This window comes from Cyprinodon tularosa, unplaced genomic scaffold, assembly GCF_016077235.1.
Source record: "Cyprinodon tularosa strain WSP-4 unplaced genomic scaffold, ASM1607723v1 ctg210, whole genome shotgun sequence".
Lineage (NCBI taxonomy): Eukaryota > Metazoa > Chordata > Actinopteri > Cyprinodontiformes > Cyprinodontidae > Cyprinodon > Cyprinodon tularosa.
Genome location: NW_024038779.1, coordinates 495182 through 550960, shown reverse-complemented (window position 1 = coordinate 550960; position 55779 = coordinate 495182). Strand labels below are relative to the sequence as shown.

General features: G+C 38.7%; 2 protein-coding genes across 2 annotated transcripts in view; both read left to right on the top strand.

Annotated features, from left to right (window-relative positions):
- The window catches only part of nkx1.2la (NK1 transcription factor related 2-like,a), a 4974-nt gene extending 387 nt beyond the window's left edge, over positions 1–4587 (top strand). The window contains exon 2 of the mRNA XM_038285399.1: positions 2323–4587. Coding sequence (XP_038141327.1) covers positions 2323–2894 — 572 coding nt within the window. The 3' untranslated portion in view covers positions 2895–4587. The remainder of the gene's footprint in view (positions 1–2322) is intronic.
- A 22150-nt stretch (positions 4588–26737) lies between these two features.
- Positions 26738–53863, top strand: LOC119783729 (carbohydrate sulfotransferase 15-like). The gene is made up of 8 exons (XM_038285372.1): positions 26738–26920; positions 44410–45030; positions 46517–46856; positions 49015–49158; positions 50763–50919; positions 51056–51212; positions 52410–52557; positions 52646–53863. The coding sequence occupies exons 2-8, from the start codon at positions 44557–44559 to the stop codon at positions 52828–52830; spliced, it is 1605 nt and encodes a 534-aa protein (XP_038141300.1). The 5' UTR covers positions 26738–26920; positions 44410–44556; the 3' UTR covers positions 52831–53863.
- The last annotated feature ends 1916 nt before the right edge of the window (positions 53864–55779 follow it).

The following is a 55779-nucleotide window of genomic DNA, read 5'->3' as shown; positions in this document are numbered from 1 at the left end:
TCATAAATGCTGCTTTTTATTCTTCTAATGATGCGAATATTTTAATTTTAAAACACCCAAACTCACAGATGCATCCAGATTTAAAAGTGGGCTCTAACGCAAAGAAATGTAGAATAAATAAAAATGAAATCAATGAAATAAAGCACCCGAGTTTCGAAAATGAAATGTATTGAACCTGAGATTTGCTATCAGATTTGCAGTCATCTCTGGATGACCTTCCCTTAATTTCTAAAGCTGCGTTTCCTTTGGGGGAAGCCACAAAGGCTTGCTCCCAGAGCCCCCGCCTGTGATTGGCACCGGGACAGGCAAGCCAGATAATTGTTTAAATCGTCCCATTGAGGATGCTTCTGCGCGCTTTGATCGATATCCCATTACTGCTTCCTGCATATCTCCCTCCAGCACCTTGCAGGTACAAACCTCACACCCCATCCATGTCTGATCCTAAATATCGTTCGATTAAAACTTCCTTTTAAATAGATGACATTTATCGATCCACACAGCAAATATGAAACTCCATTAGCACGTCACGGCTGAGGTGGCGAAGCTGGATTTCGACGGGATTTCTTTCCGCAACATGACATTTGAAGCGCCAGGCGCTTTATAAATTATTTAGGGATTAGTGACCAAGTCTTCCTTCTCCTCTAAATGCTCCTTTCCGCTCCAACAACCTCTGATCTAAATAAATAATCTCTCAGATAACGTGTTGGCCTATATATTTTTTTTTTTATTATAGTTAAGTCAATTATAAAGATAACTAATGTAAATATATCTGCAATATGGAAATGTCAAGTTTAAAGCAGGGGTTTGACAGATTTCTGACATGTAGGAGCTGTTCTTCAGCACCACGGGCCTAAATCGGGGCCACAAAGTACTTTGAGGTCCCAGTTGTCCCGATAGTTGTTGCTTTTTCAGGAGACTTTTATTAGAAAAGATTTAATGAATGAATAATATAAAAGTAGTTTCTTTTTATAAAATAAAACTATAAGCTTATTCAAATACACCAAATATGTAGTATTGATAGATTCACATGTAAAAGTTAAATCTATACTTATTGGTAAATAAAAACAAACAAACAAAAAAAGCTGATTTATTTGCTTTTCTTCTGTATTTTAACTGAACAAAAACTTAAAAAAATATATAGAAAGGATAACTAATTAGATACAAATGAATAAATAAATACTTATTGAATAACTATAACACTATAAATAAAGGAATGCACATGGAGGTTTAGTGTTTAGGAGTTTGATGAACATTTTGATGCATGCATACAATTTAGAAAGTAACCTAAGCCAGTGAGAATGAGATCATAGTCATAACATCGTATTTAAACATTATCGCTCTTCTACAAGGCAAGTGCTAAGTGTTTTTTTGTGTGTGTTTCATGGTTTATTCAGCACTTTGAATTTGAAATGTTATTGACTTGCCAGATTTTTGTTAAGATTCAGCAAGGTCACCACTTAATCAGTCTTTATCCACAGCTGCTTACTATACAAAGACAATGTTTTTCTAAATGCTTTAATTAATCAAAAAACTCAGTCTATGCACAATACAACATATTTTTGCATCATGTTATCTTCCTAGAAATCATGGATGTTCTCTGAAACTGTTTTGTAACAGAAGGCTAAACCCAATAGTTCAGCATCCAAAGAGCATTTAGAGTGGCCCCTACTGCCAACCGCAAATAAACACTTTTCCAGAGGTGTTTCAGCAACCTTTAATATTTCTGTCACGAGTCATAGAGTAGTTAAAGCCATTTCGTTTGAAAATAACTTTAACTAAATCAGATGTGATTGACAAAAGCTTTCAAAACTGGAAACTAAATTAGATATTATTCTAAAGATTTATCAAATAAAAACTACATGAGACCTACCTGCTCAATGTTTCCATATATATATATATATATATTTTTTTTTTGCAGAAAACAACACAATTTGAAAAGAAAAATATTTAACACAATATTATTTTACCTCAATGTTATAAAAGAAAGCTGCTAATAATTTATGTTACTTATATTTGGATGTTCAGTACTTCAGAATCTATCCCTCCTAAATAGAAACTAGACTTTATTTTCGCTGTGCTTTTTTGGATGATTTTTTTTATCAATGATTTTTTTTATTTTCATATGACTAAAACCGACAAAGTTGTTTTAATAAGATTATACATGCTTTTAAATGCAAAAGGAAAACGCGTATGGATGGATAGATAGAACTTAATAAGCCATCTAGAAGATTCAATCTAATAAATTCATCCAACAGGTCAGCATCCATTGTCTTTGCTTCTGTGGCATCGCTTCAGTAAAGCGTTTATTTGTTGTTTTGACAGGAGAGGAAACAGGAGATGAGGACTCCAGCCATCCAACGACTCTTCGTGATCCCATTCTAACATGTTCCTCCAGCGAGCATGAGAACTCAGACGGGAAGACAGCAGACACCCCGCAGGACCCATCGCCCCACAAGCGGCGGCGCGCAGACCACGCGTGCGCCAAACCGCGACGCGCGAGGACAGCCTTCACATATGAGCAGCTTGTAGCTCTGGAGAACAAGTTCCGCGCTACCCGGTACCTGTCCGTCTGCGAGAGACTAAACCTGGCCCTGTCCCTGAGTCTGACCGAAACGCAGGTTAAAATCTGGTTCCAGAACAGGAGGACTAAGTGGAAAAAACAGAATCCTGGAGCGGAGAGCAGCTTACAGACCGGCTCCAGCTCCCTGGTCAGCGTGAGCCCAAACCCATCCTCCTGTGGCTCAGGCTCAGGCGCTTTTCACCAAACTTTCTCTAACTTCAGCTCTGGGAGTGTGATCTTTCACACAGCTGGTGGTGTTCCGCTTTCAACCACTGGGGGGCTTCTGCATCCTTTTATGCCAAGTGGATTCGTCCAACCGACTTACTTTCACTGACTAAACTATCCAGACTTTCAGCACATTTTTAAGTTCTCTAGGTAATTTTATTGTCATTCATTCAGTTATTCATTCATCAATGTATTTATTCGTTCATTCACTCAAGTTTTTTTAATTATTATTTTAAGTTAATTTTTGTTACCCATGGGATTTTAAAAGCTGTTAAAACATTTTAGAAGCAAGTTTTGCAAGTATGAAATGATCCTTTGCATAGCTTTCCTTTTCATTTGGTGGTAATTTTCTATTTATTTAAAACCAGGAGAGAATGCACCCTTGACAGCTAACAAGTCTTTAAAAGGGGAAACACTAGGAGCACATAGGACTAACAACCATGCATGCACTTGTTTACATGTAGGCTCCATGCAGAAAGACCCCTGACCAGATTTTGAATACATTAACTTTCTGCTTTAGGGAACCTATTACATTTATTTTAGGCAAGAAATGCATGTTCTTACTTAAAATATGTCAGTTGGCAACTCACAAGCTGAACTGAATATTTCAGAAACAAGAGCATTTTCGCATAAAACAATATGTCAAATTAAGGGCCAGGAAAAAAAGAAAATATCAAATGAAAAGCAGTAGTTTTGAGTTTATATGTCAGAGAGGAATTAATCAAACTGATCTGATTTCTATAGGACAGCTCCAGCAAGCTCAAACAACCCACATGTGCAGATCAGTTAATAGATGGTCTTTTTCCTGTCATCCAGGAATATATAAACATTTACAGTTCAGAAAGTCTCACTAAAATTGGACCAAAACAGATATATTTTGCTTTGTCTGATGTTTCTGTAGGGTCAGTAAACAAAGTGCATGTCTGTTCATTTCATGCTGATGTTGTTCTTTATTTCATCATTATATGACAGCCTGTCTAAGGATGGTTACAGACCACATCTAATCCTTTATCAATACGGAGTATTCCTCATCTTTTGGTTATTTTCAGCCCATTTTCATAAAACATTAAATATCTGCTTATTTGAACATAGAAATTTGATTTACTGCACTGCCCTCCACAATCAGCAACTATCCATCCTGTGGGATAGTTGTGAAACAAGAAATATATCTCTGAGATTCTGCTTCTACTCTATTCTTCTTTTAGGAAGAACTGCAGTAGTTCTGAAGACAAAAAGAGCAAATATTATGCTTTTTATCCTTTATTTTAAGATGCTTTAAGGTTGGCCAAAAAGCATTGTGAAATATTGTTTCTACACTGATCGTCTACTAAGTTTGAAAGCTGTAAGTTGTGAACTTTATATGTAACGTATGACATTGCAGTTGATGGTTGCTGATTTGTTTGCCATGCTCTTTGCTTGGTCTGCTTTGATTGGCTGCCTACCGGTGTCCAGCAGTCTCTGATTTTACCTAGCTCATCAGACACCATATTCACTGTAATTAGAACCATCATGACCCACAATTACTCATTTGTAATCAGTCCTTTTCTCACAGTTAAATGAAGTAATGTGACAATTTGTTTTAGAATGATTAAGTTAAATGTAACTCTGCCTGCTAAAAATGCTTAATTATTTGTATTTTACTGTAGCGTTTTGTCTTCTATTTAGCATTTTAAAAATTATACACAATTTTTTTTACATTTTCATTGTTTGCTTTTTTCTACTTTGCATTGCTTTGTTAAATCGGAAATCTTATGTGCCGGTTTGTAATATAACTGCAAACTGTAATTCCATGTCTGAAAAAATAAATACATAAAAATATTCTGGTTGCTTGAGCGGCCTAATAAGTTAACCAGCCAGCACTACAATTTTACCAGGGTCATTGTTGACAAGTGGAGCTAAAAATTGTGTGAAGCAAATAAAAACTAGTGAAACTAATTTTCTGTAATTATTCCAATTAATCCTTTGAGGGAGGACCGTTGAAAAATGTTCACAAATGTCTCTTAAAACATGAAAACTCATATTAGAATTGTACAAATATGATAAATTAAAGAAATGTAATGTTTTTCTAATAAAATGCCATAGCAAAGAGAAATTCTGTGATTTATTCTTTTAAATGGTTCATAATTGCAAAAATAAAAATACAATCGATATCGTATGAGGAGAACAAAGTGGACTGAGATATCATCTGAGGTCTTTGGGAGTTCAGGGAGCGCTCATAAAGACCTATGCCTCTGTGGTGGCATCAGTCATCTTCTATGGAGCTGTCTGTTGGAGCAGTGGCTTATCTGTAGCTGAGAGAAGACAGCTGGATCAGCTGATCAGGAAGGCCAGCTCTGTGATTGGATGCCATCTAGACTCAGTGCAGGAGGTGGAAAACAAAAGAGTCCTAACTAAATTAACATCTCTGTTGGATAATGTCTCCCACCTATGCATGAAGCTGTTGCAGAAATGGAGAGCTCCATCAGTAAAAGACTGCTGCACCCTAAATGCACCAGGGAGCGTTATCACAGATCCTTCCCCCCAGCAGCTTTTAGACTTTATAACCATCACTGCTCCCAACAACCTAAATAAGTTGTTATATTAATTGCACAGTTTCTATCTTAGTCAGTTAAATAACATGCTGCTGTCATTTTGCACATCTCTTTTGTTGCTATTTTCAAATATCAACTTTTGTAAAAATGTCAATAGCTGTATATTGGTTATTTATACTGCAGGTGCACATTTTTTTTTTTTAAATATTGTTAAAACACTTTATAGTACAGTATTTCATTTGTTTATTTTTTAACATTTCACTTTTCTAAGGTCCACAATTGTGTGACAATTTTTTCTATCATCTTTTTGCTGCTGTAAACACCAGAATTTCCCCATTGTGGGACAAAGAGATTTTCTGTTCTATTCTATTCTATTCTATTCTATTCTATTCTATTCTTTTAAACAGTTTTGTTCACTTTTTACTTTTGATCCTAAAACACTGCTTCTGGTATGAACATATGAATACAGGCTTTGAGGTCCTTGATGGTTTATTTAAAAGTGAGTATCTCTGCAGCCAATGAAAAAGTTATCTATAAAAGAGAGGCTACACAAGACAGTACAAAGGTAATAATGTGTTAAATACAGGTCTGTAGATATAAGCTTAGTTTATCTTGTAAAGTACCATGAATTTGTAGATTTTCAAACATTTTTCTGTATCGGTTTTAAGCATGACAAAGCACAGTGAACAGTGTTCGCCTTTTCTCCACTTGATAAAATATGCACTTTTATAATACAACCACAAGATGGTGCTGCTTCTATTCTTAATTTTAATATGATCTCATTTTTTTTCTTCTGCGTTTACAAACACAAGCAGGACAGATGTGCATAAAGTGCATATTTTACTGAGATTTAAAGAGATGCAACAGATCAAAGAAAAATGTAACTTTGAATGGGAAATACAAGAAGATCTGAAAAAAGACAAGTAAAACAAAACAAATACCATTCTGAAAATTTGGTTGGTCAATACTTTGCATAACTGTCTTTGGTTTCAGTTATAGCTTTAAGTGTTTTGTGGAATATCACTTTTTTATGACGATGTTTATCAGACTTTACAAAACAGCTGGAGATTTTTTTACACACCAGGTGGATTTTATTTAATACTTATACTGAATTGTCCAAAACACTTACTGAATATCTCTTTGAATACTGAAAAAGTCAGTGTTGGTGGATTTTATTCAAGTGTCAGTTTAAAATGGGCCGAATCCAAAACGCATGCCTCAATTTTCAGATATTTATTTGGAAATAAGCGATGAGCATTGAGTCCCCTGGAGGAGTTCTAGATAGAGCATTTTGACAAATGAAATCTTTTTTTTTTTTTTATCTTGAATTCAAAATGTTTGTATTTTTGTATTTTTTATTTTTTTTACAATTTTGATATAATTAGTATCCCAATGGGTTGCTCTGTTATCTGAAGTCATATTTCACAGTCTCTATATTCCAGTTAACAATGAATCGATTAATAAATTAGATGACAATTACTTTATTAATCCAAATGAATTATTTCAGCCCTAGTCAAAACCTTAACAAAGCTAGCCTGAGGGGCTTGCAAATGGTCAGTTTTCCTCTTTTCTTTTTCCACCTATATTTATCTGTATCTTTGAAAATCTCAATAACTAACAATCAGCACTGCTGACGATATATAGAAATCTCTCTTATGGATGTCTCAGTTTTATACTGGTCCAAACATACATGTCTGGTTCAAGGATGTTTTCACACAATGTCTTGCCTCAAGAAGTTTTTAACACTTTGATCAATACTCTAAGATCTAGCCAAAATTCTTGCTTCATCTAGCTCAGATACAACAATGGGATGGTTTGGTGTTAGTATTTGAGGGGTAATTTGTTTGTGGCTAACAGGGAGCTTATTTCAAATTGATGCCTGAGTGTTTTGGCAGAGACATGTAGACTAACAGGTCTGTGATGCTTGTCTGTGAATTTGTAGACTTTGTTTGCTCCATTGTGGTGACTTACGGGTCTTTGTGCTGTACACTGGTCCCTTTGTTTATTGGGTTGGTTCGGTTAATTATTCTTCAGGAAAGTGTGTCCAATGTGTGTGGGTGTGTGCGTTATAGTGTGTGAGTGTGGTGGTGTGGGGGAGCTTACCAATGGCTGCACAACTTTGCGGTCGTTGGTATGGGAGGAAATTCCATCTTCAGCCCCTGTCCTCTGTACTTATCCGAGTTGCAGACTTGAATAAATAAAGAGGGGCTGAGAATTTCCTGGTATGTGTGGATGTTATCTTCAGTCCTGGTGGTCTACAGGGAATTGGCTCCCCTAGATGACCACAGATCTCCTGGAGAACAAAACTTTGTACAGAAAGAAAAGTAAGGTCAAAGTTAAAAAATGCATGATATATGGATTGTTATTTGGTCTGACTCCTTAAAATTGTGCAAAATGAATAGATTTCGATTTCAAACCTGAATCTTTCTCTTTCTCTTTCTTTTACGAAAACTCACTAAAGCATCATAAAGCAGTATTGGTCTTTACTCTCAAATTGTTTTGTGAAATTCTAACTGATTGTCAATGCCAAAGCTACTTTTAGAATTGGAGCTTGTGTAAATATTTTCTTTATACTATGTTATTTCAGGCCACTACTCTGAAATCAGTTTCAAATTAAGAAAATAACTTTGTGTTCTTGTTGGTTTCAAACTCTTTTACTAACAGAGATCTATTTCATACAGTTTTTTAAATTTATTTTGCCGTAGATACTCTAATAATTAACCAGGTTTGGACCGTTAAAAGATCATTATGGTACATCTTCATCCACTATTACCTATGGTAAAGATGTTTAAGACTCCTTAATATAAATTTTCATTTGATCCCAGAATCTGTTTTCTGTTAAAATAGTTAGGAAATTCTAACCCTTAATTGTGAGACTCAGCTTTTGAAATTTAAACTTGAGCAGCTCTTGGACAAATACTCCAAACATTTGACCCAAATAATACAGTTTAAAAGGCAGTACTATCAATTGCTAAAAAAAAGTTCAACAGTTTTCCTAATATGAAGAAAGAAAAGTAAATTTTCTGTCTCCTTTTGTTGTATTATAGGAAATGGAAAAATATTTTAAGCCTTTCTTTCTGTTTATTATGATGAATTTTCATTTAAAGCTAATGAAAACACATTGGACATTGAAATATATTACATAAAACCACAAAAAAAAAACCAACAACAACAAACCCCCCCCCCCCCCCCCCCCCCCCCAAAAATTAAAGGTATAGTTAAGGATGTTCTTTTTCTGGCTGGATCATCAAAATAAGTGGTCCTTCTAATTGTCAATCAACCTGGGGATATGTTTATGTAAGGCCGTCCTACGTGCTCGTCCCATTTTCACTTAGCGGTGGTGAGTCTGACATAGTGAAAAATTGCAAATCTTTTTTTGGAAAGTAAGCTTGTATTGTACTTTTAAAGAGAGCGTGCACAAGGAGAAATGGGCTCATGCATGCTCTCGCACAAATTTAATAGCATTCCCTTTCAGGAGCGGGTACAGGGCTGTGCCTGTGCATTTTTACATTTTTTTTTTAAGTGGAGAGGGCGGGTATTTTCAAAAAATTGCGAAAACCTTCCAAAATACCTTTAATAGAGAAATATGAGCTGAATAAAAAGTACTTATAAAACTGGTTTTCTGGTTTTTGTTTCAAAAAGTACTTTTATATAACAAATTAGCTTAATTAGATGGTATATCCTAGATGATTATGAATGATAATGTTAGACAAAAAGAGCACCATACAACTTTCTTCTTCAGATGGATTTCAGGTGGTTTCACTCTGCCCTCATGCAAGTAAAACATTTGTATAGAATATAATGGAATAGAATAGAATAGAATAGAAAAACCTTTTTTGTCCCACATTGGGGAAATGGTGGTGTTACAGCATCAAAAGGTTGTAGTAGAAGTGCACACACAATGTGCAACTTATAAAAGTGTATAAAATTAAGAGAAAGGAGAATAAAAACTAATGAAACAAATAGAGTATTGTACTGTATGGTATTTTTTACAATATAAATACTCTGTATCTGGAGAATAAAAACAAATCAATAATAGCTGTGGACATTTATTAGTAACAGACTTGTGAAAAATAGCAGCAACACCAGAGATGTGCAAAAAAATGCCAGCTGCATGTTATTTAACTGACTAGGAAAGAAACTGTGCAAAAATCAGCATCAGTGTAGCAACTTATTGAGGTTGTTGGGAACAGTGATGTAGTTGCAACCTAACAAAAACAAATGAACAAACAAACAGAAAAACACCTACTTTTGTATGCAAAACTAGAATAAGATGCCTACGCATAAACAACATGAAATTTTAACTGCTTTGAATTATACTGAGTATGTGGGTGCAGACTGCAGTACAGAAGGTGGCACCGTCCCAATGAGTTACTGTAAAACTCAAGATGGCAGAGGCTCAGGTTTTTGCACCTACGCCTCTGCCGCATATTTGAAAACCCAGTTCTTTCTTCGTACCGCACAGTATGTGGGCTGCATTGTCCCGCTGTGTGCTGTTATGAGATTTTGAAGACATCTGTTTTATTTCAATGCTTGGGCTTTTTTGGACAGTTTATTCATAAAAAAATACTCTTCTTTGTATAACATTAAAATATCATTTGTCTTTTTTCCTTCCCTACCCTGGACAGAGTTCTTACTTTTCAATCATGAAAGCTGAAGGAACAGGAGCTCGGGGCTACAATATGTTGATGCAGCCATGGAGTGCACACATGGGTTGTGTCCCAATTCATGGGCTGCCTCCTGTAAACCAATTATCTCACAGTGCTATAGCAAAGGCTGTCCCAATCCGCTATTACTTCTAAGATGCTTTTAAATCGGCAGACATTTTCCTTCTTTTGATGGGTCCCATATATTCTTTGTGGCCCAGCTTTCCAATTTGAGTGAACTTTTATAAGCTGGTTTCTGTGACACAAATAAATGTTTAAGATGTTTTTAGCAGAGAATGTAGTTTTTTAAAACTGAATAATCAACTTTTTTTTTCTTTAAGATTTCACTTGATAACTTGCATTATCTGTTGGCACCTGGGTTTTCCTATTTTGTAAAAGGTAAACACATCACTCAGTGAGCTTAATTCAAACTTTAATCTTCAGCTTATTTGTCTTTTATTTGTTAGTTAGTTAGTTATTATTTATTTGTAGTCTATGCTGAAATTAATGCTTACTGTAGCTTCAAAATGAATGGAAAAAATAATTTTAATTAACTCTCCTGGAGTATTAATTAGGAAATATATAATTATCATATGCCTGCAACAATTTTGAAACTGGCACTTTCTTACGGATTAAATAGGAAGAAATTGGAGCAAATAGTGGTTACCCAGTAATTACTAAAAAATATGGATAAAAAAATCTGATTTTATTATCATAAACTCTATTGTTTAAATTAAATACTTTATTCACAAATGCACATTTTTTTAATATTACCCCTAAGCTTATATATTTTATCATTATTTTTCACCTTTGATAATCTTTAAAATACAGAATCTTGAAAGCATCTCCATCTGGTCATCGGCAATTGATAAGTTTTACCTTCTCTCATATGGCATTTGCTGCCCTTCTTTTTTATTTATTTATTTATTATTTTATGACTTTATGACAAGTCATAAAAAATTATGGCATTAAGAATTTTTTTGCTAGAGTTTTGATCACATTTGATAAAGTTTTATTTATAAATTTATATCAGTCTAAAAGATAATAATAAAAAAAAGGCATTGGCTCCACTTGCTTCACATGGTAGAGGCATACTGTATCTACAATGCTGAAGGCTAGACTGTCCCAATTCACAGCTGGTCAAGTAAATTGACTTAGACCAAGACAACATTTATTGTTGGTGGGCTCTCCTCATCCTCTGCAGGAAGTACATGCGTTTTTGTGGCCTTTTGACTGGGGAGGTGATGTTTATAGGATTAAGACAATTAGAACAAACCCATAATAACAACCAATTAACCTGGTGGGCATTCCCTTCTTATCTACCTCATTTTGGTAGACCAGTATACTTATCAGAAGCATTAAAGTGGAGTGACACTCTATGCTATTTAATCCTTTAGAGTCGTCTGATGTATGTTTTGCATGTAAAATAACTACACCAGGACTTTAGTGTAGTTGAGGCACTATGAAGTGTTTTTTTTTTTTCTTTCATGACATGTGATACTGTGACCCTGCTACTGGAAACTGTGACTGTTGGGAGCTGGAGAAAATCCCATCTTTCTCCAGCAGAGTCCGCCGTGGATCCTCTGAGGGAGCCTCCTGCACAGCTGCAGCTCGTTAAGACCATCAGAGGATCCACTACATAAGCTGTCTTCAGACCTTGCCTCAACGCTGCAGTGTTGTTCCAGTTGGTCAGCGCTAAAGCCAAGATTCTCAGTGTATCTCCATGACTTTGAATCCAGTCTGGATTCTAACTACTGTCTCTGTTTTCCAGGAAACCTGTGCCTCCTCTGTGAAAGCTCTGGAAGAGCTAACCTGCCGAGCCGACCCTCTGAGCCAAACCCAGAAGACTCACAGAGAACCCCCAAGCAGCTCAGGACTAGAGCTGGGAAATCTAAGCCAAGGTCTGTTCAAGCTAAGACGCGAGACGCTGAAGCAGCAAACGGACTCTGCTGACAAACCCTTCTCCAGAACCAACAGTGACTCTCCCAAAGTAAACCTCAAGAACCCTCAAGGTACAAACAGTAAACCTGTGGAAATCAAACCCTGTCAGCAGTCACTAACTGTGCTGTCTCTCACGCAGACTCCGGTGAACCAGAACCCAGACCAGAACCAGAATCAGTACATTCTGTGTGTTTGTGCTTTAATAAACTGTTCAACTTTTCATCCTTGTGTCCGTCAGTGGTGTTCTGCATAACTGGGTCTCCTTTAGTGAACCCATCATGACAGAACACTGCGGCCAAACTCAAGGCCCAGCAGAACATCTCCGTCAACTTCTGGAGGAGCGGGATGCCCAAATCCACAGACAAGTTCAGACTCTGAGTGAGTTAAATTCACGCATCGAATTCCAAGATCACCTTATCCGTAATTTCTCCAGTCGTTTGAACAATGCTAACGCTACCCCTTCTCCACAACCATTTCCGGGTCCAGTTCCCCCTCCGAGGTCACCAGCTGTGACGTCATCTGAGTTCCGCCCTAGTCTACCAGAAAAATTCTCTGGAGATATGAAAAAGTGTAAAGGATTTTTATTTCTGTGTCGTCTGATTTTCATGAACTCCCCTGAAAGTTTTCCCACGGACCACAAGAAAATAACTTTTATTCTCTCTCAGCTAACAGGAAGAGCCTTGGAATGGGCTCAGGCCAGATTTGCTTCCGACGATAGCTTAAACTGCATTTTCTCCGACTTCATCTCAGAATTTAACCAGGTATTCAACCAAGAAACCGACCAAACAATTGATTCCAGAGCTCTTTTCAACTTAAAACAGGGAGATTCTTCGGTGGCTGAATTCTCAATTAACTTCCGGGTTAAGTCGGCAGCTTCCGGATGGAACCAAAGCGCCCTGAAAGGAGCCTTTTTCATGGCATTAAATGATCAGATCAAAGATAAACTCGCAACCCTCGACGAACCTGCCTCCCTCGAAGATTTAATTCGCCTCTCCATCAGACTAGATAATAGAATTCGAGCCAGAAACAGTTCTAAGAAGCAGAGTAATTTTTCTTCTGCCTCACATAACGTGACTGTTTGTTCTCCCTCTGCAGAGCAGATGCCCACTCAAAGGTCTAAGCCCCAGTCTCTTCCATTGCCTGTTCAGGCCTCTCATTCGGGCGAAAAGGATTTCGAATCTATGCAGGTGGGACACACCAGGCTCACTCCAGAGGAGAGACAGAGGCGTCTTCTAAGTAGACTATGTATCTACTGTGGTGAGAGTGGACACTTCATCGCCTCCTGCCCGGCCAGATTAAGAGGTCGGGACCCGCCAGAGGATCTGAGGAGTCTGGCGGGCCAAATAGACACAATAAAGTCTCCTCGACTGTTGCTGCCTGCCACGCTTTTCTGTGATAACCAAAGTCTATCTTTCTCCGCTTTCATCGACTCAGGCTGTGAGCGTAACCTAATCGACTCTAACCTCGTCCAGCAACTCCAGATTAAAACCGTTCCTCTCTCTCAGCCTCTCAGTGTGTCCGCCATAGACGGAAAAAGACTCCACCGTGTTACCCACCAAACCCAGCCCCTCGAGCTACTTCTGTCAGGTAACCACCGAGAGACAATAACTTTCTTTGTTTTTCCCTCTGCATGTTCCCCGCTGGTCCTCGGGTTCGAGTGGTTGGAGAAGCATAACCCTCACATTAATTGGACTAAACGTCTTCTGGAATCATGGTCCACTACGTGCCACGAAACCTGCCTTCGTTCTGCTGCCCCTATGGTGGGGCCTCCTAGTGGTGGGGGGGAGATGGACTCTCCTGACCTTTCTTCAGTTCCCTCTGAGTACCATGACTTAGCCCCTGTCTTCAGTAAGGTCAGTGCGACGTCCCTGCCTCCACACAGACCATACGATTGCGCCATTGAACTTTTACCTGGTGCACCTCTTCCTAGCAGCAGATTGTATAACATTTCCAAGCCCGAAAGAGAAACAATGGAAAAATACATCAACGAATCATTAGCTGCTGGAATAATTCGCCCTTCATCCTCTCCATTGGGCGCTGGTTTCTTCTTCGTGGGCAAGAAGGATGGTTCCCTGAGACCTTGTATTGATTATCGAGGTTTGAATCAGATCACAGTTAAAAATAAATACCCACTGCCTCTTCTCGCCTCTGCTTTTGAACCTGTACAGGGTGCAACAGTGTTTTCCAAGCTGGATTTAAGAAACGCCTACCATCTCCTTAGGATACGTGAGGGCAATGAATGGAAAACTGCCTTTAAGACACCCTTGGGTCAATTCGAATATCTGGTGATGCCCTTCGGTTTAACAAACGCTCCTGCCTGCTTTCAGGCTTTGGTTAACGATGTTCTTAGAGATTTCCTCAATGTATTTGTTTTTGTGTACATAGATGACATTCTCATTTATTCCAAGGACCTCCAGGAACACAAGAGACATGTTCGTCTTGTCTTACAGAGACTACTGGAAAACAAACTGTTCGTGAAAGCCGAGAAGTGCGAGTTCCATCAACCTTCTGTCACCTTTTTGGGGTTTGTGCTCGAGGGCGGCCAGGTAAAACCTTCAGAGGACAAAATAAAGGCTGTCTTGGACTGGCCAGTTCCAGAAAACCGAAAGCAGCTACAGAGGTTTTTAGGCTTCGCCAACTTCTATCGCCGGTTCATAAGGAATTACAGTCAGACCGCCCTTCCTTTAACCTCACTAACCTCCATCAAACGATCTTTTCAGTGGACCCCCGAGGCTCAAACAGCTTTTGAAAAACTAAAATCCTTGTTTTCCAGAGCACCTGTTCTCATTCAACCAGATCCAACTAAACAGTTCATCCTAGAGGTGGATGCTTCAGACTCCGGGGTTGGAGCTGTTCTCTCTCAAAGGCTCGACTCAGATCAAAGGATTCACCCGTGTGCTTTCTTCTCCCGTAGGCTATCTCCAGCCGAACAGAACTATGACGTGGGTGACCGAGAACTCCTGGCTATTAAGCTGGCATTGGAGGAATGGAGGCATTGGCTGGAGGGAGCTGAGCATCCGGTTCTCGTGTGGACAGACCACAAGAACCTCGCTTACATCCAGTCAACCAAACAGGCAAATCCTCGCCAGTCCAGGTGGTCAATATTCTTCTCTCGCTTCAATCTCATCATTTCATACAGGCCCGGATCCAAGAACGTGAAGCCCGATTCTCTCTCTCGTCTCTACTCCGTCGATCATCCTGAGACTCCTGAACCTGTCCTCCCAGCATCATGCACCATTGGAGTGGTCAACTGGGAGATAATGGATCTAATCAATTCTGCCCAAGCCACTGAACCAGACCCAGGTACCGGTCCGCCTAATCGTACATATGTCCCATCTTCCGTCAGGTCCCGTCTTATCCAGTGGATGCATGCCGCCAAATTCACCGCTCATCCTGGAGTGAGTAGGACAGTTGCTCTCATTTCCAGGCGCTTCTGGTGGCCCTCTCTTCATAAGGACGTTAAGGAGTATGTGTTGGCCTGCCCCACATGCGCACGCAACAAAGCCTCACACCAACCACCTTCAGGCCTGCTTCAACCTCTACCTGTTCCCTCGCGTCCATGGTCCCATATAGCCATAGATTTTGTCACCGGTCTCCCAATCTCCCGAGGTATGTCCACTATACTCACCATAGTTGATCGTTTTTCGAAGTCCTGCCACCTTGTTCCCCTCAGAAAGCTTCCTACAGCCTTCCAGACCGCTCAACTCCTCATTAAGCATGTTTTCCGGCTTCACGGCATCCCCCAGGAGATCCTCTCGGACAGAGGCCCTCAATTCATCTCCCAGGTATGGAAAGCTTTCTGCTCTGCGCTCGGCTGCAAACCTTCTCTCACCTCAGTTTACCACCCCCAATCGAATGGTCAGACCGAGCGCATGAACCAACAGCTGGAATCCACCCTCCGTTGCCTCACATCAAGTAACCCCGTGGACTGGAGCCAATTCCTCCCGTGGATTGAATATGCCCACAATTCCCTCCGTTCTGCATCCACTGGACAGTCCCCATTCCAGGTCAGTCTCGGATATCAGCCACCTCTTTTCCCCGCAGATGAGAGAGAGATATCGGTGCTATCCGTTAATCATCACATCCGTCGCTGCCAGAGGATTTGGAGGGAAACCATCGCCACACTCAATCAGTCATCTGCAACTGCAAAACGCTTCGCTGACGCCAAGAGACGTCCCGCCCCCGAGTACTCTGAGGGCCAGGAGGTGTGGCTCTCCACTCGTGACATCCCCCTCAAGGGGATGTCTCGAAAACTCTCCCCGAGATTCATCGCACCATATAGAATCTCTCGAGTCATCAACCCCTCAGCTGTTCGTCTCCAGTTACCTCAGTCCCTCCGAATCCACCCTACTTTCCACGTTTCCCAGATCAAGCCCGTCTCTTCGAGCCCTCTGTGCCCTCCGTCCGACTCCCCACCACCCGCCCTGGAGGTCGATGGCCATCCGGCCTTCACGGTGCGCCGCATCGTAGACTCCCGTCGACGACGTCGCGGATGGCAGTACCTCGTCGACTGGGAGGGCTACGGACCTGAGGATCGTCAGTGGGTCCCAGGCTCGTACATCCTCGACCCGGCACTCATCGAGGAATACGAGCGTTCCTGCCCATCAACCTCTTCCGGACCGCCAAGGGGCGGTCGTTGAGGGGGGGTACTGTTGGGAGCTGGAGAAAATCCCATCTTTCTCCAGCAGAGTCCGCCGTGGATCCTCTGAGGGAGCCTCCTGCACAGCTGCAGCTCGTTAAGACCATCAGAGGATCCACTACATAAGCTGTCTTCAGACCTTGCCTCAACGCCGCAGTGTTGTTCCAGTTGGTCAGTGCTAAAGCCAAGATTCTCAGTGTATCTCCATGACTTTGAATCCAGTCTGGATTCTAACTACTGTCTCTGTTTTCCAGGAAACCTGTGCCTCCTCTGTGAAAGCTCTGGAAGAGCTAACCTGCCGAGCCGACCCTCTGAGCCAAACCCAGAAGACTCACAGAGAACCCCCAAGCAGCTCAGGACTAGAGCTGGGAAATCTAAGCCAAGGTCTGTTCAAGCTAAGACGCGAGACGCTGAAGCAGCAAACGGACTCTGCTGACAAACCCTTCTCCAGAACCAACAGTGACTCTCCCAAAGTAAACCTCAAGAACCCTCAAGGTACAAACAGTAAACCTGTGGAAATCAAACCCTATCAGCAGTCACTAACTGTGCTGTCTCTCATGCAGACTCCGGTGAACCAGAACCCAGACCAGAACCAGAATCAGTACATTCTGTGTGTTTGTGCTTTAATAAACTGTTCAACTTTTCATCCTTGTGTCCGTCAGTGGTGTTCTGCATAACTGGGTCTCCTTTAGTGAACCCATCATGACAGTGACTGCCCATAATTTTTAAAGATAGTGAAAAAAAGAATAATAAAAAACAACTCTGAAAACTACAGAAGTTATTTCAGTTATTTTTTTAATCATATGGTTATTCTCATTATAACTGGTCTGCATCCTATCTGAGGGTATACAACTTACCTTCACTCTTCCTTTGTCATCTTTGTGATGTTTGTGGTTCAGCTGCATATGGACTGCATACTGGAGCAGGAGATTGAAATTAATTGTGACGGTCTGTTGGTCAGTTTTGGAAAGCGGTTAATTAGACTTGGCTTTGAGGGACGGACGGAAGCCAAGCTCTATAGCATCTGGGGGTCAGATAAGGTAAACTTTAATGAACTGTTTAATATCTGCATGTTCTGCTTTTGCTCTTTAGAGGGATTCTATTATAGCTATTAAATTCCTCCCAGCTAAATGCAGGGTCATCTGAATTAAAACACTTATTTCCATGGTCTGTAATTCCTTTTAGCAACCGTACAAAACATCCACCGAAGTCAGAAACATAATGGCTTCACGAGAAGAAAGCTAAGTGTTGAGTTCAGAGCTAAATGAGGCAGAACATCTGCCACATTTAAATGGGCTGTGGACAAAAAATATTCTACTTTTGACAGATTTAGAAAACCTTTGCAAGGCATATTTTACTGATCTGATATTTGGTTTGTAGATACGTAGAATGTCATTAAAAAGACTGGTTGCTATTTTTCAGTGAGTATCACTTTTTATGGTATGTTTTCTCCTTAACAATGTGTTTGGTTTTCAGCTTATATCACTTTAAAGCTACTTTCATATGAGCATATAAAACTAAGCTGTTATTTTGTGATCTGTTTTTTTCAGGCTGTCTTTGCTCAGCCATATAGACTTGTTCTGCCTTCATTATGTACCACATAATAGAGCATAATGAAGTGATTATGGTATGAAAGTCAAACTCTCCATGAGAAGAAGCATCTTTAAAGAATAACTTGGGATTCATATCAGAAAGAGTAGATTGAAGCAAGAATAAAATGTGATTTAGAGGTCTGAGGAAAGGTTGATTTTTCTGGGGAAATATTTGGAGGAATTCCCAGCTATGAAGTTTTGCACAAGAAGGTCTGGAAAAAGCATCTCCCCTTTGCAAGCATTATGTCCTCAATTACTTTGCGGCAAGCCATGCTATTTAAACTGATCCAATCCATGTTTCCCCTTCCCCTCACAAACCTTTTGACTCCATGTGTTGTAATCTGTGGATCCTGGCCAAGGCAGAAACACTTGTGATTACATGAGCTCTGGCAAAGAAGTTAAGCAGTGGATAAAAGCAGATTTTCCAGGGAAGAGGCTTGAGTCAGTGGGTAAAATGAAGGCGGAATCCAGATGATTGAATAGACTAAAACTTTAAGCTAAATTCTTCCACTGCACCCTTTAACACTAATGTTAGGAGAGTGTTTCTTGAAATGCTTACAATGTACTGTGTTTATCTTGAACCTCTAAATATTTGACTGCTGTTCTGACTCCACTGTATGAAAGAGGTAGCTGTATTGTCTGGGTCGATAACAACTGGGCAGTCAGAAGAGCAGCAAATATCTTTTGGTCTGTGGTTAAACTTTCTCTGAATATTAGTTTCTTCAATACATCAACATCAATACTAGAAGGGTTGCTTCACAAACTGCATACATTCAAAGGTCATCAGTGCTAATAACACATAACCACAAATAGTTCAGCAGCCCACTAATATTGCAGACAGATAGTTGTTAATGACATGATATGAGTAAGTCGAGAACTGCAGGGTTGGATGCCTCTCCTCCATCAGTGACAAATTGAGAAACTGTTCAGGCTTTTAGGGCAGTGACAAACCTATTAGCACGTATAAATCCACAAGCGTTCAGGAATAAGCTTGTCTGTGCATTGTGCTTCAGCTTTTTTTTCTGCAAAGCCTAATGGAAGGGGGTGTAGTATACCAATGTACTCCATGTTCTCACTACCTCAGTGAGATATTCAGAAAGTAAACAGAACATCTGATCTGGCCTATAAATTGCATTTCAAAGGTTTTGTTTGATAAATTGACAAACCAATTAAAATCAACTATGTCATCCTATTTTTTTTGCAAAAGATAATCTGTAAAATGTAGTGTGCAGAGGTAACCCATTAGTCTAAACTTTGTAGAGGCACCCTATAATGATAAAGCAGTAGGTGCAATATTTTTTGTGTGCACTCCCCCCCCCCAAAAAATATATCTTATATGGCTGTACAAGCCAGCTTTGTATACCACACTTCTAATTATTGTCCTGTGAAAGATTGTTCCTTCTGAGCTGTGGGTCCTTGTGGCTCCACTGCTTTTATGTGGGGGTCATGAGCACTTCACTTATTGAGGATCTCTGATAATTTAAGCTGAGGTGTCAAGTAACAAAGTACAAATACTTTGTTATCTTACTTCAGTAGAAATTTTGGCTATCTATACTTCACTGGAGTAATTATTTCTGAGACAAATTTTTACTTTTACTTACATATTAAGCAATTATTTCTACTTTCTATGCCTTACATTTTAAAAATAGACTCATTAGTTTTGTTTCATGAGCTAATTTTAATTAGACATAACCTTAGACAAATGTTATTGTCATTTTGATGCGTAGAGCTTCTCTCTTACTTGAATAAAAAGTTTCAGTTAATACTCTAACTTCTACCAAAGTCTTTTTAAACAGAATTTCTAGTAGGATTTCTGTTTCCACTTGAATAATACACAGTATTAGTTTTGACACCCCTAAATTTAAGGATGCATCTATGTCATGCTATATTGGAATATGTGCTATACCTTTTAATGTTTCAATCAATACATATTCAATCAATACAGCTTTTTTGCTTTGACATGGTTAGATAAAAATATGCTCACTTTTCATCTTTGCAACCTCTGCAGAGCAGAAGCCACCTCTTGTAAAAGTGTTAACCCTTTCTCACTGGACTGAAACACTTTCTATAACTGTAAAAAACTCCTTTACACAGATCTCTAATCAACCATTGGTCTGCAGGCCTTAAAAGGTGTCACATTTGGGTTGTTCTTTACAACCCAATTATTTTAATTGGACGGAGAAGGCTCAAAAACGTTCACATACTCCGTGAGAAGTGATGTTTTTTTTTTCTTGTTCCTACAGCAAAATGTTGTCATATTGTTCTTGCATTTTGCTGTCTGAGGGTTTCTTGCAGCTTGCTCTTGACACATCATCCGTAAGAACGTTTTTTTAGCAGCATATCCAAGTAAAGTTGAAATCAGGAAAAGCAGAGATGACTTTATCCCTTTGTTTTCATGTGCAGAAATCTGTTTAATAAAGCTCTTCATAAAAGATTTCTTAAAGGACTGACTGTCTGAGGGGGTGAGAAAATATGAACATTTGAATGATACGTCTTCTTGGTAATGTGAATAAAAATGATATACTTTTTTGCAATTGTTTTGCTTACATGCTTTTTTTTTAGTGTGCCATAAGCTACAGTGGATAGAACGAGCTGAGGTTCTTGCAAAGTATGAATACCAGCAGGCAAAACAAAGCTTCATTATGATGCTTGTCACCACGAGAACGAGAACACATTTCTTGGATCTTGTGGATTGTGTAAGAAGCCCAAGGCAAATGAAATAAGTCTGTGTGCAAGGTGAAGGTGTAGTTGGAGATTTCAGAAGAAATCTGGGCACCTGTTATTAATCACATTAGAGGCTGGAAAAGAGTATAACCTCCTCTAACAGAAACAGTGTTTGCATCCAATGTCCTTTAGCAAATCTGCTGTGATCTTTATAGATTCCAAGAGCTGCCATTATTGGTATAGAGTAAGCATCTTTAATGCTGAGAAGGATTCAGCCAGTTGTGAATATATTTATGGTATAAAAAACTGAAATCAGGGCAGCAGTGATCAGAAAATGGTATATTTAAAAACATCAACATCATGAGGCTGACCACCGTTAGTTCATTTTAAATAGAGCTCTGATGTAGTGAAGGAGGTCAGAGAACTATGTACATTCAGGTAAGAAAACATTTAGCCACTCATTTTGGGTAGCATAAGGTCAATAAAATGTATTTATCAGCAATGGCTCTAAAATGGGTCTCATTTATCTCTCATAAAAGGTGGAGGTTTATCAATTCCTCACTCTGCGACAATATTACACCGGAGGCATAATAAGAATTCATGCCTAATATTTCAACATTAGACATTAGGTGCTAAGATACACCATGCGGCCACACTGCTGCTGTGCTATCACATAATACTCCCATATCCCAACACACTTTTAAAACCAAAAAGTAAAAAAAAAAAAACAATCTCCCATTTTCAAGACAGAAGGGTTATGGAGGATGTTTCTTTATGGTATCGAGTTTATTTTCTGAGATTTTGTTTTGGTTAACATTTTGAACATTTTAAGTAATGTTTACTCTGTTATTGAACACATACTGTATACAATTAGTATATTTGATTCTGTGTCCATGTCTTACATAATCTCTCTAGAAAGAGGAGAAATAGATTTGGCATTAAATCTATGTAACAGGTTCCAATGACAAGCAATGATGCACTCATTTGCACTTAATGTTGCATTTTGTTGTCACTTGTACAATGATTGATTGTAAATTTGCCTCTAATTGATATTTCAAATGTTTTGGCATCGATGGAGCCATTGGCAAACAAAATATGCCACTTTGACCATATCTCACTGTTTAAGAATTTGCGTTATTTGTTCTAAGAATGTGGAGTTTAAGATTACTGCTGCATGATGTTTTCCTCATTAAAGTTTTCCTAAAGACTCAGGGCTAATAACATCATGGATGGAAAAAGTGGGATTTAAGCTGCTGCAAAGGAAAATCAATCCCTCACATTTTCTTTTCCAAAGCCCCATTTTGGGAGTGCCTCATTAACAAAATATCATATTGCCAAAAGTGGTTACTCACCTGCCATGACTAGCAGATGAACTTAAGTGACAAGTCATATTTAATCTATAGGGTTCAATACGACATACATGTATTATTTAAAGCTAAAACAGCTTCAGTTCTGCTGGGAAGATTTCCAACAAGGTTTAGGACTGTGTTTATTGGAATTTTTAAAGATTCTTCCACAAGCACATTTATGAAATCATATATTGATCTTGGAGAAGAAAGGTCCGGCTCTCAGTATCCACTCTAATTCATCCTCATTGTGTTCTGTTTGGTTCAGGTCAGGACTCTGTGCAGGCTGACCTAACCCAACAAGCTCATCTACACTAAACTCCATTTGTTTTGTTTTATGGATCTTGGCTTTTGCGCTGGTACACAATCATGTTGCAGGAGGTAAAGCCCATCTCCAAACTCTTCCCTAAAATACTCTGAAGAATTCCTTTTACAAGAACTAAGGAGCCAAGTCCAGCTCGTGTACAAAAACCTGACCAGATTATCCCAACTCCACTGAACTTTAACACTTGGCCCAATAGTCATACAACTACTCTTCTCTGGCAGCTGTCAAACCCAGACTTTTTCATCAGATAGCCAGATGGAGAAGTGTGATTTGCAATTTGCCACTGGGGGTGTGCAAATTATATTATACTCAGAAACCAGGTTGTCTGTATGTGTGTGTGTTGCAGACACTCTGGTGCACCTCTTCAAAATTGTAGGTGACCGCAGACAGTGCCACAGACAGGAGGCCTCTGATTGGTCAAATCTACATCAGCTCTAGACTATGCGTATTTCCTTTTTGGTACCTTACTGGCTTGTTTTGTTTTTATGACCACCATTGTGGAAAACGACTCAAGAAGTTGGACCAGCTAGAAGAGCGAGGTGCACAAGAACGCTTGGACTCTTTTTCCATCTTGATCTCCACTCTTTTTCGCCCTCATGTTCCTCCGTTGTCTCACAAACTTACCCCCACTTCCTCACTGCCCCGGCCGAATCTAGAGCCACAGCTAGTTCATGATTGTCCCCCTTGCTAGCGGCGTGGAATAACATAGCGCAGACCACGCTTCAATATTGGGCATAAATCAAAAATATCTGCGACCAGCTCACTGCGACACACTGCTGCTGGAGTATAACAACCCTTTACACCTCTCGATACAGTGCTTTTTATTACCCTTGGTGATGGATGACTAGGATGCAGCTGCTGAACCCCATTCTAAGAAGCTCTTTTTGCAGTTTTCCTGAGCTAATCTAAAGATCTAGTTTACTCTGCAGGCTATTGGTGAGGGCCTAAATCTGCTGCCCTTTTTCTGTCAGTTCATATTGCCTACCACTTCCTGGCTGAGCTGCTGTCATTCCCAATCACTTTCGCTTTCACTGTATCACAATATAACTTATACCTGATGGTGGAATATTTAGTAAAGAGAAAATATCACAAATTAACTTGCCTCCCAGGTAGCATTCTATCACAGTTGAATACTCATACTTTATTGTACTGCTTTTACCCTCTATAGAGCAGGGGGTAGAGCTAAAGCAGTTATATTTCAAAATATTCCCTATCTTTGTCATGATCTGCCCTGATAGCTCTCCTTAATTTTTAATTTCAGTCACCTGCCTAATTCTGCCCTGTTACCAATCATCTCTGATCCCACCCACGTGTAGGTTCTGCTTTATATTCGGTCCAACCCTGCTACAGTATCAAGGCCAGATCATTGTTCGATGTTTGTTTGCTTTCTGTCTATTTATTCTATGGTTTATGGTTTATTCTATGGTTCATGTCCTGGCTTCTGGTGGCCAGTGGAGTGAGAGGGTTTTAGTGTTTGTCCTGTTTTTTTATCGTTTCCTGATCCTTCTCTGCAGAGCACTCAGGGTTTTGGCTTGGAACGCAGAGAGGGCCGGTTTTATTCCCGTAAAAAGGAGGAGACCAGTTTTAAGTTCTGCAGAGATCCTGGAACAAAGTCTTGTCTCTGTTCTCTCAACCACTGAGCCTGCCCGTTTGCATCTGTGCGTGTCTGTGTGGCCATGCTTCTGGACCCGTCTGACTTTGGACTCTGAACCGGCCTGAACTCTCAGTGGATTCCTGGAACCCTGTTTCTGTCTGTTCCTGTGTGGCTCTCAACTCCTAATCAAGCTGTGGACTCCTGGATCTCAGAACTGCCTGGTTCTGACCTGGATTGGTCTCCTGTCAGCTCTCTATGGTTGCTGCTCTGATCGGGTACACCCTGGACGGCTCTGCACTGGATCCCGTTCGGCACTCCATCAAACTAACCTGCCTTCCATGCAGAGAATGGACTGAACTATTAAACCTGACTCACTCTGATAATAATCTCCTGTCAGATGATCATGGTGACTTACCTGTGTGTCTTTCTACAGAATCAGTGATGAGTTGCGCCCCACCCCTGCAGTCGCTGTTGTTGCAGTTTCACAACCCCGCTCTTCAGTTCTGTCTGTTTATGGTTTTGTTTTAATAATCGTTTTGAACTTTCCTACTGACTGTCTCACCTTGAATATGGGTCCATCTGTTCCGTCTTTATGACAATCTAATCATATTTAAGAAAAATGATGGACTAAAGCTTTGAGAACTCTGAAGCTGTAGGTGTGTTCTATCAGCTTTTTCTAATGTGCAGTTTATAGTATTGCATCAGAAAAGCTTGATGGAAGTGGTGATATTCAAAAAAATGTCCTCTGCTCCTGTACATGTCAGTTCCATTGCAGACTGCCTCAGTGAGTCTGTAAAAAGCATCACCTGCTAGATCCAAGTTAAAACCATCGATCTCCAACTACCTTGAAGTCTGAAGAGAGCATGTGCAATAGGTCCAGGTGGACCAGAGTGGAACCGAAAATTGTAGATGCTCTGTAGTTTGATGTGATGAATGGAGAGTGTCCAAGAGTAAAGTTAGCATCTTCATTTTGAATGTTACACACAGTCATTAACTCTTAGGGTAGATGAGCCTTCGTTTCACGTCTTGTACTCCAGGATGGGGGACAGTGGCTGCATGTGCTCTTGTTGTCTGTGGACCAGATGTTTATAAGAGGACACAGTAATTTGGTATGAATAAGAATATGTGAAAAAGCCACACAAATTAAACCAGTCAATTGACTGCTGAATCTTAGTTGTGTGTCTCCAGAAGAGACTAGACAATGATCTCAATCAAATTAACAAGAATTAACAGCAAAATGCTTTCAAGTGCATCAATATAATCTAAATGGATGTCATTTTAGGGAAATTTGACTTATCTTTTTTTATTTTATTTATTTATTTTTTTTAGCAGCGGCAACAGTTTCCAAGAGTGCACTCTTTCAAATGTCAGAAAGGAACCATTTCACCTCTTTAAAGCCACAGATGACTACAGCTCCAACGATTAATTTGGTGGGAGCTCTGGATATTTTCCCTTCTTTCTGTTTACTCCATGCAAGAACCAGATGTTATAACAAATAGAATGGAGTTTGCTTGAAACAAGACTCATAATAGCTTTCCTGCAAGGAACAGGAAATATGTCACTGAATAGTGCGGCTTATGTGGGATGTTAACTGAAGGGCTTCCATTTCTCCAATACAGCATGTTGCTGATATCCCGAAAAAAAAAAAGAATATTAAAACTGGATTCATTTAAACTTGATGAGTAATTTTAAATCACTATATGCACTATTCATCCATCCTATAACTTTTCTATCTTACTGGCCAGCTGTCCCTTCTCACATTAGTGAGCCTTGACTCTGTTCTGTTTTTAGCTACAGTTTAGGAAAAAATCTGACCTAGTTATGTAGAGTTCTTGTCAAACTTGCTCTTCACTTCACACCCTTAACCCGTTTCCTACATCTGAAACAATAGCACAAAAAAGGGCACTTAAACTGATTGATGTATCTGGTAATATTTCCTCTATATAAGGAAATGTAATAAGCTTAAAGCTTTGAGATGAAAAATACTTTGAGGGAGTTTGTATCTATGAGAGTTGAAACAGCTGTCTGATAAGGAGCTCCCTTAAGGATAAACATTGGATCATAAAATATTTAGTAATAAAATATACAGTAATATCCATTACAGTAAAATTGTCCATAGTGGTATATTGTTTTTTTATTCTCCAGATGCACAGTTTTTATATTGTTATCATCTACACTTCACTATTATGTTATTGTTGTACATTTTTCTAAGGCCCACATTTGTGTCACTATTTTGTCTAAAATCTTTTTGCTGCTGCTTTAAGCAGGAGAATTTCCCCATTGTGGAACAATAAAGGGATTCTCTAATCTATTCTATAAAAGAGAGCGCCTCTCAGGCTAAATAAACTTTACCAAGCAACTTGTTCTACTCCTTAATTTTTAATATAATTAGATGTACTTGCTGTATCATTAAAAACAATAAAGCTGGAATTCCTGATCTTTATTTTAGAGCCTATTTACCTCAGATATTGATAAAAATGTGCAAAACAATTGCGAGAACTAGGGTAAGGCTATTCAGCGGAATTGCATTTAAGTTGACTGCATTTACAGTAAAACATCAAACCCATTCCTTGAAAACACACATTATTACTGGATGTTCCGTTTGCTCTTCCTACGCTGCTCCACGCGCGCCTCCCTCCGGTCTCTCCGCCTCCACTCCGCGCAGCGCGCAGCGCGCAGCAGAGCGCGCATTCTGATGGATTTGCTTCTGACTGACGGAGCTGCTTTTTGTTGCTGTTTTCCAACACAAACACGGATCGCACCGAGTATCCAAAGACTCACTCTAAACCTTCGTGTCGAATCGGTTTGATCAGGGATATTAAAGGAAGCAGCTGGATGAATTCGACTCAAATCAAATGTGAGTATTTCCTTTATTTTTATAACAACATTAAAATATGTGTATTTTTATCACCTAAGTTTTTCATTGACTTTTTGGGACTGAGGTGTAAGTACAATGGTCTTTAAGACTGATAATCATTGTTTATTTTAATTATACTTCTGAATTTAAAATTGACTGTAGTAGCTTTTTTTCATGCCCTCACATGTTGCAAACTCAGCTAAACGGGGCATATATATATATATATATATATATATATATATATATATATATATATATATATATATATATATATATATATATATATATATATATATATATATATATATATATATATATATATATATATATTCTGCAGTACACTGTAGGTTCAAAGCTCCATGCTGGTTGAAATGTGTGGTGCTCCAAACAGCTGGTGAATATCTCTGTGACAGTTCTCTTAGGGGTAGACTCGCTGGAGTCCTATACATCACTGTGTCTAGGGTTGAGCAATAACCATTTTCAAAACTGTTAAGCTTTTCTAGAATATTCAAATCAATTCAATTAACTTATGTACCACCAATTCATAACACATGTCATCTCATGGCAAAAACAGAGACAAATCAACCAGATCATACAGTCCGATCGGTTCAAAGTTTTCTATCTAAGGAAAACCAGCTGATTGCATCTACTCATGACTCAAAAGCAATCCCTCAAACCAAGGATGCTTGTAGCGACAGAGGAGAGGAAAACTCCCCTTTAACTAAAAGAAACCTCCAGTAGAACCAGGCTCAGTGTAAGCGGACATTTGCCCGAGATTGACTAAGTTTCATCCATCCATCTATCTACCTTCTTCCACTTATTCCATCAAGGTCAAGGTGAGGGCGGTGTCTATTTCTTGTAGTCTATGTTCAAGAGGCGGACAGGTCGCTAGTCTGTAACAGGACAACAAAGAGAGACACAACCATGCACACACACACACACTCACACCTAAGGACAATTTAGAAATGACAATAAAACCAACAGTCATGTTTTGGGACTATGGGAGGAAGCTGGAGTACCCTTGGAGAACCAACGCATGCACTTGGCAGTCTGGCTGATCTCACAAGCCGAAACAACTCTGTTTACATTCGATACACATGGCGCATTGCTGATAAGAGGGATTTGGATGAATAACAGCGCAAACAATTAAGCAAACTTATTACACCCTGGCTTCCTTAATATTGCTCTCTATTGTTTACTTTCCTGAATTCTTTCACTCTGTTGATACCATCATGCTGGATTATTGTTGATATTACCAGACACGCAGCAGCGGAGGGGCAGAGGATCCCCAGCTAGCCAGCGAGGGGTTAGACCAAGCTTTTTTTGCCAATGGCAAAAGGCGGCAAATGCTGATTGTTAGCAGGTTGACCCGTGTTTAAAAAACATATGTTAACATGCTATTTTCAGTTGAAAGAGACTTAAACCTATAGCAGCATAACTATAGAGATAGCTCAGTATAACCTGAGCCACTCTAACTATAAGCTTTATAGAAAAAGGAAAGTTTCAAGCCTAGCCTTAAAAGGAGACAGGTTGCCTGTAAAATTCTATTTTAAGTACTCTAGAAATCAAATTTGTACTAGTAAGAACAAGTTATTTTAAGTGGCCATTTTGACATATATTTGCTTGATCGGATATGTATTTCAGATATCTTTAATAGCTTTCTTACTAGTACAAATGACGTCACTTTTCCTTATTTATGTGTATTGGGCCATTACTTTCAGATATCCGAAATGACATTACTCCTACCTAAAATAAACAGTCTCGATGTCTAAAAATGAATTTCAGATCTCTGCAATCTCTACAATTGTTACAGGATACTTTTTTAAAAGTTATAATGATACAATAGGACTGCCGGCCCTTCCTGGGTGTACCCCGCCTCTCGCCCGTAGACAGCTGGACATAGGCACCAGCACCCCTCGCAACCCCGCTTGGGATAAGCGTGAAAGAAAATGGATGGATGGATGGATGATACAATATCATTATAAATCTCTTTAATTGTCATTGAAAATTTTGTATATTCCAGTAGAAACTGTCCTTTGAATTTAAACTATCCTTTTAGGAGTAGATAGGTACTGCTGTGCAGCACCTAGGGAGCATTCTGAGGCTAAGGGACCCAGATTAGCAGTATGTTGGGTTCAACTTCTCCAATCACTAGGCCATTACCACTATTTCTGCTATAGATCCATTTTGCCGCTCACTTTTGCAGGGATCAACAGCAACTAACTCTAAGTCCCACATGGACGTAGCGGTTTTTTATGTTGGGTGCTCTTCCATCAGAACCTGTTATACAACAAAGAGACACATATACTATGAATTTCCAGTAAGGATTAATCGGCATGGCTTACTGCCCAAAAATCTGCGTGTGGGAACATGTTTCAATGCTTGGAATTGAATCAGTAGACCATCTGGGACTGTGAACTAAACACTGCAAACACTTGTTACCAACAGGCAAAAAAAGTTGATGGAATCAGACATTTTAAAGTCTTATTTGAATAAAAAGTAAATAAGTTAAAACTGAACAAAACCCCTGAACACACACATGTACCTGGGATATACAGTAAAATATTAAAAGCTTATCTGCAGATACTGTAAGTCCAATTGTAAAAACACTAGTAAATCTTCACAAAGTAAATTCTATCTGATGAATACTAGTAGTTTGGTGGCTGTGGTTCTCGTTTAAATAATGTGATAATGTTTGCCTGATGTCAACCATTTTAAAATTAAAAAAAAGGGTCTCAAGTGTCTCTGACAATGTTCAATTTTCCAGTGTCAAGTCCTCATCTCCAGTTCTCAAGGGCTAGTGTCCTGCAAATGTATGTATCGCTGCATTTCTCTGCATTGTGCAAGCCAGAGAACAAACTGGCTAGTTTGTTTAGTTTAGAGTATCACAATTTGAAAACACACTCCCTGTTGCTCCTCTGTTAAATGATGAACCGGGATCCTGAAAGGTAGGCAAGTGACCTTTAGAGAGTACGGCTCTACTCAACTTTTATTGCAGCTTTTGAATCCCTAAGGTTGTTTCTCTTAACAACTTTAAATAGTTGAAGCTGAATGTAATGGAGACTGATCGAGAGGGAAAGGCTACAGCATCTCTCCACAGTTCATAAGTCTTCACACACCTAAGCTTAACCTCAGCTGCACCTTCCCTCTCAGCCTGTTTAATCAGTTGGTCAGAGGGCTCTCAGACAGAATTTGTGGAAGAAACGCCTAAGCTGAACAGCTGTCAAAGCAATGGTTTTCTTGGCAGAGCATAGGAAGGCTTATGTAATGGTGGAGCTATGATAGGGAGATGGAATAAGCTGTACCAAATTAGTTTGTTTAGATTGGGCACAGGGGTGCACCACAAATGGAAGTAAGAGATTCTTGAAATAAATATTCATTAGATGGTGGAATTGTGGAGGAAGTATTATGGCAACATCTCAATGTTTTATTCTAATACAGTATTTGTTTTTTTTTTTTAAATCAAAGATGAAAAATAGCCTCAGCAGCTATTTATAATCACATGTTATAAATAGCACTCTTTTTCTATCTTTGTTTCTGTCTCCTTGAACCCCAGTCTGCCTTGGCAGATGGCCGCTCACACTGAGTCTGGTTCTGCTGGAGGTTTCTTCCTGTTAAAAAGGTAGTTTCTCTCTCCATTGTCAATACAAGCATGCTAAGTGTGAGGCATTGCCTTTGAGTCAATGAGTTGATGCAATCAACTGGCTTTCCTTCGATAGAAAAGTTTGTATCAATTTGACTGTATGGCTGAATTGCAAAGTGCCTTAAGAAGACATGTTATTAATAGGCGCTGTACCAGGCGATGTAAATAAATTTAATTGAATGGTCCCTGAGCAACACCCTTATCCCCATGCTGCTCCCTGGGCGCTGCACAATGGCAGCCCACTTCTACCCAAGGGATGGGTTAAATGCAGAGGTAAATTTCTTTGGTGTGAGATCAATAAAGTTCATTTATTATTATTAAACGCCAAACAACATGGATACATAAATAATTGGATGATCAATATCTTCTGATGAACATATACAGCACTTACTTTTTTATCTATAAATTTAATTTGATAGCTGGGAAAAATATCACATTATATAGTAATGATATAGCAATATTGTCATAATATCATATTGACACCCGAGTATCATGACAGGTATCGTATCGCAACATTCCTATTGTCTACCCTAAAGCATTTTGTACTGAGTATGTATCAGATAGTTCCTGACTTTGGGAAATTGTACGCAATCTGTCATATGAACATTTTATATTATTTCTATGAACTACCCACAAACATCTTTAATAAAAAAGACAATATACCACATATTGATCCCCCCTCTGAAATCCATGTACCGGTTTATAAATCCCCACTGAGGTCAGCAAATAACTGCCCACACGCAAGCTTCCTAAAGTCCAGCCATCTTCACAGATTAGAGTCAACATAAAGCTTTAATGTCTAACATGTGCACATCTCTATTAAAAAAGTTTAAAAAGCTATTGTGGGCTTGATTTCTTATCACCTTTGCCCTTTTTCTCAAGTGGCACTGTCTCCATACCAGTAATCTGTTTTAATTTCATAAAATAGACATAGATTAGTGTTTATTAGCGATGCAAATTATTACACATTCTGGTGTGTCATTGCCTAAAACTGCAGACCAGCTAGACACCAAAACTACAAATCATCAAATCCTAATTAAAAGTCAGCTAATAAAGGTCTGTTATTGTTTTTCTTGGTGGCTCATAGGTGTAACAGGTGAGGGTTGACTTTTACTCCTTCATTTCATCTTGGTCTGTTTAGAAAAAAGATGGCAATGCCAAAAATACATCTAAATCCAACTTTTAAGGGTTTTGTAAAAGAGGCTGAATTGCACTACAAAGAAAAACAATTTGTTTTTCTTCTAAATAATATTGCAGACAGGAAGTTCCTTGGAATGATTTGGGATTAATTTTCTGGGATACATCTCTCAGATTTTATAAGAATTTATTCGGCTAAATAGGAGTCAAAACCTAAACAATGGACATAAAGTATGATATATAACCTTAGAAAATTATTTATCAAAAAACTTCAGAGGATAATAAATTGATATTCAATAGTTTGGATGGTGGGTATAAAGTTCTCTTAATTGGCTTGGAATAGGACTAGGTTCAGACATAATTGCACCCCACCCACCAAAAATGAGGATTAGTGGTAAAAGGACAAACTGACCCTTAGCTACTTGGGATCTAAGAGGTTTACCTTGACCATGTCACAGAGGTACTGAGGCACATTTGGATGAACTGTTCCTCTAAACACATTACAGGTTTATGTATCATACAAACTTTAAAGGTTAAAAAGATAAACACTTATGGACTGTAATTGCATGTATGATTAACTCACACAGAATTATTTTAGAGGTGCTGCTTTTATAGCATAGATGCAGAGATGAGTCATCTGTGCAGAGAAATATTGTATGTTTTTTCAAGCAGTGCTTTAAGTGAAGCATTCTTTGCTCCAAATACCCACCTATTAGATTGCTGGAAAAGAAAAGGTATTTAGTAGGAACCAAAGCTGTTCTGTTGCTTTCAATGAACCTAAAAAGTTAAACATCTTTAAGCTCTCAAGAGTAAACAGATATGTGGCTTGCCTCTACATGCCTTGGGGTGACGGTTACATTTACAACATTGTGCCACTCTACTTCAGCTGAGATACAGCTCAAGACAAAAGGGAAGAACTAACCTCTATTCAAGAAAATAGTGCAAACGTTTTTTTTCAATGGGATAAAATAATAAATAAGGGATAATCGCTTATTATGAGCTTTCCTTCATATAAAGCTCAAGGGGATACCTTTGTTGTTATTATGGCAGCTTCAAAGACCTCTGTTTCGATTTGAAAAGAGGCGCGCATGAGACAAAATTAGTTCAGGCACATTCCTTAGACACAAAGTGAACAATTTGTACAGTTCTCATGAAATTTCCATTTGTTAAAGTGCAGCAGTGATCAAATGTTAACATTGTGGGAGAAAAAAAAACATGTTGCAAAAAACACATTGATATGGTTGGTTTGATGCAGCTTCTGTGACATTATTTAGAGGTTTTTCAACATTTAGCTGTCTGACGGCGGTGGGGAAGAAGCTGTTTCGGAATCTGCTGGACCTGCATTGATCTGAATGATCTTCTCTGTAGTTCAATTCAATTTCAATTCAGTTTATTTATATAGCGCCAAATTCACAACACATGTCATCTCAAGGCACTTTACAGTTCAACCAGATCATACAGTCAAATTGATACAAAGTTTTCTATCTAAGGAAAACCAGTTGATTGCATTGACTCATTGACTCAAATACAATCCCCCACACTAAGCATGCTTGTAGCGACAGTGGAGAGGAAAAACTCCCTTTTAACAGGAAGAAACCTCCAGCAGAACCAGGCTCAGTGTGAGCGGCCATCTGCCGAGGCCGACTGGGGTTCAAGGAGACAGAAGCAGAGATACAAAAAGCAGCTGTAAAAGGCGGCCCCGTCCAGGAAACACACAGCCAGGCAGACAAGCTCCAAGGCAGCTCCCACGCCAGAGGACGAAGAGAGCACATCCACTCAGTCACGGTCAGAGAAACAGGACCACACTGGAAAACAGGCCGCTCTCCAACATCTATAAACAAGGGTGTTGATAGAAGCAGCACAGCTGATGTTTCTTTCCAGGATGACGTCACAGCCAAACAGGAACAGACGAGGCAAGGCTACTCTGAGGAAAAGCAGAGAGAGCAGAAGGTTAGAGATTGAACTAACAGATTCTGCAGAATAGGAGAACAGAGAGAGAATGAAGCAGAATGATGAAATGGGGGTCCCTATGTCCTCCAAAAGTCTAAGCCTATAGCAGCATAACTATAGAGATAGCTCAGGATAACCTGAGCCACCCTAACTATAAGCTTTATCAAAAAGGAAAGTTTTAAGCCTAGCCTTAAAAGTAGACAGGGTGTCTGCCTCACGGACTAAAACTGGTAGTTGGTTCCACAGGAGAGGAGCCTGATAACTAAAAGATCTGCCTCCCATTCTACTTTTAGAAATTCTAGGAACCACTAGTAAACCTGCAGATTGAGAGCGAAGTGCTCTGTTAGGAACATAAGGAACAATCAGATCTCTGATATAAGATGGAGCTTGGCCATTTAAGGCTTTATATGTGAGAAGGAGGATTTTAAATTCTATTCTTGATTTAACAGGAAGCCAATGAAGAGAAGCCAGGATAGGCGAGATATGATCTCTCTTTTTAATTTTCATTAGAACTCTGGCTGCAGCATTTTGGATCAGCTGAAGGCTTTTAACTACAGTTTGTGGACTTCCTGATAGTAAAAAATTACAATAGTCCAGCCTTGAAGTAACAAATGCATGGACTAGTTTCTCAGCATCACCCCTGGACAGGATATTTCTAATTTTTGCAATGTTCCTCAGATGAAAGAAGGAAATTCTAGAAACCTCTTTGATATGGGATTTAAATGACAGGTCCTGATCAAAAATAACACCAAGATTTTTTACTTTATTATCTGAAATCAGTTTAATCCCATCCAAATGAAGTGACTGGCTAATCAGTTTCTTTTTCAGAGACTCTGGTCCAAAGACTATAACTTCTGTGTTGTCTGCATTCAGAAGCAGAAAGTTAAGAGTCATCCAGGTTTTTATGTCTTCAAGACATGCCTGTAATCTATGTAATGGGTTAGCTTCATCTGGATTTATAGACAGATATAGCTGGGTATCATCAGCATAACAGTGGAAATTAATCCCATGCTGTCTAATAATTCTACCAATTGGGAGCATGTATAAAGTAAAGAGAATTGGTCCTAGCACTGATCCCTGTGGTACTCCACAGGTAACCTTTGAGCGTGTTGAAGATCTATCATTAACATGAACAAACTGAATTCGATCAGATAGATAAGATTTAAACCAGTCTAGTGCTGTTCCTTTAATTCCAACAAAATATTCAAGTCTTTCTAAAAGAATATTATGGTCAACTGTATCAAATGCAGCACTAAGATCCAACAGGACGAGCACAGATACAAGTCCATTATCTGAGGCCATGAGAATATCATTAGTGACTTTCACCAGAGCTGTTTCAGTGCTATGATGAGCTCTAAAGCCAGACTGAAACTCTTCAAAAAGTTCATTATGGTGGAAGTGATCGCAAACTTGTTTGGCAACTACTTTCTCAAGAATTTTGGATAAGAAAGGAAGATTGGATATAGGTCTATAATTGACCAAGTCATCTGGGTCAAGAGACGGTTTCTTAAGCAGAGGTTTAATTACAGCAACCTTAAAAGCTTTAGGTACATATCCCTGTAACAGAGATAGATTAATCACATCTAAAATGGAGGAGGAGATCAAAGGGAATACCTCCTTAAATAACCTGGTTGGAACTGGATCTAACATACAAGTTGAAGGCTTAGATGAAGACAATAATTTTGCTAATTCAGAGAGTTCAACTGGATCAAAGCAGTCTAAACCCGGTTCAGATTCCATGACTACCTCAGGTACAATCGCGGACAGAGGAGTGCTTATGATCTTATTTTTAATAAGATCAATCTTATTTATAAAGAATCCCATAAAATCATTGCTGCTAAGAGCAGGTGGAATGGACGGTTCAACAGAGCTATGGCTCTGGGTGAGTTTGGCAACTGTATTAAAAAGAAATCTAGGATTATTCTTATTCTCCTCTATTAATGAGGAGAAGTATGCTGCTCTTGCTTTACAAAGGGTCCTCTTATACAGCAGTAAACCATTTTTCCAGACTAGGAAGGACTCTCGCAGGCCTGTGGAGCGATATTTTCTCTCCAGTTTCCTAGCATTTTGCTTCAAAGTACGCAGCTCTGTAGTTCTCACTACTCTCCTGACCTTTTTCCAATCTGTGGTGCTGCAGCCCCCACACCATACAGTCAGACAGCTGGTCAGAACGCTCTCTATGGTGCTTCTGTAGAAGTTGGTGAGAATAGGTGGGTGTAGGTGGGCTCTGTTCATCCTCTGCAGGATGTATATGCACTCTTGTGCCCTTTTGACGAGTGAGGTGGTGTTTCCAGTCCAGCTGAGGTTGTCTGTGATGTGCACCCCCAGGAATTTGGTGCTGCTGACCACCTCTACAGCTGAGGTGTTGATGAGCAGTGGAGCGTGGCTAGGCCAATTTTTCCTGAAGTCAACGATGACCTCCTTTGTTTTATCCACATTCAGGATCAGATTGTTGCCTCTGTACAAGTCCATCACCTGCTCCACCTCCTCTCTGTAGTCCTGGTCGTTGTTATCTCTGATGAGGCCCGTATGCAAACTTCACGATGTGTTTCATGGTGAATCTGGGGTACCTGGGAACACAGTCATGTGTCATCAGGGTGAACAGCAGGGGGCTCAGGACGCAGCCCTGAGGGGAGCCTGTGCTCAGAGTGATGACATCAGAGGTGTTCTGTCTGACCCGGACTGACTGAGGTCTGTTGGTGAGGAAGTCTAGCAGCCAATTGCAGAGGGGTGTGTTGAATCCCAGCTGTTCCAGTGTTCCCATCAGATGCTGTGGGATGATGGTGTTTAAACCTGAACTGAAGTCCAGGACAGCATCCGCATGTGGGTGTTCTTCTCCTGTCATACAGTGATAAGTGCTGTGTTTAAAAAATGTTTTTGATAGGGATGCCTCATCATCTACACAAGTATACATTTTATTTTATGAGGTACAGACAAGTTTGGTCTTGAATTGTTAATAGAACATATTTCCTTCCCCATGTTTATGGGACTATTAATTTTTAATAAGCCAATAGCTTTATGAATTTCTTCTGTTGCAATCTTGGCAATAATAATTTTATAATCTTGATATGTAATTGTGGTAAGAAATGCATACCACAATTAGACAAAAATAATTGCATTTACATTCATCCAGCTGTGTAACAGGATATACAAAGACATTCATAAAACTCTCCAAAACTATTATTATGTCTTTAAATTAATGTGCAAATTATTTTTGTGGTTGGTCCCTGAATTCAAAATGCTTTTTTCTCATGATTATGAAAGCCCTTGAAATATTGCTGCATAGTATCTGCTTCAGTTTATATTTTAATGCATATATTTTCTTGTATTTTTCTAATCAGGGTTTCTGTGCATTTCCAGGTTCCAAAATATGCAGAATCTGCTTTTCTAGATTTTTCTGTTCTGCTTTCTTTATTTGTTTTGAAAAGCTTAAAAAGATGTTAAGCAACCTCTGACATGCTTTAAATGCTTCCCGAAATAAATCTGGTAAGATTTTAGTAGTATTGTTTATATATCAAGGAACAGTTAAGTCTATTTATTTACATAGGCAAGGCAAGACATGGCAAGTTTATTTGTTTAGTACAATTCACTACATGGATAATTCAAAGGGCTTTACATGAGTTAGATAATAAAATAGAAGACAAATACAAGCAGAATAGAAGCAAATAAATATAAAAAAAAACATGTGTAAAACAAATAAAACAATTGGACTACAACTCTAAAGTAATAAGACCTCAGTTAGCAGTTTACCTTCAACAGTCAAATGCAGTTCTAAACAAATAGGTTTTAACTTTGACTTGAATGATCTCAGGCTTTTAGCACTTTGACAGTCGTCTGGGAGTATTTTCCAGACAAGTGGAACATAGGAACTAAATGCTGCTTCTCCATGTTAAGTTCTAGTTCTGGGTGAACAGAGAAGGCTTGAACTAGAAGACATGAGTGATCTGGAAGGTTGATGCACTGAAAACAAATATGTTATCTACTGAGGTGCTGTTCCATTCATAGACTAACCGAATGATTTTAAAGTCTATACTCTGAGCTACAAGGAGCCAGGGCAAAAACTTCAGAACCAAGCTGATGTGCGTTACTATCTTAATTATAGTGAGAACATGGGAAGCTGGGTTTTGGATCAGCTGCAGCTGTCTGATGGACTTTTGAGGCAAACTTATGAAGCCACTGTTGCAGTAATCAATTCTACTAAAATAAATGCATCAATTGTTTTTTCTAGATCCTGCTTGGATATCAGTCCTTTAATCCTGGAAATGTTCTTCAGATGATAAAAGGCTGACTTAGTAACTTTCTTTATGTGGCTCTTAAGGTTCAGGTCTGAGTCCATCATGACATCAAGATTTCGGCCACACTCATCAGTTTCTAGCTGTAGTAGCTAAAGCTGTGAGCTAACCCTGGATCACTCCTCCTTTGGTCCAAAGACTATTACCTTTGTTGTTGTTTAGATTTTGGATTCTTCAGTTATGCTGGGTCAAACGTCCAGGTCTTTCTAATGTATTTCATCTCAAGGTTGCTAATAGAAAGAGAGTAGGTTACCTGGAAAAAGGTGTGAAATAATATTATGATGTATAACATGGTATATGTTTCAAAGCATTCTTCCATCCTTCCTTATTCTTCCATCAGTTCTTGAATAAGTGCAAGTTTACTGTATGTGCAGTAGAGTTAAAAAAAAATTCCTTTTCCATTAATTACAAAATCAGCATGCATCACAAATATTTATATTTACAACATAACTTTTGATACTACGTTTTTCAATAATGTTTTCCTGGTAGGGATTTCAAAAAGTTTAGATGTAAAACTATATTAAGATCACCTTCAGTTATTAAACTAGCATAGGACTTTCAGAGATCAAGTTAAGAATTTTTTTAAAGAATTCTCGATCATAATACCTTACTACACTTGAAGTTTATCTGAGGACTCATGTGTCTGAGGACACATTTTTAATTAATATACCCACCCCTTTTGTGTTTAAATATAGATATATATATCTAAATAATCCATCCACATAGGTGTGAGCATCTATTTTAAAATGATGCTGAAAACTTGATAAAAATTACAAAAAACAGAAAAAAACTTCAGAAAAGGGCAAACCCTCTTTTCTTTCAACTATATTTGTTTTTTTTATGTTTTAGATCTGTACATAATTATGGCATGTGTTCCAGTACTCAGCCCTAATGAAAGAGGAAAGCATGTTGGTTCAGATGGAGAGCTAAATAAAGATATGTTTTTCTATTAAGCAGCAATGACTTCTCATCTGCTTATTGTTTAAATTGTGAACAAATATGTCTTATGAAGGCAGTGCCTTGGCAAATCTTATCACTCATTTAATTTTGTTGTTTTAGATTGTAGAATAGCCAGATAAGGCTTAGAGCTATAATTTTGATTTTTTTTCTTCAAAATTATCTTAGTTACACAAACAAAACAGAATATAGTGACAGCAGAGCAACCAAATTTTATCATTTAGACATTAAGACATTATGAGAATGAAGAATTCACTATAAGGCTGATGTGTTTCACTGTGCGAAACAACAGCAAGTATATATATAAATATATACAGTACAGACGTATAGGTGCAGACATAAACTCTTACAGTCATCTGAGGAATCACAAACTTTGTACTAAAGCATTTTAAATATGTATGTTGTAACTATAGCAGCTCATCCGCCCTAAACCAGAGCTCTTACTTTACAAAGAGGCACCACAGACTATTCAATACATTCACTTTATCTTACATAGAACCAAAGAGAAAATTTAGAAGGGGAAGAAGAGGAAAATTTCTCTATGATTAATAGGCGGGGCTGGTAGCAGGGACTGGACCAGAAAATACAAAGTGAAAAGATCAAAACTACGTATATGCCCCTTTAGCCATTTCCCTGACTATATGGTTCTGTTTGGATAGTCCAGGGTGGCATGAAGGGGAATGAGTAGAACATGTTCGGGTGGGGTAGCTTGAGGAGTATGGTTGGATAGGGTTACAGCACTGAGACATAGGTGGTGTGAGTATATGTGGTCATGAGGTGCAGGAGAATCCAATGAGAACTCATGTGGATCAGCCTGCCAATGTACTGACCACCAGAGAGGGTTTCCTTCAGGGCAGGTCCTGCGGATGGGAATGGAATCCCCTGGAATTTTAATCTAATCTGATGCAGCTGCTACCAGCTGTTTCTTCCTTATATTCACTTTAGTAATGTAGTCATCAGAGTTGAACTATTTTTGCACCTTCTGTAAACATCTGCAAAAATCTAAAATTCCTGGCTTCTGTCACACATTGGGGAAATTGGCCTTAAGCTTTGCTCCTTTGCTTTCTCTGTATTTATCACCTTGTTTTGCAATTGATTGTCCTTTACCAATGTCCCCTTTTGGGGTTTTTATCTTTTTGTTATCCTCAAACAATTTTTAATTCACCATCATCTTGACAAAGGCACTATCCATTAGGTTCGTAAATAATTGTACAATAGACTGCACCAACCTTTCTGTCTCCCAAAGGGCAATGCCATGTTTGTTTAAGGAAGTTTTGAAACATTCTGCCTCACGATCACCCTAGCCACTCAAAATGCATGTGTGCTACTACTACAATGTTTAAACAACTTCTCTGATACCGCCGTAATGCCTTAGGAGGGTCACTAATAAATTTCGCAGAACTAAAGCAGCTGGCTTTTTAAAGATAAACTCTGTACAGCAACTTATGTTAGAAACTACTGCAGATTGAAAACTGTGTGTGAAATATGACCAAAGATAATGTTTAAAAGAACATGCCCACCCAGAATGACACAAGATCATCCCTATGTATTTAGACCTTCTCAACACTTTACGCTCATGTAATTTTTCGTTTACAAGGTATGCTGAGCCAAATGACATATGGCTATAACAAAAACATTTGCATGCTTGTATATAAACGAACTCACACAGGTGCAAATTCTACATTGACATCATATCTGTGCTCCAGATGTCAATGTGTACTGCTACTGCAGTTATAGTTTATTATAACTTTTTGCCAAGCATGTACCCTTTTTGTTTAGACTGCACTTTTGTGCGTTACTAGCCAGTCAGTTCAATAGGCTACCCTAATATTTTTTTCTTTGTAGAGAGTGAAAAGAGAAGGAAGCTGTAGTCCAGCACAGAGAAATGGATTAAGGCAATTTCCTGAGCTGTTTTTGCTCTCAGGGCAGTTTGAGATTTCCTGTCAAAGAAACAGGAAGTGTTGTTGCTGTCTTTCTTTCATATTACTCGGACTTCTGATATTTTGTCCACATGGTAAAAAGGTTTTATTACTACCTTTGTTTTCTCATCTATCTTTGTTTGACCAGCCTTTTTTTCCTTTAGTGGCAAGCTTCCATAACACAGTGTACTGCAACAGATCAAGATGTGCTTACACTGTTATAAACATAAAGACATGATTTAAACATATTTCAAATGTTTTTATGTACTGTATGTGTGCAGGTGTGTGTGTGTGTACCTGTCTAGCACTCAGAGTGAGGACTGTTTTTCCAATTTCACCATCAAATTGAGGACCAGTTGTTGCAAAGTGAGGACATTTTGTCCTCACAACCTATTTTGCTAATGGTTCGATTTAAGGCTACAGTAATGTGTCAATTACCGTATTTTCGCGACTATAAGGCGCATATAAACGTCTTTTTTTTCCCTCAAAATGTGTGGCGCGCCCCATAGTGCGGTGCGCCCTATGTGTGTTGTTACTGCGGACGTTGTTGAGACCGCCATGAGAACGTTAAAGGGGGAAGTGTGGGCGTGGATTGGCTGCCATGCAAATGGACAGAAACTGCCGCCTATGGTGATTTTTAAGAGAAAGACTTTGCCTAAAGAGACTTTTCCAGCTGGAGTCGTTATTAACCCTGTAATGCTAAATGTATCATATTTGATACATACGGTTTCTGAAATATTTTGCGTCTGACACCTTTTGCATAATTTAATGGTAAAAACTTTGCTCAAAATCCTATTGTACACAATCAGATATACCTGATAACAGAGGGCAGAAGACTACACAAAAAATAATCTTGACTTATCGCATAGTAATAAATTCTTAATATCAAAAATGTATTTCTGTTTTTTCTTTTTACATATTTTGTTAAAAGGCCAAATAAGGACTTCAAACCAAAAAAAAGTAATTTTCTGTTTTGTTTTATTCTTGAATCGGGCTTTAAAGGGTTAAGGCAAATAAAAATGGGCTGGATGGATGAGGAGATGATGAAAGAGTGGCTGAGGGAGGTGTATGTAAGGAGACCAGGTGGTTTTTTCCACGCATCACCATCGCTGTTAATCTGTCACTCCGTGCGTGCCCATCTCACAGCCGATGTGAAAAAACAAGGTGAAACAAATGAATGCTGTGCTTGCTGTTATTCCGGGAGGTCTTACAAAGGAACTTCAACTGCTCGACATTGGTGTGAACTGGCCGTTCAAAGTAAGGCTGCGAGCAGCGTGGTAGCGACTGATGACCGATGGAGACCACAGTTTCACGACAAGTGGAAGGCAGCGCCGGGCAAGTTACGCCACCGTTTGCGGATGGATTGTAGATGCTTGGACTAACGTGTCTGCTGGCACTGTTGTTCGAGCTTTTGCAAAAGCCGGCATTATTTCTGAGGAGCCGCCCGGCACGGAAAGTGACTCTGACATTGAAGAAGGGGAAATTGGCATGTCTGATTCAGCGCAGCTGTTTAATTCAGAAACAGAGGATGATGACTTCGATTGGTTTGATTAATACTTTGTAATAAATACATGAGTAAAGCACAAACATACTCAGTTTTGCTCCCGCTCTATTTTTAAATACGCAGTAGAGGTATTTAAACGTAGTAGAGGATGTGTACCAGTATATAAAACCCGCGCCTTATAATCCGGTACGCCTTATGTGTGTGTTAAATACAGTAATGACACACATAACTGAGACGCGCCTTTTAGTACGGTGCGCCTTATGGTCGTGAAAATACGGTAGGTTAGGGTTAAGGTGAGGTATGCATGGGTAATGGTTAGGTTAAGGGTTAGTTTTAGGTTTAGGTCATAGAAAGGGTTGAAAATTACTGAAAATCAATGGAAGTCAATCGGAGTCAACACATGGTCCTCACTACATATAGCAGAATGCGTGTGTGCGTGTGTTTGTGTGTGTCTGCGCAGAGTGCTGGCTCCATTACCTCTGAAGATCCTGCTATAATAGGAAGCTCTGCACATTCACACCAGAGCTTATTTTTCCATTACAGAAGCAAAATTAAGTCATGCAAAAGCAAATTTTAGTGTATACCTATAGGACATTTATTCAGTTTATTGTAGATCTTGAGCTTTCCATTTTGTCAGAGCCAGCCCTCTTCCCCCTGTTAATGCATGTTCCAGTGAGCACCTTTTGGGCCCTAATCCAGAAGCATGACCAGGTACTTCTTGCAAGGTTTCTGATAGAAGAGTGAAAAGAAATAACAGAAGAGTTGTCCAAGAGCCAAAGACCACTTGTGGGGATTTTCAGAAAGACCTGGAATTAGAGGGTACAATTGTTTTAAAGAAAACAATATGTAATGCACTCAATCACCATGGCCTTTATGCACACTCACCATGCAACACTCCATTGCTGAAGAAAAAGCATGTTGAAGCCTGTTTAAAATTTGATGCACAACATTTAGACAGGCCTGTGAAATACTGGGAGAAGAAGGAGTGGAGAAAATTGAACTCTTGGATCCCATAATACACATCATGTTTAGAGGTCAAATAGCACTGCACATCACCCCAAAAACACCATACCAACAGTGAAGTTTGGAGTTGGGAACATCATAGTGTGGGGATGTTTTTTAGCATATGGTACTGCAAACTTCAAACAATTGAAGGAAGGATGAATGGAAAAATCTACAGAGACATTCTTGATAAAAATCTGCTGCCATCTACCAGGATGATGAAGATGAAACATGGGGGGGCATTTCAGCAAGTCAATGACCCCAAACACACAGCCAAGGAAACTGTCAATTGGTTTCAGAGAAAGAAAATAAAGCTGCTAGAATGGCCCAGCCAATCACCTAACTGAGTTCATAGAGGAGACCCATGAAACCTTCAAGATTTGAAGACTGTTTGTATGGAAGAATGTGCCAAAATCACACCTGAGCAATGTATGCGACTCATTTCTCCGTACAGGAGACGTCTTGATGCTGGCATTGCCAACAATGTCTTTTCTACAAAGTGTTAAATACATTTCAGTTAGTGTGTTCAATACTTCTTCCCTGTGCCATTCCACATTATTACACATAACTTAATTACGGGATATATTATAATCTAAATGGTGAGAAGTGCGTGCTCAAAAAATGTATATTATAATGTATAAATACCAAATTTAGACATTCTTTTTATAAAACCTTGACCTTAAAATTATAATTGTATGTCCCCAAATGAAGACACGCCATAGGTTTTGATAACACAGTGTATGTAGTTTGGTATTAGATTTAACTATAATTATGTCGTTCGAAGTCTTACCACTGATTAATGCTTGGCAGGTACTGTACAACCATCTCTATTAGGCAGCTGATCTTTATATAGCAGGCCACACACATTCTGAAGGTAAAGTTAAACTGTTTAAGGATGGCTTCTGTTATAGAAATGTATGGTTTAAATTCCAATGCTAATGCATGGGGCTAAAATTAAAACTTTATAACAGTTAGAAAAACATTTTTCTCCCTGTTTGTGGAGAAGGTCATTGTAATACCTTTAGGCAGCCAAAGTTGTTTTTATTTTTAAAGTCATGTGTTGAACAAGTGTTTCTGTTTTACAGGAGGCTTCCGCTGGCATCTGACCTAAAAAAATGAAGACGAAGGAGGATGTGGATGTTAACACAAGACCTTGCAGGGAAGCATTACCTTTCTGATAAAACGATTGCCTGCCCTCTATTTCCACATGCCTGCTCTGCTTTATTGTCAGTATGTCTCTAAAAGACAACAAACATGGGAACAACACACACAAGGACCACAGTCACAGCCTCCACAACTTGCCACTAACTGACAACTTTGGGAAAAGATCTATTAGGACATTTCTGGACTTCAGGCACGCAAACACACCAGAAAATCTTGACATCAAGGGCTTCCCACTGTTGTGTTTAATCAACCTGACGTGCATCTCGAAAGTCAAGGTCGTTAGTTTCCTTGTGTGTCTGTCACTGTTTTTCCTCATCACGGCTTCATACACACTGATGTTGGACAGAAAAGGAGATTTGCTATTTACCTTCCCCCATCCTGTCAGACCCCAGTTTATCACGACCAGCACAACAACAGCTCAGGTTTCTCATGACAAGAATTTAATAAACGTAAAAATGCTGGTAGAGATGATTAACTCCATTGAGCAGAGCACATCCAGGAAGGTACCCAATGAAAAAGATATCATCAACACAGATCCACATGTAAGTCTAAGTAACTTTTTATACACCTCAGCTAACTAAATAACTTTGAAACTGTTATAGGAGCAGCTGTACAGAGCCTTGTAAATGTATTCTTGAATCTTTTTGCCAAAAAGCATCCAAGGACCTTTACATAGTTTTCGGTGTTATATCAACCAACCATAGTGCATATAGTAGTACATAGTTGTGAGGGTAAAGAAAATGGATGCTTTGTTTTCAAAAATTCAAAGAAAACGTGGCATTGATTGGATTTAAAGTGTCAAGATCAGATACTTCTAAGGTGTTTTCGCTACCAGTTTTGTGACTCTAGAGAGTAAAATATTTGCCCTTTCCTCTTGTCAAAATAGATGAGGCTTGGTCACATTGGATGGAGAGTCTGAGTCTGTAAGGCTGAAGTCATGCCACAGACTATGAAATGGGTTTACAATACAATTTGAACAAGGGATAAATATTGAGTTCTATGTCTTTTTTAGGATGATTGTCCAACTGAAACTGACCAGCTTCTCAACCTGTTATGGACAAAGACCGCTCTAATGCTTGATGCTGGAGATGCTGTGTTAGTTTTACATCAGGCATAGTTTTTTCTTCAGAGTAAAAATAATAATTATAGACCCTTCTAAACTGAGAATTTATTCAGACAGTTTTGCTATCTTATGGTAAACAAAAAATAATTCTGTTTATGGATTTCTTTTCACCTCCTTTATAAAGGGAAGATTTATGGTTAAAGAGCTTCTTACCTAAGCTGTCTCACCTATGCCTCTCCTTTTGCATGAGAATGAGCCTACTGACTCCTCTGCTAAATGGTCTCCCTTTTCACGAAAATATTTGAAAGGTTTAGAGGGTTTTAATTGTTTTGCAGGGCAATTTACCCAGCACTGAGTAGACTACAACAGAAATAAACAACTTAGAAAACAACTTCGCATTGGAATAATCCCAATAGTAAATGCTTCTTTGGTGAAGCTTTTAATGGCCTGTTTTTGCAAGCGACATACTCTCTCTAAGTATTGCTTTAGGCCTACCTGTAATAACCTCTGGTATGATATGCTAATGCAGTTCTGCTCATTATAGCCTCATTACAGGTTTCCATGTACAACCCACACTATTGCAGTGTTTCTAGAGAAACCAACGGCAGAGGTTGCAACATGTGTGAGTCATTAAGTTAAACACCAGTCAGTGTTATATGTCAGACATGAATCAAAGACTAAAACAGTCATACAAAGAGTGCCAAGTAGGCAATGATTCATCATGGCTAAAGCTACAGAATCCTGTAATATAACCGCTAATTATAAATGACTGATGTTTTCATACTTTTAGTCATGGTTATCAAAACCTAAGCCAACAGGTATTAAGATAGGGCATTTAAGAAAATGTTAGGTGTGACAGTGCTACCAAAAATAATACCTCCCATTAGGATATAATAGTCTTAAAAAAAAGCCTTTAGTTGGGTTTACATTCTGCAATGCATTTGTAATGTTTTTATTTTCTTTAGTTCTTTTCAGTGATTCCTCGAAGTTTCCTGCCCAACATCAAGAGCCCATGCTGGTATGAGGAATACTCTGGCGAAACTGGCATGGACCCATACAAGAACAACCACTTCAGTCTACGCTCAAAAAGTTTCAAGAATGTGTGTAACCACATGAGAGACCGATTCCATCAGAACTTATGCAACATAGACGGGAAACTTTTTCGACTGCGCTGTTTGCCCTACTTTTACATTATAGGTCAGCCAAAGTGTGGCACAACAGACCTGTTTCACAGACTCTTGATGCTACCAGAGGTGAAATATAACACCATTAAGGAGCCACATTGGTGGACCAGGAGACGCTTTGGTAAGGCTAAAAGGATCTAGATCTGAAAGTGTGATGGTTTCAATGAAAGATGCATCCAACAAACTATCCAACAAGAGAGTTGTTTGAAAGTGAAGTGAAGCTAAACTCTGAGTGTAGCCAGACATTAATATGTAAAAGCATAACATGGAAAGAATTTCAAAAGAAAAACGTGTAGTACTCATTTGTTGTTTGTAATCTTTGATGTTGAGTGGGTCCAAACCTAGGATGGAGTTTTATATGGAATCTTTACATTATGAGATAAAATCGTAACATGACAATAAAGTTACAATAGAACACATTAGGTTAATGTCAAAAAAGTGCTCCTTTAAATTTAAAAAAAAGAAAATATCTTAGCCCTAATTTAAATACTTGGCCCAGGCTACCGTTTGGATGAGCTTGGTTGATAACAATGTCAAAGCTTGTGTCTCATTTAACTTTTTGTCTCTTCCAACTTTACACTTATTTTATTATGACTTTATTTTTGTACTATTATAACAATTTATGTGGTGTTACAACTGTTTTTGAATGAATTGCAGGGTAGGATATATTTTACTTACATATTTACAGTCTGCTTTTTAATTCGGGAGGGGATCCATGGAAGCTTTGCACATGCATTACTCATTTTCAGTGGGGAAGCAGGGCTGCTGTGTCTGACTGCCCGTTAGTGTTTTGGTGGAAAAATGGTCTTGCTCATTCATTAATTGTTAAAGACATTCAACTCAGAGCAGTTGGTGCTTCCACTTGGTCACCAAATCCCCCAACAACTCAGGAAAAATGTTGCTAGAGTTCTCTTTAGTTGCTTTTAGAAAATATTCTCTGTAGGGGTCTGTAAAGCCAAAGATTATAGTGACAAATTCACTAAGTTGGTAACGGTGATCAAAAATGGCAACACCACCCTATCACTTAACTACAGGATCTGACCAGAAGATGACACTTCTCTTTAGACTTTAATGTCCACAAATCATGACAGAATATTTTGGTACAAAGATTGATGTTTAAAGAGGAATTGTAGTGGACCAGCCAAGAGCCCATCAAGGAAAGTGGGGAAATTTTGAACGGCTACTACTATACTGTAGCTGGCCTTCGTATTTCCTATGTTTTATTTGATTAATTATTGTTAGCATTAGTATTTTTTTTTGGGACCTTGAATTTGCCACCACATCACCGCCCTACAGCTTCACAACTGCGCTGTCCACAGGGATCACCTGTTTAAAGTGATGTTGGTAACTAACGGACCAATGAGCAAGCACTGTGTGGGGACAGGGCTAATAGGAGTTGTAATGTCGCTGTTGGTGTTTTCAGGGAAATATGCAGAGTCAGTTTTCTGCTACCCGGACTTTTGGACATAGGCGAATAGTCTCAATTTTAGTCTCATAAGTCCTTGTTCCACCTGGCTGCTGTGTTTCCTTGTGGCAGACTTAAATCCGGACTTCTTACGGCATTTTTTAACAGTAGTTTTGGCTTTACCATCCTGCTGTAGAGGCCAGAACTTGTTCAACGGAGAACTTGCAGTACTTTTGTTGACAGATTCTGACTTGACCTATGAATGTCTGCAACTCCTTTAAAGTTACCATGGGCCTCTTGGCTGCTTCTTTGATGAATACTCCCCCTGGCCTGCATGTCAGTTTAAGTGGAATGGCATGTGTTACATTTTCCATTTCCAGATAGTAGCTTAAACAACTCTCCATATAATCTTTAGAAGTTAGGATTTTTTTGAGAGCACAACTTCATCTTTAACTTTCCTGTTCTTCATGATGCTGTTTATGTTATTCTGTCACATAAATCCTAAATGTTAAAATTATTGACTGTAAAGTTTGAAGATGTAGAAAATGTTTGAAGACTCCAAAAGACACTTTTATCCTCGGATGCTAATACAGGCTTTACTTGTCCTTTACTAGTTCTCATCTTTTACTCTTAAATAATAAATCAGTTTCGCTAACCAAACCGCTACCAGTGAATTCATAATTCTGTGTTTATATACACTTATGTTGTACATTTAACTTAAGTGAAAAATTGGGTTAAACTACTTTATTTGCAAAAAGACAATATTTTAAGATATACAATAAAATAAAGTTTGGGATGTTTATTTAAAACATTTAATGGCAAGAAAGGGTTTGATGAGTGTATAATAAAGGCAATTTTAAATTTTCCCCTGTAGGTTATATCCGTTTCAAAAAAGGCTTCCAGGAGCGTTTTCCGATAGCAGATTACCTGGATTTGTTTGATCTGGCAGCCATGAACATCCAAGAAGCCATCTGTGGAAATTCATCTGGAGAGCACCCTTCACTTCAGATTATAACAGGTGAACATGTTTGTGTTTGCATGTGTTGTCACAATGGGATATACGTGGGAGTACATTAGCTGAAAGTGTTAATGGAACGAATGGTGTTCGGAAATTATCTTTAGGAAAATTACATTATGGGATGCTATGGTACTTAAAAACAATCTCACTCTGACAGCGGCAGTCTATTATTTAAAAACAATATTTGAAGATATTAAAATCTATCTGTTTTTTTTTATTTTTTTCGCCACTTTATTTATTTTTTTATTACATTCATATGATTGAGTTAAGTATTGAAATTTTTCTAGCAAGTTTTCTGTGGTTATTCAAACAGGAAAACAGGCGCTTTTTCAGGTTGCACATGTCATTTCAGATTCCATGAAGCAACTTTTTCTACTGTTGAAATTAAACATTAAAAGAACACTGAGCATCAAACTCAAAAGCCAACTCCAAAAAGTTGGGTTTCCTGCAAATCACAACAAAATCATGAATGTTAGAACTTTTACCAGTTTAAATGAAATTTATGCGAAAATTCAATCTGGAATTCTTATTCACACCTAAATCACCTGCTGATGTCCCACGTTCAAGCTCCAGCCAAATCAATGTTGGAACCGCACCTTTTCTGAAGCCAATCGTCTTTCCAGATCCCCTTCATTTATCTTCTGGCCCAGCTTACCTTCTGCTCACCAGCGAACTCTAATCCACCTCCGGCACATCTCCTCCCTCATTCTCGGGCTATTCTCAGTCCCAATCATCCTCGTGCTCATTTTCTTATTCTTTTCCTTGGTTACTCATCGAAGCAAATGTTGAGTCGCATCAACATTTTCTTATGGGGGCCTGAGCGCCAAATAACTTATTTCATTGATGTCAATAAAACCTTTCTAATTGGAGCTCATCTCTGTGTGAATCTCTCCAGGTTGAAATACCTAAAACATCAAGATAAGTACTGTCTTTTTACTGAGTAATAACTACCTTGGTTTTCTGAACTGACTAAAATCCTTGGTTCCTACATTTAAAACTTTTCCCCATAATTTTTCCAAGCTGAGCATAGTTTTTAGCCCATAAAAGGAAGTCTTTTGTTATTGTATTCTTTTTTACAAAAAAAAAATCAAACTTAACTAAATCAGATTGTACTGAGATGTTTTGGATCTCTTCTTTATTTTCTTTAGATGTTCTTGCCCCCTGCTATCTTTTTGTTTCCTTTAATGTTTTTTTTTTATTTTTTGTTTTTTTACTTCAAATAGAGGAAACTGCGAGGATAATTACATTCCTCAACTGGGTTCATATATACTAAACTATAAAGTGAGGTATAAAAATAAAAGCTAGATAAGGATATATTCCAGTGTCATAACAGATGTCACAAAATTATCATTCTATGACTATCTTTAAAAAAAAAAAAAAAAAAAACATTTAAAAAGGTTTTTTTTTTGTTAATGCAGCTAAAGCCAGTTGTGTGATTCCCTGAATCACTTTCTATTTTGTTCTATACCTATAACTGGAATGTTTTAATTCTTAAACCCTTGCTTTACCTATCCATTTGTGTTAAACTGACAAGTTATTGGTGTTTTGCTGAAATATCTTTAAAATCTGCTGTTATTTTAAGCCCTCTTTGATGTTAAATACAGGAGATGCCAGTGCATCCACTATGTGGGATAATCAAGCCTGGAGCTATCTCCATGGAAACGTGAAGCAGATAGAACCTCACTTTCTGGCTCAGGACTTCATTCATTCCGTTCAACCTGGTGCCAAGATCATCATTATGCTCAGGGATCCAGTCGAGAGGTAAAAACTAGAACTTTTTTCTGCTAAGTATAGTTGTTGTAAAACAGGAATGAGCATTTTCCTTTTTTAACTGCTTCTAAATCCAGGATAATTTAATGTCTAACTTTTTTTGAAATCTATCGTTTTCTGTTTTCAGGCTGTACTCTGATTATTTGTACTTTACCTTGGCCAACAAGTCTGCAGAGGATTTTCATCAGAAGGTTGTTGATTCTGTCCAGTTGTTTCAGTCCTGTCTCTCTGAGAGGTCCCTACGATCATGTGTCTACAACACCAGCCTTTTTAACACCATGCCGGTAAGCTATATGCTAGCATCACTCAATAAAATTCCCCTCTTTCAAATCTATATTTGCTTTTGTTGAAGCTTGTTTTAAAATAATTTTTTATTTCAATGCATGTTTCTCTCAGCCTCCTGAATTGACCTCAAATCACAAGAAAATTGCAAATACAAAATATATTTCAGCTCAAATTCCTTCATACTATAATTATCTCTTGTTAGAGTATAATTGTACACAGTAGATGTTGCAGTGTTAAAGTTACACTCAAGAGTACATATGGTCCCACTCTTAATTAGTGTGAAACCAAATGTACTCTCTAAGTGTTACTTAAACACTGCAACATTTACTCTATAATTTTGAAATATGTTTTAGGGAACTGTAAATGTCCAATATCCAGTCATTCACTCTTTTAAGGTGGTATGATAATGACGTAGCCATAGCTACACTGGGATAAACTGACAGAAGCAGGATTGCAATAAGATTGTACCAAGGTAGAGTGTCTTACCCAACAACACAGTAGCTGAGACAGACGGAACAGCGACTCAAACCAGCAATCTTTCAGAGCAATCTCAGAGGATAAACTGCTTCCTCCTGAGCCTTCACCCTGTAAGGAAGTAATCTTTGCCTGTAAAGGAGAAATACTTTTGACTTAATGTTTTAACATGACGCTTGGTCTCCATTGGTCTCAAATAGTGAGTGACAATCAACTTTCTGGAACACTGTTTCCATTTTAAAGCAAATATAAGTTCTCTTGAGGTCATATAATTGGTTTCAAGCCTCTAAAAAATATACACTCAACATAAAATCATGCATTTATAGTATATAAGTATTCATTTTGATAGTAAGCTACAGATCTTACTTTTTTTTTTGATATTCTAGTGACCTCTGGGGGAGTAAGTGTGTCACAGCATCTGGACTGAGGCCCTATTATTTCATTTATCAATACTTGTAAGGAAAAAGGAAATATCAATTATATGAAAACAAAGACACCAATGGCTTTGATATTTTAAATTTTGTTTCCACCAAACGTTTTTTTTTGTTTTCTTTTTTCTTTCTTACTGTATTCAATTTTATCATTTTAAATTCACTAAACCTACTGTCTCTCAAGGATTTTGATTTTGAATGTAAAAGAATGTTAAAAAATGAATTTGTAATAAATCTAAATTTGTCTCTGAGAAAATACCTTTTATGTATTTACGATGTTTCTGCTCACAGGTGAGAGTGACTCTGGGAATGTACTTTGTCTTTATTTTGGACTGGCTGACAGTTTTCCAAAAAGAGCAGATTCTAGTTCTTCGACTTGAGGACTATGCAGCTAACCTTAGAAGGACAATCAGAAAAGTTTTTGATTTTCTCAGTGTGGGTATGTACCATGTATCCACAAGTTCTAGGAAATTTTGCATTTCCTTGGCTGTACATCACTCACAAAGTGTCTTCCACTTTCCCTGTAGGTCCTCTATCAGAGCAAGTGGAAGCAGCACTGACCAAACGTCCCATGTCCAACACGCGTCGGGCAAAAGACAGGAGCCTTGGTCCTATGCTTCCAGCCACCAGAAACCTCCTCAGTCAGTTTTACCAACCCTTTAACATTAAACTGGCCAGCATATTAAATGAAAAGGCTTTCATCTGGACTTAAAAATAATACCTTTGCAGCAGAAATGTGATAAAAAATACCGTTAAAAATGTAGTTAATGTACATTTTCAGAACTAATGCATATGGTTCTGGAGGGCGGGCCACTTTATGTAAGTTCAATAAAGAACCAAGCACCCTGTTATTTTACAAAGTGCATCCTCAGAGTCCATGGAAGTCTCTAGCCCAAGCTCAGTCCTCGAGAGTTACCATCAGGCAACTTTTAAATGCAACTCTTCTACACAGCTGAATCAAATGGCTCGTTAACAGGCCTCTGCAGAGCTGACTGGGCCCCATCTGAATACCTCAGGTTTAGCTAGTAGCTCCTGCTCCTAACTCCTATCCCTTCACCTTCTGCAAGGTCACAGTAAGAACTCTGTCCAGAGTAGGAAAGGAGCTGTGCTGAATCCAGACAGCCTTACAGACATCATTATGCAGTGGACACAATGTCACTTGAGAAACTGGGAAAACGATTGTTACAAAAAACAAAATATACACAAATATAGTGAACCGGTGAGCCTCTTCTTTACAAAACCCAAGACAGATGTGTAACACACAGTATATGTCACAAAATATATTTTTATTAAACTCTGTGAGGGAGGGGCTGTGCCTATACATCCTGTCATGCAAAGGATTGTGACAAACTGTATAGTTCCTAGCGGCGCCAGGGAACATCATACGTCCCTTTGCCAATTGGTTTTGTGCTAGGAATCATACTTCTTCCTAATTAACTGCAAGTACTATTTGGATAGCACTTATGGCATTCCCAGACAACCTTCTGCCGTGACTAAAGTGTTCTTACTGATTTAAAGTATTCAGATTGAACCATGTTGTAGGAGTTATGCTGTTAGATTCGGGTGCGTTAAAAAAGAGATACATCTAAATGATAAATTAAAGTAGTTCTTGAAGAACTGGGAGTCCTGAAAGCAAAGCCTAAATGTTGTTCATCTAATTTTAAACTGAAATAAGTTTAGTGTATTGTCATGGATTGTTTTAAACATATATGTTGTACAAATAAAGCAAATTTTATTCTTGTTTATTTCTTTTCAAAGTGTCAAAAAGTTTATATCATAAATAATTTCTGGAAGTATTATTAGAAAGATGTATTTTATATTGAACATAAATTTTTTTGTCATTTAGCAAAGAAGGTTTACAATTAAATAAAATAAACCCTGGTGAAAACTAGGTCATATATAGGAATGTAAAACTTGGGGGTGGATTCCAAAGCTTTGACTGACTGTCATGAATCGCTTTAAAGCAGTTCCAATGAACTTACGGTTTTGCTCTATTTTGGCTCTGCCAAGTGGACAAACACTATATTGTTTTGCTTGAAGGGAAACAGCTTTTCCCATTAGGACTAGCACATAGAACCGTAAAATCCTGGTCTCCCCATTGCCTGCATTTGGATTTAACTACATCTATACATTTTCACTGAATTTAAGCACTGGCCATTGAGTTTTTTTTTTTTTTTTGAGCCGCATGCATCATTCTCCTATGCCTGATCAATGTTTGTTTCAGTCAGAGTGCCCAAAAAAGAGGTAGGAAACAACCGGACAACAAAGTGAAAAGGAGACAGCATTCTGAGCTCAGACAGAAGCAGCAGGGAATCGGTGTTAGAACACTGGGAGAGAGAGAACCATAACCAGCTTGCAACTGTACCCCCCCCTTTGGAGCTAAAGAATCAAGAGTGCTACATTGGAGGAGCCCGCTAGGCAGACAGCGCACTAAAGTGGGGAAATAGGGTAGCTCAAGAAAAGATCAGAAGAGCAAAGCAGAAGTTTGGAGATAAATCCACCAGGAAACTGTGCCAGGGTGGGGAGAGGCTACAGCTGACCGAGGCTAGCTTGGCTAAATGTGGAGGATCCAAGGAGCATGACGAAAATCCACTGAGGAAAGAGAAAGCTGAGGGTGGCACAGAGGCTACTGCTTGTTGGGAATCAGACAGAAGTGCTTTTGAGAAAGAGCAGCAAGAGCCTACAACTAGCCGAGGCTACCCTCCAGTTGCTAAGTACTGGGGGTTAAAGAATGACAGCAGGGGATCAGAGGAGCCTGTGGGCCAGAATGGGAAGACAACTGCTGGTCAGTGTCTATGCTGGAGGTAGGATGATGAAACCGTCCTTTTAGTGCTAAAATAAAACTGCCTTTTTAAAAGCCACCTAGAGAACTCTTTGGGGCATGCTTTGTCAACTTTATTTTCTCCATCTTTCTTTTCGATTAAAATAAGCTTGTTTCCTCTGCCTCCTTCACTACAGCAGGGGACAGTTCATGACATTTTCTCATCTCCTATAATATTGATATCTAATAATAAAATGTCAATGTACATTAGACAACAGTTGAAGTTGGTATTGATGCTGTGATTTGCCATCGTCAGACACTGCTTTTTGTGAATGTGATCGGTGGCTGACTTCCAAAATCCTGACTCGTGCATCTCTACCATTTATTGCTACATGTAAATTTCCGATTGTTAACACTAACATTTTTATTGAAAGAAAACGACATACTATTGAAGCCGGGACAGAGATATGGCAGCATCAGTTAGCAATCCCTCCTTGTCTTTGAGCTCATACGAGCGAGTGAAAGCTGGGCCAATGTTGATCCTTGACTGTTATTATATCAGGATATCATCCCCTTTTTTTAATTTTGTGTCTCCTAAGACATAATTTTTCATTTATTTTTCTGTTTTGGAGTTTCTGCCATCTTAGTACCAGTGGTGGGTAAGCGGTTTCATCGACTTCCGTCTTTATAACGAATGGGGATAGAGGGAAGTAACTAATGGTAAAGAGCAGTCTCCGCATTTGTAGTAAATTTGTGTGGCACGGTTACTGCCACCCTGCTAAAGGTAGCTTAGTGTCGGGGAAAGCAATACAGACCTCCTCAGGGGTGTCAACGTGTAATCACAAAAGTTATGAAGATACTTTATTAAGGTTGAAAAGTTACTAAGTGTTGGTTTAACAT

Bases quoted from the DNA above. Each gene is read 5' to 3' on its own strand.
- LOC119783729 (XM_038285372.1), top strand. From the start codon at position 44,557: ATGTCTCTAAAAGACAACAAACATGGGAACAACACACACAAGGACCAC. The intron at 46,857-49,014 runs GTAAGGCTAAAA...TTTCCCCTGTAG, and splicing joins GTGGACCAGGAGACGCTTTG to GTTATATCCGTTTCAAAAAA. The intron at 49,159-50,762 runs GTGAACATGTTT...TGTTAAATACAG, and splicing joins TTCACTTCAGATTATAACAG to GAGATGCCAGTGCATCCACT.